At 43.7% G+C, this 60,948-nt stretch overlaps 2 protein-coding genes across 4 annotated transcripts in view; one reads left to right on the forward strand and one right to left on the reverse strand.

Moving 5' to 3' along the window:
* MYPN (myopalladin) overlaps positions 1 to 5,481 on the reverse strand; it is a 103,763-nt gene extending 98,282 nt beyond the window's left edge. The window contains exon 1 of the mRNA XM_077350789.1: positions 5,417 to 5,481. The gene's annotated coding sequence lies outside the window, so the exon portion shown is untranslated. The remainder of the gene's footprint in view (positions 1 to 5,416) is intronic.
* An 11,792-nt stretch (positions 5,482 to 17,273) lies between these two features.
* Positions 17,274 to 60,002, forward strand: HERC4 (HECT and RLD domain containing E3 ubiquitin protein ligase 4). Of its 3 annotated transcripts, none has more exons than XM_077350791.1 (25): positions 17,274 to 17,381; positions 24,540 to 24,825; positions 26,834 to 26,993; positions 29,071 to 29,147; positions 29,922 to 30,143; positions 30,942 to 31,033; positions 32,891 to 33,021; positions 35,181 to 35,341; positions 35,773 to 35,849; positions 39,500 to 39,621; positions 40,547 to 40,606; positions 40,718 to 40,829; positions 41,383 to 41,572; positions 42,626 to 42,798; positions 45,161 to 45,280; positions 51,018 to 51,041; positions 51,460 to 51,558; positions 53,416 to 53,583; positions 54,157 to 54,300; positions 55,338 to 55,504; positions 55,835 to 55,901; positions 56,081 to 56,163; positions 56,642 to 56,825; positions 57,804 to 57,906; positions 59,375 to 60,002. In XM_077350791.1, exons 2-25 carry the CDS (start codon positions 24,600 to 24,602, stop codon positions 59,581 to 59,583), a joined length of 3,171 nt encoding a protein of 1,056 aa, XP_077206906.1. In that variant the 5' UTR covers positions 17,274 to 17,381; positions 24,540 to 24,599; the 3' UTR covers positions 59,584 to 60,002. The 3 variants fall into 3 exon arrangements, with proteins under 3 accessions (XP_077206906.1, XP_077206908.1, XP_077206907.1); XM_077350792.1 differs by lacking the exon at positions 17,274 to 17,381 and adding an exon at positions 21,079 to 21,195; XM_077350793.1 differs by lacking the exon at positions 51,018 to 51,041.
* The last annotated feature ends 946 nt before the right edge of the window (positions 60,003 to 60,948 follow it).

Here is a 60,948-nt window from a genome sequence, read left to right on the forward strand (position 1 = left end):
ATCTGGGCAAGAACTGGAACCGTAGATTCTTCCAACTAAAGTTTAAATAAATATTTTTGTTCCTCACCATGCTATTAAGCACAGGTACTTTTATTAAAATGTTTCCTATGTTTTTTTAGTGCTCCCTTAATGCTTCGGGTTACGCCCTCTAGTGTTTTCATGGTAGACTCAATACGGGGTGGTTTGCCAGTGCCTTCCCCAGTCATGACCGTTTACCCCCCAGCAAGCTGGGTACTCATTTTACTGACCTCGGAAGGATGGAAGGCTGAGTCAACCTTGAGCCGGCTGCTGGGATTGAACTCCCAGCCTCATGGGCAAAGCTTTCAGACAGCTGCCTTACCACTCTGCACCACAAGAGGCTCTTAACAGTAACATAGATGGGGGGAAATATGCAGATGGAACACAAGGGTTGGGAAACTGGCGTTGCATAAATATTGGAACTAGAGAGGGGTTGGGAACTGTAAAGGATTTCTAATGCATTGTTTCGGGCAATCTGGAATTTCTGTTCCACTTTCAATAGCAACCTGAATCCAGCTGTCACATAAGGAAGCAGAAAGGGAAGCTATTGTGGTGTCTGGATTTCCAAGATGTGTTTTTTGGTCTTGATGTGGTTTTGATCTCCCTATGCTAACCAGGCTTTTCCTGATTGTTGCACTGATTTAAAAAATAAGGCCATAAGGCCAAGGCTGATGGTGCAACATCAGGTAAAACTATCTTTTAATTCTCAGTCAAAATTTCAAAAAAATTAAAATCAAATTCCATGCACATTTTACCAACAGGCTTCATCAGGGGTCTCTGTTCAACAACACATAAAATATATTTTTATCTGATTTTGCACCATCAGCCTTGGCCTTTTTCCCCATGACTTGGGTGGCCCTTTTGTTTTCTTCATATTTGCTGAGTTGATCATCTGTAATTATGCCCATTAATTTCCCTCCAGAAGATGCTGAATCATGGAGATGGGCGTGAATTTATGAACCTGAGGAATTTGCGGGTCAGTTGATTGTAAATAAATTGATTTGATTTATGATGAACCCGAGTTCTAAAAGGCTGTGAAATAGCTGCATACAACAGACTCTGTGCCATGGTTTGCCTGTTGAATATTTGGAAGTTCAACCCATGGTCTGCATCTAAACCATGGTTAGCGTACACTTTGTTTGTATTGATAACCTTACTACAGGGAAAGTTCCATTGACTTTTTATCATCTCACTCCAAAGGAGCCCCGAGACAGGGAATCCAACAGATATTGCCATCCTTAGAGAGATTTACTGGGAGTTAATTATTTCTTAACAAGGTGCCTTATGATTCACTTTCTAATTCAGGTTTCTGGGCTAGTGTGATCTCATCAGATCTTATTTATTTATTTATTATATTTATATACCGCCCTCCCTGGGGGCTCTTGGACCAACAAGGAAGACCTGGGTTGCTAGGCAGGTGCAGGCAGTGGCAAACCATCTCTGAACATCTCTTACTTAAAAAACCTATAGGGTTGTCATGAATCAGCTGCTGCTATTTGATGGCAAATAAGTAAGGAAACTTCCTCTCCAGCAATTTAGAACCTAATTTATGAGAATTCCCTTTCTGTATTTATTTACTTATTACCAAACCATTCCAGCATTGGCCTTAGCTTGTGCCTGCCCTGCCAATAAGACAGACAGAGAAATGTTTAGAATCATACAACCATAGAGTTGGATGGGGCCAGGCAGGCCATCTAGGCCAACCCCTACTTAATGCAGGATCAGTCTAAGCATCTACAAGGTATCTGTCCAGCCGCTGCTTAAAGACTGCCAGTGAGGGGGAGCTTACCACCTCCTAGTCCACTGCTGAACTACTTTGACCATGAATATTTTTTTCCTGATATCTAGCTTGCATTCTATATGTACAACAAAAATTGACTCCAATAGCACCTTTAAGACCAACAAAGATTTATTCAAGATGTGAGCTTTCGAGTGCATACACTCGAAAGCTCTCACCTTGAATAATTCTTTGTTAGCCTTAAAGATGCTATTGGGCTCACTTTTTGTTGTGCAACTTCAGATCAACATGGTTACCTACTTCAATCATTCTATATGTAGTTTAAACGCATTGCTGCATGTCCTTTCCTCTGCTGCCAAGAGGAACCATTCCCTGTATTCTTATGACAACCTTTCAAAAACAAAGATGGCCATTATGTCCCCTCTCAACCTTTTCTTCTCCAAACTGAACTCCCAAGTCCCTCGGCCTTTCCTTACAGAGCTTGGTCCTCAGGCCCCAGATCATCCTCTTTGCTCTCATCTGCACTCTCTCAATTTTGTCCACCTTGTCTGATTTTGCACCATCAGCCTTGGCCTTTTTCCCCATGACTTGTGTGGCCCTTTTGTTTTCTTCATGATTGCTGAACCTGTCATAATCTAGGGATGCCATTCTCCAGGTGGGATCTGAAAATCCCCTGGAGCTACTGCTCATCTCCAAGCTACAAAGATTAGTTGTCCTTGGAGAAAATGAATGATTTGGATGGGGGACTCTATTGCATTGTACTCCACTGAGCTTCATCCTCAAATCTCCAGGAGTTTCCCAACCTGGATCTGGCAAACCTACTCCTCCATCCCTCAGTGGTACCAGGGGAGACCTGACAACCCTAATCATAACATTTAAATCCTGCTTTTCCTACAAGGAGCCCAAGACAACATCCATATGCCTTCCTCCCCTTATTTTATCTTCACCATAGAATCATAGAATAATAGAGTTGGAAGGGACCTCATAGAATAATAGAGTTGGAAGGGACCCTTCCAACAATAGTGTTGGAAGGGACCTTCTAGTCCAACCCCCTGCACTATGCAGGGCACTCACAACCCTATCGCTCATCCACTGTAACCTGCCACCCCCTTAATCCTTCATCCCTTTGAGATAGGTTGGGCTGCGATCCCATGACTGGTCTTCCCTCTGAACTGAAATTATGAGCAAGGATTTGCAGTCAAGTCTCCCTGGGCCTAGAAAGTTCCTAAAGTGTGTCCCTAAATGGCCTAGGTCCCTCATATCTATGGAACTGCCTTTTTCTTTATATCCCCCCAAAGAACTTATGATCTAAAGGGCAAAACCTGTTCAAAATCCTTGTCCCTAAAGATATCAAAATGGCCTCAACCAGGGCCAGGGACTTTTTGGCCCTGACCCCAACCTGGCAAGGTCAGGGCCCTGAGGGACCTTGGACAGTTCCCCAGGGCCTGTAAGTCTGAACTGTTCCACCAGACCTAGGCTGATTCTGCACTTACTTTGATTTTTTCCGGTGTGGTTCCTGCTGAATCCAGATTGATTTCAACTCGGTCTTCCTCTCCCCCCCCCTCCCCATTGAAACAGAAAATGTTCTACATAAGGTTAGGAATGCTCAGAAGAGGAGGGGGGAGCCAAACCCAGACGGAGCCTCTTTCTTTCTTTTCTTTTCTTTTCTTTTCTTGAAGGGGGGGGGGAGGATTGAAGACAACAAAGGAGGGAGGGAAAAAAACACAACCCACAGAAGTTAATGCTTCTGCAGCTACTGGGGAGAGAAAATTAGTGCTTCCCCTTTAAGAAAAGCTTACAGCCTGGGCGCTTCTCTACCACGGGAGTCAGCCCTGACCAATCAGGGCTTCTCTACCACGACAATCATGCTTTTTCAATCTGATTCTGAAAAAATTTAGGGTTATTTCCACTCCTAAATATTGCAGGGAAAAGGTAGGGTCACTCCGGATCAATCATGTTTGTTGCAGAGGGAAATTTTAAATCGGACAAAATCAAAATGGAAATCGCATTCTGTGTAGATGGCAGGGAATGAATCGACCTGGGATTGGAATAAAAGCTCCGTGCAGCTTACACCCTAGAGTCAAGGCCTAAAAGAGTGCTGAAATCTTGGCCTCACTGTTCAAAACACTAGCCAAATTATATCTGAACCTGAATACCTGATCTATATCAACCCTCCTGCTCTAAGAACAGAAGCAGTTAGAATGATTTAAACTGTTTTTAATATAAAGTATTATAATACTGTTATTTGTTTTTTTTAAAATGTTTACTCAACCTGAGCCATAGGGGAAGAGCAGAGTATAAATAAAATTATTATTATTATTATGATATCAATAATTTAATGATGTTATTATAATAATTATTTTATGACACTATTCTTTTTCCCCTGTAGATTTCAGGGCTGTGGGCCTGCAAACCTTGTCCACAGCTTCCAGGGGCACCAGCCTTCGTGGTCCATGCTTCCATCATTTAATACCTGACTATTCCTGTAATCTGAGAGCAACCCTTTAATCCGACACAGTTTAATAAAAACAGAGTCCAATAGCACCTTTAAGACCAACAAAGATTTATTCAAGGTATGAGCTTTCAAGTGCAAGCATTCTTCGTCAGACTAGGAACTGACTATCATAACAGTAGGAATATATAAGCAAAAGTTAATCCTGTTACATTAGTAAACTGTGTCACAGCATCCACACACAGCCACATGATAATTCTCTGCCAAACTAGCCAATCAGACCCCTCAAACCCATTTGTAGTTCACAAAGACATATCAGAAATAAAACTGTCAAAGCCAGTGATCCACGGCTTACACATAGTTTGATTCTCAAGGAACGTGGTGGGGAATATCAGGAAAACTTTAGTCTGTGGAAAACAAAGGGTTAAGATTGCTTCTCAGAGGGCTACCAAGCCACTGAAGAATTCTTAGCAGATCAGTCTTCTGCTTCTGAGCACAGTAATCAATTACATTTTAACATGTCTGAACCCCCCCCCCCAAAAAAAAACACCCCCTTGGAAAATATTTTTTGAGATACTGAAGGGTGTTTTATAAACCCCAATTTAACAAATATCCATCATATCTTTTTGGAAAGAAAGTGCAAAGTTCATTTCTTTTTTGAATTCCTACTCCTAATTGCACTAGAACTGTAATATTCTCCCAGGTAAGCGTGTCCAGAATTCTCAGTTCTGCTATTAAATAAACTGAACTTTAAGTGATTTGCACTGATATTCTAAGCAGAGTTGCACCTCTGTTACATCTAGGGAAGTCAATGGCTATTTAAAAAGTGCACCTCTGTTTAGGATGTTAAAGTTTGTGGCCCTAATTTTAAACAGTTAGTTCCTCGCATATTAGTCCTGTTCCTTTGGATACTGCATTCATGCCTTCTACTCATGCCTTCTACTCATCTGCCCAGTGTAGCTCATTGCCTTTTCCCTATGCACCAGAGAATACACATCCTCTTCTCTTTTACTTTTAATTTATTTTTGACACCCAGCTCACTATCTCTCGGGAAGGGAGAACAGCTCCTTCCCACCCCCGTGGACCCACAGCTGTTCCCTCCTTTGAGTGCAAGGTTCTGTCCAGCTACACCTCAGAAGGCTTCGGCACAATGGCTTACATTTAAATATCCCATTGTGGAAATTTGAAAAGAAGCCAAGTCAGCTTACCGGAGCGTGGCCTGACCCTTCCTGCCTGCGTGAGGATGCCCCGGGTCTTTCCTCCTCTGTGCCTCTCCGCCTCTCCCCAGAGCAGACTGCTCGCCTCCCTGCCTGCAGTCTTTGCAAAGTAGTAAGAAGGCTAATTTTAGGGTACTTCATCATAGTGCCATGGAAAGGCACCGGTGTCATTTCAGAAATCAGCAGCTTGTGCCACAGCTTTGAGCTTCTGCTGATGTTGGGCGTCCTCCCCAACCCCAACTGGAGACAACTTGTGGCCTCAGTTTTTAGTGGTCTCAACTTGTCCAGTTAGACTGTTTATGCACTGGGAACTTCATTGCCCCAGCTCCTATGCAGGAGCACAAATTGTGGGTAGATGAGGCACACCGGGCCAAATGCTCCCCCCATGTGGGTGCAGGAAGAGGTGGGGCAAGCTGCCACAACTAAAACTCCAGCCTACAGCCCGGCATGAAACCTCCAGTACATAAACGGTCATAGTGAGATTCCCCCACCTCCAGCAGTGCACTGAAATTAAGCATTTGTTCCTCCAAACAAGCAAACAAACCACAGCCAGTAACAGACCCATGGAGACAAGTACTTGGGAGACATACCTGTCCTTCAACCTGTATACAGGCTTTCTGGAATTCTCATAACTTGAACGTCATTCTCAGGAAACTCTGCAATGCCCCCTTGTATCTCTGAAACATCTCTGCCTGAGACATTCAGGGCCTTTTCGCACGGGGATCTTTGTTGCAAATTGTTTGCGGAATGAAAAATCGCCATTTAAAATAGTGGAATTCGTCGTTTTGCACACCTGGCTTTGTAGTGGAATCAGTTGCGTTTTTTAGCGTTTCCCACAGGCTTCCGGTCTCGGCAGAAATCGCTAGAAAGGAAGCGCTATTGCCAAGCTCGTCCCGCCCCTGGCCGTCAAGCAGCCAATGGGCAGCCGTTAGCATGCTCCCAAACAGCCGCTTTCCCTTTAAGAAAGGTTTTTTTAAAAAAAACACACCCATAGCAACGAATCTGTGTAGATTCGTTGCTACGGAGAGACCCATCCAGCTGCCTAATGTGAGCTGTCGTTTGATTGTATGATCGTTTGCACGCTGCCTCGAGTGATAAAAAAAAATTCCCCCACCCCTTCTCACGGGCTCGATTTTCGGCTGAATTTATGTGTAAAAAATAAAGGGACTTTATTTCAGCAAACGGGCTTTTAAGTGGTTTGTGCTTAGTGACTAAAGGTGAAGGAATGAAGCCAGGGAAGCCTCTAAACAGAAAGAGGCTCGCCGGTGCGTTTATCCCCGCTCGCTCCGAGAAAAAAAAATGGCGATCGCTTCGCCGGAAGTTTGGAGGAGAGAGCCAGGGGGAGGGACTTTGAAGAACCAGCAACAATGGTAACGCACAGGTCTTTAGCGCTAGTGTTGCAGATTGGTTGCAGGAGTGTATCGCTATCCGGAGGGTGAATCCACTTTTCTGGATTCCCCTGAAAGCGCTAAAACGAAGCGCTTATTGCTGATCGGTTTCAGGAGTGTTGCAGATTGTCTACGACGTCGTGGGTAATGCCAAATTAGTAGCGTTTTCAATTAGCAACCATTGTGCTATTTTTAAGCCGTGGGAAATGGCCCTCACTCTTCCAACTCAACAACCTTGAGCAATTTGAGGGCATCCTGTTCTTGTCAATGATGACGCCTGTTCTACCTTATTGACTCTTATCTCTACAACTTCAGTCTACTAGACCCCTTCTATATGTGGTATCACTTGCTTCTTGCTCTAATAATAATAATAGAAGAAGAGTTGGTTCTTATATGCCGCTTTTCTCTCCCCAAAGGACTCTCAAAGCAGCTTACATTCGCCTTCCTTTTCCTCTCCCCACAACAGACACCGTGTGAGGTGGGTGAGGCTGAAAGAGCCCTGATATCACTGCTTGGTTAGAACGGCCTTATCAGTGCTGTGGTGAGCCCAAGGTCACCCAGCTGGCTGCATGTGGGGTAGTGCAGAATCAAACCCGGCTCACCAGATTAGAAGACCACACTCCTAACCACGACACCAAGCTGGCTCATAACTTTATTTATTTATTTACTTACTTACTTATTTAATTTATATACCGCTCTCCCTGGAGGCTCAGGGCAGTTTACATGGAACATATGAACAATAGAAAAAACAATCTATAACATATGAATAACCATACAATAATATTAATAACAGGTAGTTGCAACAATAAACTGTGTAAACAATGCTACAGTGCAATGGTGCAACAATATAACAATATGCCATCAAGTCACAACTGATATTTTGACTGGTCAAGGGATGCTCAAGAGATGAACAGAGGTGGTTTGCCTTCCTTAAAACCCCTCCTCAAAACCCACTTCCCCATGAAGTTGCTAGCATAGCATGTATATATACCTGTACTGCACTGATGGCAAATGCTGCTCCAACCACCTTTGCTTCTCACTTGCTTTGAAAACCCCTTGCTGTGGAGGGATGTGTGTGTTAATGTCAATATGTGCTACCCTTGTATTACAAGTGTCTGTCTTTCCCTTCCTCTCCTCATTCACGTTCTGTTGCCTCCCCACCAGTAAACACCTTGGTGCCCAGGTTTAGAATTTTGCTTATGTTACTTGGTAAAGCCCCATGAACACTGATGTTAGAATCATAGAATCATAGAATCATAGAGTTGGAAGGGGCCATACAGGCCATCTAGTCCAACCCCCTGCTCAACGCAGGATTAGCCCTAAGCATCCTAAAGCATCCAAGAAAAGTGTGTATCCAGCCTTTGCTTGAAGACTTCCAGTGAGGGGGAGCTCACCACCTCCTTAGGCAGCCTATTCCACTGCTGAACTACTCTGACTGTGAAATTTTTTTTCCTGATGTCTTGCCTATATCGTTGTACTTGTAGTTTAAACCCATTACTGCGTGTCCTCTCCTCTGCAGCCAACAGAAACAGCATCCTGCCCTCCTCCAAGTGACAACCTTTCAAATACTTAAAGAGGGCTATCATGTCCCCTCTCAACCTCCTTTTCTCCAGGCTGAACATTCCCAAGTCCCTCAACCTATCTTCATAGGGCTTGGTCCCTTGGCCCCAGATCATCTTCGTCGCTCTCCTCTGTACCCTTTCAATTTTATCTACGTCCTTCTTGAAGTGAGGCCTCCAGAACTGCACACAGTACTCCAGGTGTGGTCTGACCAGTGCCGTATACAATGGGACTATGACATCTTGTGATTTTGATGTGATGCCTCTGTTGATACAGCCCAAAATGGCATTTGCCTTTTTTACCGCTGCATCACACTGCCTGCTCATGTTTAGTTTACAATCCACAAGTACCCCAAGGTCTCGTTCACAGACAGTTTTACCTAGAAGCGTATCCCCCATCCAGTAGGCATGCTTTTCATTTTTCTGACCCAGATGCAGAACTTTACACTTATCTTTATTAAATTGCATCTTGTTCTCATTTGCCCATTTTTCCATTGTGTTCAGAACTCGTTGAACTCTGTCTCTATCTTCCGGAGTATTTGCCAGTCCTCCCAATTTGGTGTCATCTGCAAACTTGATGAGTAGTCCCTCCACCCCCTCATCTAGATCATTAATAAATATGTTAAAAAGTACCAGGCCGAGCACCGAGCACTGTTACTGAAACAGGAGATGCTACAGGGGTAGTCAAACTGCGGCCCTCCAGATGTCCATGAACTACAATTCCCATGAGCCCCTGCCAGCATTTGCGGGCAGAGGCTCATGGGAATTGTAGTCTATGGACATCTGGAGGGCCCCAGTTTGACTACCCCTGCTTAGAAGAACCTTTGAGTCTTCAGTGAGCCTGTCCTCATTTGAAAACTGCTGCCTTCAGCATATGGGAATTCTTGGTTTTGAACTTCCCTCACATTTTGTGGGACCATCCCATGCTTCGTGATGTTCCATTTTGTTGCAGCAGCTGTTCCCAAAATGTTGAAGATGCTTCCAAGTTCAACAACAAGAATTGTTTTTTATACCTGCTTTTCAGTACTCAAAGGAGTCTCAAGGTGGCTTAGAATCACCTTCCCTTCCTCTCCCCACCACAGACACCCTGTGAGGTAGATGGGGCTGAGAGAGCTCTGAGAATTGTAACTAGCCCAAGGTCACCAAGCTGGCCACATGTGGAGGAGGAGTGGGGAACAAGGATTGGGATCCGTGGTTTATGGTGGAAGTAAATATCCAGTCACGGCGAAAAAAGTGGGACGCTTGCCACTGAGCTTGGCAGCTGTAGAGCAGATCTTGGGAGCTTTGTGAAACCCGCTTCCTATTTTCACATTCGAATGTTCCACCATTCCCAGGAGAGAAGAAGAAGAAGAAGAAGAAGAAGAAGAAGAAGAAGAAGAGTTGGTTCTTAGATGCTGCTTTTCCCTACCAGAAGGAGGCTCAAAGTGGCTTACATTCGCCTTCCCATTCCTCTTCCCACAACAAACACCCTGTGGGGTGGGTGAGGCTGAGAGAGCCCTGATATCACTGCCCGGTCAGAACAGTTTTATCAGTGCCGTGGCAAGCCCAAGGTCACCCAGCTGGCTGCATGTGGGGGAGTGCAGAATTGAACCTGGCATGCCAGATTAGAAGTCCGCACTCCTAACCACTACACCAAACTGGAGGTGGACATTTCCTCTCTGGCTCTTTACACAGACTGAGAAATGGTGAATTTAAAAATGGCCATTTCTTTTTTGAAAAAAAAAACCATGAATGAATGTGTTTGAGTTATTTTTTCCTTGTCAACCATCAGATCTATTTTACCCAAAAAATAAAATCTAGAATGAATGTGTTTGAGTTATTTTTTCCTTGTCAACCATCAGATCTATTTTACCCAAAAAATAAAATCTAGAAGCTATGTATGTGCATTTAATGAATCAGGGGACTTGGTTGGTATTGGCAAGCCTCACCTTGCTCTTGGGAATTTCTGTCCACGGCCTGGTTGGGGTCAAGTGACGATCATGGTAATCCAACTTTAGGATGCTTTAGGAAAGTCGCAACAGAAATGTATTTTCCTTTAAAGTTACAAGACATTTGAATATAGCCATATGGGCCTTCAATTTCTAAAGGGTGCAGAGGAAAGCAACAAGGTCGATCTGGGGACCAAGTCCTATGAGGAAAGGCTGAGGGGCTTGGGAATGTTCAGCCTGGAGAAGAAGAGGTTGAAAGGGGACAGGATCCCTCTCTTGAAGTATCTGAAAGGACGTCAAGAGGAGGGCAACAGGGGATAGGATCCACAGTAATGGGTTTAAACTATGTGTAGAATGGTACCAGCCAGATATCAGGGGATAAATCACAGTCAGAGTAGTTTAGCAGTGGAATCTGCTGCCTAAGGAGGTGGTGAGCTCCACCTCACTGGTGGTCTTTAAGCAGCAGCTGGACAGATCCTTATCCTGGATGCTTTGGGTTGATCCTGCACTGAGCAGGGGGTTGGACTAGATGGCCTGGATGGCCCCTTCCCACTCTCCGATTCTGTTCTATTTTAAATATAAAGTGAAGCCTGGAGAAAATAGGATGAGTAAACTGGAGAATACGGTTCAAACTTTAATCCACCTTAAGTCCCTGTGAAAGAGACAGAGTATAAATCATAAATCAATCCATCCTGAGGGTCCATTCCATGGCCTTCCTCTGGCACCAGGCACCTTCCTGTGAGGTAAGCAGCCCTCAAGAAGCACCTGGAGAAAGTGCTGTTCTTAGTGAGATGGGTTTGTAGGATCCACCCCTTCATGTGCATGGGATCTGCTTAGCGTAATTTTTTTTAATGGCCACATGACAGCATTTGAATGGCACAATATATTTCTTCACTCCTATTTGCAAAAACAAGAGTACTTTTAGCATCCAAACATTCAGCTGATATTCACGGCTTGCTGTTTGTTTCCATACAAGTTAGATTTGCTTTAGAGCATAAAGTTGAGAATTTGGTTCCCTCTGCCTGCCAGTGAAGACACTGCTGCCTGAAAGAACTAGGAACAAAGAAATCGGAGTCCAGTAGCACCTTTAAGACCGACAAAGGTTTATTCAAGGTGCAAGCACTCGAAAGCTCACACCTTGAATAAATCTTTGTTGGTCTTAAAGGACTCCGGACTCTGATTTTATTGTGCTACTTCAGACTAACATGGCTACTCATTTGAATCTAGGAACAAAGAGAAATATATTTAGCCTTTTTGCCCCTCTCTGAGCCAAGCAAGTCATAAGGGTTTGGGGAGCCACCTATATGAAATCACATGCTCTCATGTGTAAAATGTTGTGTTCATGTGCAGTTTTTGTCAAGTAGCTCATGCAAGCTTGAAACATTAAGCCCTCCCTGCTCCACACACATCTCCTGGCTGTGCTCCATTATTTGAGGCAGTTTTCTTTTAGCCTAGATACTTCTTGCTGATATTGGAGTTGGATGAAACAAAACCACTTAAAGCGACCAAGCACAGTAAGAGATCTGAACATGCTGGAACAGTGGGCAAATGAGAACAAGATGCAATTCAGTAAGAAGTGCAGAGTTCTACATCTGGGTCACCAAAATGAGCAGCATGCATAGTGGATGGGAGATACACTTCTGGGTGGTAGAGTGTGCGAATGAGATCTTGAGGTAATCGTGGACTGTAAGCTGAATTTGAGCAGACAGTGCGATGCGGCGTCAAAAAAGGCAAATGCAGTCTTGGGTTGTACCAACAGAGGCATCACATTGAAGTCGCAAGATGTCACGGTCCCACTGTATACTGCATTGGTCAGAAAGCATCTGATGGAGTACTGTATGCAATTCTGGAGGCCTCACCTCAAAAAGGACATGGACAAAATTGAGAGAGTGCAGAGCAGAGCAACAAGGAAAGGCTGAGGGACTTGGGATCCTCAACCTGGAGGAGGTTTGAGAGGGGACATGATTGCTCTCTTTAAGAGAAAATGCTGGCAGGGACCCATGGTAATTGTAGTCCATGGACATCTAGAGAGCCATAAGGTTTTCAAGACACCTTCAGAGATGGTCTTAATAATCTCCCATCCAAATACTTGCCAAGGTCAACCCATTTTAGCTTCCAAGATCTTATGAGATATGGCCTATCTAGATTAGGATTGATATTTGTGATTATATTACAGAATAGGAAGACCATTGTCAAGTTCCGAGTCCATTTTCAAATTGCCAGCTTCTACTTCTTTTTCTCCAACTTCTTATGCACTTGTCACACCCTGTGAATTCAGCAAAGGGAACAACATTCTCAGAAGTAAGCCCCATTTTATTTCTTTGGGGCTTACTACCAGGAAAGTCAGGTTAGGACTTCGGGGGGAGCCTTCGGGGGGAGGCGGGGTATAAATATAAATATAATAATAATAATAATAATAATAATAATAATAATAATAATAATAATAATAATAATAATAATAATAATAATAATAATAATAATAATAATAATAATAATAATAAAAGGATTGGAGCCAAAGTAGGCTTAAGATAATGGGCTGAAAGCTCAGTTTGTTCCCTCCTCGTCCACTTTTTGTTTTTATGATCCAGTCTGGAGAACTTGAAGGGTTGAACATGATGTTATTTCGGTTGTTCTTCATATTGCATAGCGTTTGTTTTCTAGTGTTTGATGCTGCAGATTCACTGTGCTTCATGGCAAAGCCACCTTGGGGATTCTCAATATTGTCATAGAAATTCTGCCGTCTGTGTTCAACATGCACACTTCAAGCAGCATTGTTCTTTACACTGGAATCATGATCCTATCTGTTGATACAGTCCAAGTGCCTTTAAGCTTTCTGCTCAAGATGCCTGGACTGATTCTTCACCAGAGAATCTCTGCAAATGAACATAGTGAATCTACTTCTGCAGGCTCTGAGAAGTGTCACCTCTCCATTCTAGAACACCCGCATGGGAAATCTGGGGAGGAGATTCCTGATATTGTTGTGGAATGATTGTAATGCCACACACTCCCTGTCAACTGCATTGTTCCCCTGCTCTGACAATAATGTTTTCTTCTTGCTCTCCTTGAGGTAGAAACAGGGTTTGGGTTGAGAACACTTGGGAGATTTTGGGGATGGATTCTGGGGAGGGGCCTCAGCAAGATACAAGGCCATAGAGTCCACACTCCAAGGCAGCCATTTTCACCAGGGAATTGAACTGGGTTGCCTGGAGATCTATTGTAATACCAGGGTTTCTCCAGGTGCCACCTGGAAGATGGCAACCCCTAGGGAGAAAACATGAAAAGGGTCCCAATGCATGGGTGCCACCTGGAAGATGGCAGCCCCTAGGGAGAAAACATGAAAAGGGTCCCAATGGCCCTGGGGTTTCTTAGTGGCTCTGGAAGGATTTCCCAAATGGGGGGTGGAGTAAATTTTCAATATTTTTTTTTAATTTGTAAACATTTATTGGGAGATATGACCCTTGCGAGTCCCTTGGACTGCAAGGCGAACAAACCGGTCAGTCCTAGAGGAGATCAGCCCTGACTGCTCCTTAGAAGGCCAGATCCTGAAGATGAAACTCAGATACTTTGGCCACCTCATGAGAAGGAAGGACTCCCTGGAGAAGAGCCTAATGCTGGGAGCGATCGAGGGCAAAAGAAGAAGGGGACGACAGAGAATGAGGTGGCTGGATGGAGTCACTGAAGCAGTAGGTGCAAACTTAAATGGACTCCGGGGAATGGGAGAGGACAGGAAGGCCTGGAGGATCATTGTCCATGGGGTCGTGATGGGTCGGACACGACTTCACACCTAACAACAACAAATGACCATATATTGTCATGTTGACCTGCCCCCCCTCCCAAATGACCAATGATGGGCTTGGATAGGGTGGGAAGGGGAGGGGCCCCTGAGGGGGTGTGGACACAGCTACGCTTCCCAACCACATTCTGCATGATTGCACCACTACTGGGATTTCTCAAAGCCTGAAGAATGTTTCAGGGGTTTCTCAATGGCAGAAAAGTTGAGAAAGGCGGGACTAAGCAGATAATGAGAAAAACCACAGACCTAGGGGTGCAGGGGGACAGTGCCACAGAACTGATGTCATCTCCTCACACATTATGACAAAATTAATATTGAACAGACGCACTGGAAGCTGCACTGACGCCATTGTGGCTCAAAGGTTGGCTTTGACTTAACTTTCGAATAATTGTAGTCTCCTAATGGGAACATCTTTGCCTGATCCCCCCCCCCTCCCGATCCAGGCAAGAAGGGAAACAAACATGCTAGAGTAAAATATATATTTTATAGTGAAACTGCTGTAACAAACTACTGACAAAATGCACACTGCGTTGAGGCGGCTGAATGAGAAACGGCCATTCAGGTTTCCCTCTTGAGTCGAAGGAGGAAATGAATGGACTCATAAATGTTGTATTCAATTTGTCAAGCTATGGATCTGCTGAGGAAATAGATTTTCCTGGCAGTGCACTTCCATAGTGTGGTGTAGTGGTTAAGCGCAGCAGACTCTAATCTAGAGAACTGGGTCTGATTCTCCACTCCTCCTTCACATGCAGTCACTGGGAGACCCTAAGCCAGGCACAGTTCTCTCAGAGCTCTCTCAGCCTCACCTACCTCACAGGGTGTCTTGTTATGCAGAGAGGGATGGAAGGTGACTGTAGGCTGTTTTGAGACTCTGTAAGGTGAAGAAATGCAAGGTATAAAATAGTCTGTTCTTTTCCTGTTATTTCCATCAAAATTAAGAAACGATACTCAAGCATTTAAAGAAGATACAAATAGCAAAATGTTTTGGTATTATTCTGGTTCCTTGTAAATTTGTAGCATCTGTTTTTATACAATCATTTGTATTTTGTTTTTCCCCACCCCACAAAGGGGAGCCAAGACTCCTCTAGGGTTGCCAGCTCTGGGTTGGGAAATACCTGGAAACTTTGGGGGTGGAGCTGGGAGTGGCTGGGATTAAGGCAGGAAAGGAGTCTAATGCTATGGAGTCCATGCTCCAAAGCAGCCATTTTCTATGGGGGAACTGATCTCTGTTGCCTGGAGATGAGCTGTAAAACTAGGGGATCCCCAGGTCCCACCTGGGGATTGGCATCCCTAACTGCTCGCAGTAAAATCAGCAAATTTACTGATCATACTCGGCCCCAGGGAAGCACACATGGCCTTGACCAGGGCCAGGGCCTTTTCGGTCCTGGCCCCTGCCTGGTGGAATGAGCTCCCGGAAGAGCTACAGGCTCTGTGGGAGCTTTCAGCGTTCCACAGGGCCTGCAAGACAGAGCTCTTCCGCCAGGCCTATGGCTGAGGCTGGCCCGTTAAGGAAGATCTAGACCCCCCTCTTAGGTTATCCCCTGTCCCCTCCTCCGGAGGTGATAGAGGATGGGGTTTAGTGTTAATCCGCCTGGTATTTCTTGGATCTGTGTGGACTATGTTGTATTTATTTTATTTTAGGGGTGATTTTATTGGGGATTTTATGTAAATTGTAACCTGCCATGAGCCTTCATGGGAGTGGTGAAATAACAATAGCAATAGCAATAGCAATAGCAATAACAATAGCAATAACATTAACAATAATACTGCTGTCCGGTCTGGGCCCCAATCCCTTCCCCACTATGGCTGATGCTGTCAGGTCTTGAGTTAAAAAAGCCACCCCACAGGACAACATTCCAGGTTGTATTTTGTGGAATAGGTCACAGCTTTTAGTGTATCCCATGTGTGCATTTTCTTTCAAATACAGGAAAGAATGCATTAACAGTATAGCACTGCTATCTGCATATGCATAAATTAAAAGGAACAAACCATGTGACAAAATATATGCACAATGCAGGCTCATCTTGTGATACCAACCTAAAAGAAACATTTTTTTGCAGTTAGTCTGCCGCAGCTCATGGCACCTTGAAAGCTAATTTTTTTTCCAGCATAAATTTTGGTGAGTCAGACGTCACTTCATTCGATTCAACGACTCACAAGTTCTGACTCTGGGGAATTTATGCTGGATGTCCAGGGCAGGGGCTTATGGGAATTGTAGTCCATGGACATCTGGAGGGCCGCAGTTTGACTACCCCGGGTGGACAATAGAAAACCACATGTAAGATGGTTTCAACACAGCCAGAATGACAGGGACATATTCTCTCAGAGTAGGGCATTATTGAAAATCTCCCTTGGAGAACAGCAGAGGGGAAGAGTCTGATTCTCCTACATCAGCCTTTCTCGACTTTTATACCCCTGAGAAACCTCTGGAATGTTCTTCAGGCTTCAAGAAACCCCAGAACTTGTGCAATCGCGCAGTTTATAGCTGGGCAGCATAGCTGTGTACACACCCACCTAGGACAGCTCCCCTCTCCACCCCAGCCCCCAGAGCCATCTTTGACCATTCTGAATTGGGGGGGGGGGAGGTTGACATGACCATACATAGTCATATCACCTGATAAATGTTTAACAAATGTAAAAAAAAATTAATTCCCACCCATTTGGGGAAACCTGTCAAGAATCCCTAGCCGAGAAAGCCTGTCCTATATTGTTATAAGTTTCACGTGTGCAACTGCCCTACCATAAATAACTCTGCAGGAGCATTGCTTTTGCCCATATGTTGTTGTTACTGTTCAGGGGTAGTCAAACTGCAGCCCACCAGATGCCCATGGACTACAATTCCCATGAGCCATGCCAGGTGGCAGGGGCTCATGGGAATTGTAGTCCATGGGCATCTGGAGAGCCGCAGTTTGACTACCCCTGTATATTTCTATTAGAATGTCTATACTAATGTCTATATTATTATTATTAGAATTTCTAGGCGAATGTCTAGAGTTTCAAGAGTTCTTCCCTGCGGCTCTCTGCCCCGCGGCCTCCTTAGAGCCACTCCACCCTCCCTGTGCAGAGGGGGGGGGCGGAAAGGCACGGACTATCCTCCCCCCCCCTCCTCCTCCTCCCCCTGGGCCGGGGGCTGTGCGGGGCGGGCGCGGCCTCGGTTCCCCCGCAAGGGAAGGGGCGGTGTTGGCGGGGCGCCTGCGCAGTGAGGGCAGGGCGCCGGCGCTGCTGGGCCTGTGGAGGGAGCGCGGCCTCCCCGCTCGCAGGGACGGGCGCTGCCCCGGCCGAGCCGCGGTGAGTGCTGCTGGCGGGCGGCGGGCCGGGGCCGGGCGAGAGGGGCGCCGCGGGGGGCTTGGGCCGGCGGGTGGGCCGGGGCAGGCTCCGAGGCGGCCCCTTGGGGGTGGGGCGCGGCGGGCTGAATGGGCCGCCCTCCTAGCGGGGCGAGGGCGAGGGCGAGGGCGAGGGCTCTCCCTCCCTCCCTCCTTCAGCGCGGGCGGAGAAAAGTTGGCGAGCCTTGGACTGTCGCCGGAGGGCAGGCGGGCGACCCCTCGTGTGCTTGGCGGCCCAACGGCGGGCATTTTGCACCTGCCCGGGGCTTCCCCTTCCCGCTCGCCGGGGGAGAGGCCTGGGAAACAATGCGGAGAGATCAGCAGCAGCAGCAGCAGCAGCAGCAGCGTTGGCTTTTAGCCCCCGCTTTTCCCGACCCGAAGGAGGCTCCAAGCGGCCTACAATCGCCTCCCCTTCCTCTCCTTGCAACAGGCACCCTGGGAGGGAGGTGGCGCGGGGAGAGCTCTGAGAGAACTGGAACTGGTCCAAGATCACCCAGCAGGCCTTATGAGCTTCGGAGTGGCTCGCAGTCGCCTTTCCTTCCGCTCCCCGGAGCAGACACCTTAGGCGAGGCTGAGAGAGCGCTGATAGAATTGTTCTGCAAGAGCAGTTCTAAGAGAACTGTGAACTGGCCCAAGGGCACCCAGCTGGCTGCATCTGGTGGAGTGGGGAATCAAACCCAGTTCTCCAGATCAGATTCCGCCGCTATCCTCCCCTCCTCTGCTTTCCAGTGTCTCATTGCGCAGCTCCTGTGTGCTATGTGGGTTAGCACTTAGTGAGCGATTAAGGAGGAATGCCTGATGTCTTCCACCCTGTGTGCCCTAAGGCTCCTTTTCTAGTAAAAGCACATTTATCTGAATGAGAGTGCAGGAGGAGTGCCAGCCCTCCCTCAGGCCCCTTTAGTCTCTGATGCTCTGCCAAGGCGTGAAGAACTGCCCCTTTATAAGCCATGCAGTCAAAATTGTTTCCCCGGAAGTAAGGTGCACCCTGTTTCGTGGGGTGGAGTTCCAACTGGAACCCTAAGCCTCATTTCTTTGCCCACCTCAAACATTTGCTTTTCTTAGCATGAAGGTGCTGTGGTGTTGGGTCTGAGGACAACGCCTCTCGTGAGAAGGACCTATGTGCATCCCTTCTGTGTGTACTTTTGTTGATTTTCTCACTTGTGGAACAGCATCCTCCCCCCTCACACACACTAATTACTTCCTGACCCTTCTGGCACTTTACAAAAAGGCTGCTTGCTGGTGCTGATTTGCGCCCTATGCAAGTGACAAACAAACAAAAACACACCAAAATCTGTTTTCTGGAAACTGACATGGAGGTGATATTTTTTGATGTTTTCATATGTTGAATCTAGTTGGGTTTATTTCGTGGTTATGTTACCTGTTTTGAGCCAGGTTGAACTATTATAATCAAAATTTAAAGACAGTTATTTCCCTTTCCTTCTTTAAGATATTATGAGTTTATTTAATAAAATATTTAAACCCCATCTTTTCTCTTTGTGTAAGGCAGCTTTCAACTCATAATTAAGACATTACAGATTTAAACTGAATAGCCCCCTCTTCGATAATTGCTGTTCATACTCCGTCAAAAGTTCCCTTGAGGTTCATATTTTGTACTGAATTCTGTATTCAATGTAGTTTTATCGGGTTGACATATTAAACATTGTTGGAAGACATGATGTTTGACTGCTGTATTGTTATCTGGCTGCAGTGCTGTATTAAAATGAATTTGAATTTGACTGCTGTATTGTGTTCTAATAATAAGGGAAGTCCAGTGTATTTTACAGTGTTACGTAACTTCAGTGCTAGCAGTCCCTAATTCTACATAACATTCACTTAGCACTATGTAGTGTGATACCTTGTAATTTAACACTGAAATGGCATGGTGCCTGTCAGATGGCTTACTGTCTAAAGCACTGGTACATGGCCCTTCCCCATCCAGAATCCGTCTTGACATGCTGAGAAAGTGTGAGTTTTTATAATGTGTGCTTTGTAGCACGGTGGCCCATATAAATAGTTCAGCTGATATGCAGATGAGCTCCCCGATAGGCATGTGCAGCCACAAAACTCTGATGGCTTTGGATAAGGGTTCCAAAGTAGGCTTTTTCTTCCATGGAATACAGAACAAATACGTGGCACGGGGCACAGAGTGAGAGAGATGATGCATCTCAATGTGATTAGACAACATTAATTGGTAAGTGGGTGTATGTTACTGGTGGGGCTGTGGTTGTTTGGTATCGTCTAATTAAATGTGTGGATAGAAATAGGTATATTAGGTATATAGAGCCTCCGGGGAGGGCGGTATATAAATAAATAAACAAATAAATAAACAAATAAATAGAAAGAAGACGAATTTCAAAGGAAAAGCACAGTGGTTTCTTTAAAATTGTAGTGGAACCTTAGCTCTTTGTCCCAGGATTGTGGGACATTAATAGACTATTTGTGTGTTGGCTTATTTTTAGTCATAAAGATAACCAGAATGCCATTTTGATGTATTCCAGGTCTTGACAAATTTTGTATGGCTTTAGAATCCAGCCAGATTATTTAGGAGTCAGATTCATAGTCCAGTTTTCAGGTTTTGTATAACTATATTTTCTAATTATTGCTACCACAAAAAAACATATGACATTACAATGAAATTTGTAGGTGCCATGATGATCTAGGGGCTGTGATTTCTCAAGTCTAGATGTATTGAGCATTGAAGAAGACTATGTTTACAGGCAGAAGATATAAATACCATACAACAGCTGTCATTTAAAACCGGTGGAATGGAAACCTAGTAGTTCCCTCCTTGATCATTTTTAAGAGAATTGACATTATTCTGGTCCTCATTTTTGGCAATCATTCCCAAGGCAGTTGATGCTTCCTGACTGATCACAGATGCAGCTGATTCATTTAAAACTGACCAACTTTTTCTACATTTCAAGTGAAATTGGTTGATGTATAGGACATTTAAGGGCGGTGTGCCATGCAGTGTGAAGTGTGGAGTCTCAAAAAATCCTTCAAAATGGGCCTTAAACTTTACCATTGTTTGAGTTCTGTATGTCCTTGTTCTGTGAGAAAGACATAGATTAAGAGTTCGGTAGGTTTCAGCCTAAATAAAATGTGCTTCCTTGTGCTGTAAGCGGGTGTTGCAACAGCAGTGACTCATGATGAAAGAGAATCTGAAAGCTTGCCATGCTTCTGGAAAGCTCCGGGTCTGGATACAAGATCTTTCTGGAGTTCCTGAGTTTGAAGTTAAAAGCAGATCTTAATTAAGCTACATGGCAACAGAATCTTCCTGTGAAGGCTCAGGTGAACTTTGTGCTGTTCTGTTCTACCATTGCTAAACTGTTCTTGTTCATAGAGAGCCAGTGAATAGATAATGGGGAAAAAGAGCATGCATTATGTGGAACATAGTCAGGTATGCAGAGATTTGTATAATATAGTGTGTTAATGTGACACATCCAACCATGTCAAGAACGTATTAGGATATTGGGGAGGGGGGGTGCTGTGGTGTGTTTGTAGACTCTATCTAGTGCTCTTTGGATAGCCATAACTGGACCACCAGTTTCTTTTTTCTGTATTTTTTTTCTCACTGCATTTCTACTTAAAATGAAAATACGAATCTTAAACTTATTGTGCTATTTATGTGCTTATAACTCAGGTTTAAATTACCGTTGACATGAATATGTAAAAGCTACTTTGAAGAATATATTCCAGCTCCTGGCATGCTGAGTCTGTCCTAAAACTGGTACAATCTTTTTCACATTAATGCTGAGATCCTGTAAAGTAACCTGGGAGTAAGTTCCATTGAACTCCATAAAAATTAATTACCAAGAAAGTGTGCACAAATTTGGAATGAAAATAGTACTTGGGGGTCATCTTAGCAATGTGAGGCTCTGAAAAAAATAAGTTAGAAGCCTGGGACCTCCTCCACCTCCTGCCCTGTGAGAGTTTGTTAATAAATTTGTTCATGGCAAGAACGAGGATGGAAACCATTCAACTATCTTTGCCTGCAGAGCCAAGATCGAAAACGTCCCAGTTTAAAAGAAACAACAGCTTGTTCTAACATTGGACTAGGCAATTTTCTGGATGGAGATTATAAATTAAGAATGAATCTTGAAACTGGCCATGATATCTGAATATACTTTGTGCTGTGCTGTGGTAGCTTTGTGTGTGTGGGGGGGTGTAATGTGGCGGCCAGTTGCAGCTGACTCATGGCCACCCTCTGGGGCAGGGTTAGTCAAACTGCAGCCCTCCAGATGTCCATAGACTACAATTCAGCGTTCGCTGGCAGGGGCTCATGGGAATTGTAGTCCATGGACATCTGAAGGGCCGCAGTTTGACTACCTCTGCTCCAGGGCTTTCAAGGCAAGAGACTAGTAGAGATGACCTGCCGTTGCTTTCTGCTGACCCTGGAATTCTTTAGTGGTCTCCCATCCAAGTACAAACTAGGGTCGACCCCGTTTAGCTTCCAGATCTATAGCTGAATACAAATCATGTCCTGTTAGTTTTTCTGCTAATTCTGTTCTCGCCTAAGCGGTCTCACGCTCAGCACTTCATATCTTTGAAGGTTGCAGGATGTTCTACATAGCGATGTTTGTGAAGTATGTTCATTATATAACTGTATAGAAGAAGGGTAATTTAAGTTGCAAACAGCTTTCTTTAAATCCTTGCTAACATTTGAGAAGGTGGGTGTACGTAATTCCTGATTTGCTTGTGTTGTTTTGTTTGGATGAGTCGGGGCTGGGGAATTACAGTACCCTGCTCTCAAGAATATACTTAGTTTCAGTTTTGAAAATAAGGGGGAATTCTTCTGCATGAGAAGGAATATTGAGGAACTTTTTGTTTTCAAAACAATGGGAGCAGAGCTGCAAAGTTGCAACTTGAAAAATGTTTGTAAACAGCAAATATCAGTTTTATAAGAGCTTTAAAGGCTACAGATATGATAAACCTGTAATACATTTATAGTAGACAGAACATACGGCACTTAAGAATGTAATGGGGTTCTGGACCAAGGCCTACTTTGTGCAATTTTTTAAAAATCAGCTGTTGCTAGCAGAATCTTCCTGAGATATTCAGCCTTCCCAGCACAGACGATGACATTGCCTTTGGAGTACCAAGCTGACATTATTTTCCTACCATTCATGGCTAGTCTTACCTATCAAATTGTTCTATTTTATTTTTTAACTTGCAAAAAAGCCCATTATGGGAAAAATACAATGGGTGCTAGACCCTTCCCCCCCATTTGTGCAGGTGCTGCCAAGGTCTGCAGAGGCCATGGTGGGGCTGTCCCAGATGAGAAGCGTGGTCCTTCTTCCCCTCCTGATCCAGGTTGCTGCCGCCAAGGTCAGGCGAGGCAGCGGTGGGGTTGTTTGGGGCAGTGGGCCTGTTTGGGCTGATAGGGCTGGCGGCCCTATGCTGGCGGCCGCGGCTCCCCCTCCCGGCCCCTCCAAGCCGCGAGCAAATAGGCCGCTTTGGCGGCCGATTTGCTCGTGGCCTGGCGAGCTTCTCGCTTCGGGGGGAGGGAAGAAGGAGCCGCGGCCCAGCGCCAAGGCCTTCGCAGCCCGGCACTGTGCCGGGGCCCGCGGGTTGGGGACCACTGCTGCAAACTATAAGTAGTCCCGGGGCTGTTAGAGGCTCCCTTCACAGCAGGCCTGAAGGAAAGGGAAGGGGTGGGTAGAATCCTGAGCAAGAGCAGCAATTGGCCCTGGGGGAGGGGAGATTCCACCAATAGGGGTCTTTGGAACCTTCAGCATGTGAATCAGAAGTGTGAATCACTCTTGTGGATATAGAGTGTAATGGTTTCAGCAATCTCAGAATCTTGTTGACATCCATCACAAAAACTGAAATCAGAATTAATAGATCAGGTGATGTATAGTCCTGTGTTCTGGAATGTCTATGTTACAACTGACAACCAGATCAGAGTGTATTCTGGATATTTTATCAGCAAAAAACTTGACAAACGTATCACTGTTCTTTGTCTCTCCCTAAGATAATAAAGGCTTTGATTTTGGCATCAGCAGTTGCTGAACTTGTTTAAACGATTGAGATGACTATGAGCTAGCTGATACTGTATAGTCGCAGAGTAGTAACATTTCTTTGCTGCCATCACTGCCACTTCATAGGTCTTCCAATGGGTTCTGTAGCATAATTTATCTGATTTGGTAGGGATTCACTGCCAGCATTGTTCTAGACATCTCCCAGCCCTTTCAGGTCACCCAGTTCCGTGGTAAAACAGGGTGCCAGCTTACCCCCAGGAAATGGAGTGGTCACAGGCCTTGTTGATAGGTTCAAGGAACGTTCCATACTCCCACTGCTGCCTCAGCTGGAATCTAAAAATCCCCCATAGCATTTTAGTATTCAGTATTAGTATTCCTCAGCCTCTGTGGATGGACCGTTTTGACCAGGTTCCTCTCATGTAGGGTATTGGAGGCACATTCACTGTGGCTTTCAGTAAGTAATGGTCAGAACATGCTGCAGGTTCAGTCTGTGTCCCTGAAACCAGGCTCTTCCTTCAATTGCTCAATACAAAAAAATTAAATCTAGTGTGAAATTTCAGTTATGGGTTGGGCCCATTATAGTTTGATAGAGATCTAAGTCAGTCAGAGGGACCATAAAATCTTGATCCTGTCCTGGCAAGTTATCCTTGGCATGGACATTGAACTCCACCAGAACAATCAATCATTTGAACTGGGGATACTCAAAATACCTTGCTTCTGTAACTGGGGAGCAAAATGAACATCCACTACATTTTAAAGGTTTAGTAATAAATTGTCAGTCAGATCAATACCTAAATGAATCAGTATTCCTTGCCTTCCTGACCTGCCATCATTACTGGTTCCATAAGTGGTTCAGATGATACATTTTTGCATCCCGTGAGCTTTCGGGATAATGTAACAGCCACACAGTTAACAGATGTTGGTTCCTTTGAGTTCAGAAAGTGTCAGTAGCAGCAGGGAAGTTCATGAAAGGTAGAAGATATACGGAAATCAGAATTAAAACAAAATCATTTTCAGCAGCCTTAAAGCAACCAACCTGACAATTAAAGTTGTAGTTTTTTCCTTGTTCTTGTTTGGGTCAAAATAATTGTGAGAGTTGTGACTCCTGGTACTGACTTAGTTTATTTTTCTCCTTGTAACAGCGATGCTGAAAGAACACCTTTGAACATCGAAGCCTGCAGATCGTTGATAAGAGCAGCAAGATGTTGTGCTGGGGAAACGCCTCGTTTGGGCAGCTTGGACTGGGAGGCATCGATGAAGAGGTCGTACTGGAACCTAGAAGATGTAACTTCTTCCTGAACAAGAAAATCCAAGATGTCGGCTGTGGACTAAGGCACACTGTGTGTGTTTTGGATGATGGGACTGTGTATACATGTGGATGTAATGATTTAGGACAACTAGGACATGAAAAATCCAGAAAAAGACCAGGTAGGTTAAAAGTAGTGCCTGGCAGATGTTACGTTTATTCAGATTAGATAGAAGGGATGGAAGGTAAGGTAGAGGTGACAGTTCTATTTGCTTAAGTTCATATATTTAATTTGATGCATCAGAATAATTAACAATGCTTGTGTTTAATAGCCCTTCCTTAAAACTGATTTTCGAAAATCCCAAAGCTTAAAGCTTTAGAATGTAGCTCATGTTCAAAAATTTAGCTAGATTCTATGTCTTACCATGTTCACACATTGTAGAAAATGCCTATGTGACTCCGTGTGACTTTCAATTCTTTTTGAAAAGTTGGGAGACAGCAAGTCACGATACATGTAGGAATTGCTCCATGTGAGACGTTTTGTACTTACATAGGCACTAGGGGCCAAGTCTGTTGCATTCGAGAATACAATGGGCGCTAAATTAGGGGGCTGGAGTGGAAGGACGGCCTCCCTTCCCCCCAGGACCCGGAAAGGCTGTAGGCAGGGGCAGCTCTCATGTGGCAGGGATCTGCAGCCTCCAAGCCTCAGAGGGGAGTGGTCAGGGTTGGGGGACCAAAAGCGATTGGCTGGCCTCTGGACAAACAGGCAACCCAGTTGGAGAAGGAGGTACTCGGGCAGGACAGCCACCCTGAGTTGGTGTTATGGCACTTAAGCTATGAGACACGCTTCTCCTCCAAGGCCTTACCAGAAATATATAATGGAACAGATGAAGGATCTTTGCGTATTTGAACTTTTCTCCCATTCAAAGTAACCTCCCTTTAAATCCTTCCTCATTCATCAGCTCATTGAATTGAAAAGCCACAAGTGAAGTTCGTTGGCATCATTTGTGGCTAACGTGGTTCTCATTTTTTTAATGTGCTTGTCTGTCTATTCACATGCCCAAGACCTTGTAGGTGAAGCAGCACTCATATGTGTTGAAACACATACCACAGCAGCAGCGGTGACCAAAAATAATGGCTTTGCTCCATATAATGGTCACATGAATTGGTTCAGGGTATTTCATGGAATGCGTATGGCAGGAACTGTTGCCTAGATAACTGAAGTGCTTCTAGAATTAGTAAAGCATCCAGAAGATAACCAGATGTTTCTTTTTTTTCTTGGTTGTCACACCGTGTGAAAGAATTATTATCTATCTAGCACATATATAAAATGTTGGAAATGCTTAAATATTTTTATGGCAGTTTCGGTGTGCTTTGAATATGAACTTTTTATTTGGTTATTTTTGCTTCCTCTGAGAAAGGCTACTGTATGAAAGCAGAATACCATTGCCGTTTTTGTCACTGGAGGATTTGTGGACTCAGTGAGGAAGCTTGGAAGTTTTTCATGTTTTATTTATTATTTATATGTATTTTTTTATGCTGACATTAGAAAAGAAACTTTCAGTGGCTGCATGAATGTGTGTGCTTTTCTTCTTCCCTTGGTGGAGAGGACCTGTTAGTTGTATTCAAACTAACGTGTAAAAAATTTAAATACATAAAGATGAATTCTACCTCTGGAAATACATCAACTTCTCCAGTCTTCAGCACTGTGTATGTTGTTCTCCTTAATTAAGAAAAAGAATCAGTCCTCATTGAGCACTCTTGACATAATGATGTGTTTTGCAGGATTGTGAGTTTTGAGTTATGTAATATCTGAAGATGAGTAAAAGATTTAATACATTTTATTGGCATTTTTCCCTTTAAAATGCTTATATAAACGAGAAATTACATCCATATTTAAAAAGACCCAACGAAATGATAACAGAAATAACAATATCAGGCATATGTGTTTTTTGCACTTGACACCACCTCCCTTCACAGATACTTACATAGATCAGTTTTAACCGAAAATGTGTTAAAGGGACGTTTTCTCAGTAAGAGAGTAAATCTGAATTTTTGCCAATAATAATCTTGCTGCTGCTCCTAGTTGTGTTTGTGTGTTGTGCCTTTTGGCTGTTTTTAACTATTCTTGAATTGCTTTAGCAGTTGCAGTGTAACAATTCTGTAACCTTTTTTCTTTGGCAATTACAGAGCAGGTTGGTGCCCTGGATGCTCAAAACATTGTAGCTGTTTCTTGTGGAGAAGCCCACACCTTAGCATTAAATGACAAGGGACAAGTCTATGCATGGGGTTTTGCAGTAGATGGACAGCTTGGCTTGCCAGGAACTGAAGAATGTATTAGAGTACCCAGGTAAAGCAGAGTCATAATGAGGATTCTTTATTTGCACCTTTTAGGAAACTGCTTTTAAAATATTTCAATTTCATTTTATAAAACATGTTCTAACATGTATAAATTCCAGAGGAGTGGGGGTAGGAATTCCCAGATTCATGATAGGTAGCCTTAAACATACCCCTGTGTCTCAGCCTTCGCTCCTCTTGGCCGTATGGAATAATATTAATCTGCAATACAGGGTGGTTCTTTTTGTTTGGGGGCCCTGTACGTAAAAACAGAAGTGCTAACTATAATTACAGGCCAACAGTGCAACTTCGTTGTTACTGGATATAACACTTTGATATTGAAAGTGAAAAGAGTAAGTGAAAGTGAAAAGAGTAAGAAAGAAAATGCCAGAGGGTGGATCGTAGCTCCAGTCTGTTTTAGAAGCATATTCATTTAACTCTTTAATGTTCATGTTACTACAGTCATAAGGATTACCAGCTGGAAGTAGACGTGATTGAATATTCTGTATATTCTTAATCTTAACTTTTAATATTTCATCTTAAAGTTTCTGTTAATGGTGTCTCTATGATTGGACACTCTGAAGAACTACTTAAAACACTAGGCATTTTTTTCTGATCAAAAGAATTACTTCTAAGAAGTAGCTTGTATCCTAATATTTCAATAAATATGGAAATTATGCTACAATTTTGAAACTATAAGTAGATATAATTAATTTTTACTATGTTGTATTGGGAAACCTTTTGAATTGAAACTAATTTTACTATCCTTAAGGGGAAAAGGTGGATATGTTTCAGATTTCATGGTCTGTTCTGCAGTTGAACTGTGAAGTTACCTGTGGAGAAATCTGATATTTATAGTGGCATACCTAGTATGTTTTTCACCAACTAGCCTAATTAATTATGCATTATTAAAACATTCATATTAATACAATATTCAGAGGCCATATTTGGCAGAGCGTTGATTTAGAGAACACAGTATTCAGGGATTTTAAAAACACGTGCCTATGTTTTGTTCCTGATTCTGACAGTTCTTTCAGTTTAGTTATATAATTGTACAAGAAACAGAAGTTCTGACCTAGTAAAATAATACGTTCTGAGGGTTTGTAAAGCCATTTTCCCTCCCTTCCCACGATTTCCTCTGCCAGGTGACTAAAGCTGTTTCTTAAATGGAGGTCAGAAGTGGTTTGAGAATTTAGTACTGTGAGTTGGTGGTAGAAGAAGCGTTAAATGATTCTTGGTGTCTGAGTCATGCAGGCATCTAAAGCTTGGCTTGTAATGACATATTCTTATTAGGGCTTTTTTTCTTGGCCAAGCAACATGAGCTGCTTCAAACACAGTCTGTAGTATGACATTGGGTTGGAGTGGGGAGCTCTTGTGTAGAAATGTGTATATGGGCAGAGGGTTGGATGTCGCACCAAACATCAGCAGACCTTTTTAAGTGGCCAGACTGATGACTGGAGCACTGTCTGCGTACATTTTTTGTTGACTGGCTTCCGTTGTCTTAACAGCTGGTAGTCTAATCTTGGGATAAATGTTTCTGCTAGGTTGCATCCAGTGGTTATTTTTTTGCCAGCCGAAGTGAGAGGCAGTTTTTCGGATATAGCCCTCCCACACAAGACCTCTCGCCATTTGTTCCTCCCGCTGCTACAGAGGAGCTGCAGTTTTGGAGGGCTTGGTGGAGCAATGGAAGTGACATTTGTCAGGAGAAAATTACCACTGGATCCAGTCCCATTGTGTAGGAATAGAAACGTCACAATAGAGTGTCACAAACACTCCCTTTAGAATCTGAACGAATCTAGGAGGGTAAACTCTTCCCGAAACGTTCCTTTGCAATTTGTTCTGCAATACAAATGTTTTGTTTTCAGCCGTTGTCTTTTGGGCAGAAAATACGTAACTTGTTTTCGGAGATCTCCACATTTCGATAAGCAATAGATTAGCAGTTACGGAGGCAGCGCTGGTACCTCCAGTAAACCCTGAAGGTTCTGTGTAGTACATAAAATAGCTTTAGCCACCTGATCTTCAAATGCTTAATGTGTTTTTCTTAATTTCTTGCTTTGGAAGACTGATCCAATCTTTTCTTGTTCCCCCAGAAACATCAAAAGCTTATCGGACATCCAAATAGCGCAGGTTGCCTGTGGCTACTATCATTCACTTGCACTCTCCAAAGGTACCCAAACCCTTTGACCTATTGTTACGTTCCTATGTCTTTAGAATGTTAAAGTGTGTTGCAACATCAGCAAACGTCCACTGAAAGATATCATGGAGTAGAAAAGTGTGTTTTGTGGCCAAAGATTGAACATGCAGAAAGCAGCCAAACAATTTAACTTTTACTTGTGCCATGGAAATGAATGAATGCCGTATTACTAAGTGAGGTTATCTTTTTTCTTTTTCTTTTCCCCACATGCTTTGCTTTGTCATGCTTTGTGCCCTTCCACTGTGCTCTTGTGTTCTTTGCTCCTGTGTTTTTGCTGTGCTGCTTTTTCTCCCCCGTTCGCCAACTGGTTTAGCACATAACCTGTCTTTGTGTGCCAGTTCCTCATTGCATTTCTTGCATCCCTTGATGTCGGACCGCAAGGAATTTATATTAGTAACATTCTCCTTCTGTCAGAAATTGCAGCATAGGGATGGGCTTCACGTGGAAATTCTCCTGATTTAGTGGTGTGCTGCCTCAACAGGAACTTTACCCTTTTTTCTAACAGTTTTGAATCTGTAAGCATGAGAGAGCTAACTGAATTTTCCATGTAACACTGAGCCATGAGTGAGCTTTTGGGTGAGCCGCAGTTTACAATAGGATGGTCTTTTGCTTCAGAGTTGGAAATGCCTTTATTTCCTGACTTATTATTGCCGTTTGAACTTTGTGATGTAAAACAATGGAATAGTTCATAGAGCGAGAAATTACAATTCTTTTATTTTTCAATATGCCTTTGTTTTTCTTCCACAGGCAGTGAAGTTTTTTCCTGGGGACAGAATAAGCATGGTCAGCTAGGCTTAGGCTATGAATTTAAAAAGCAGACTTCCCCACAGCTGATAAAATCTTTACTGGGAATACCTTTTGCCCAAATTGCAGCAGGTGGTGCCCATAGCTTTATACTTTCTCTTTCTGGAGCTGTCTTTGGATGGGGACGCAACAAATTTGGACAGCTTGGACTTAATGATGAAAATGGTAAGCGCAGTATAGTCTTCTTCTTGATGTTATTTCTTTCTGTTATTTGCAAAAAAGGCAGCTTGGTGTTGTGGTTAGGAGTGTGGACTTCTAAACTGGCGAGCTGGGTTTGATTCCCTGTTCCCCCATATGCAACCAGCTGGGTGACCTTGGGCTCGCCACGGCACTGATAAAGCTGTTCTGACTGAGCCATGATATCTAGGGCTCTCTCAGCCTCGCCTCCCTCACAGAGTGTCTCTTGTGGGGAGAAGAAAGGGAAGGCGAATGTAAGCTGCTTTGAGACTCCTTCGAGTAGAGAAAAGCTTCATATAAGAACTACGTCAGTAATATCAGGGCTCTCTCAGCCTCTGCTACCTCACAAGGGTGTCTGTTGTGGAGAGAGGAAAGGGAAGGCGACTGTAAGCCACTTTGAGACTCCTTCGGGTAGAGGAAAGTGGCATATAAGAACCAACTCTTCTTCTTCAGTAATATCAAGGCTCTCTCAGCCTCACCTCCCTCACAGGATGTCTGTTGTGGGGAGAGAAAAGGGAAGGCAATTGTAAGCCACTATGAGACTCCTTTGGGTAGAGAAAAGTTGCATATAAGAACCAACTCTTCTTCTTCAAATAGTTGTAAGGCTTCACTATTTGTTGTCCTGCACTGTTTCAGTTCTAACCTTTACGCTGAAAAGTTGGGACCAAGTTCCTCATAAACAAATGCTGTTCTTGAAAAACCAGACCAATCTTATTTTTTTAAAGGCTATGTGTATCGCTTATTTCAATATGTATCTTACATGTATTGTATAATTACTACTTTCAGATAGATACGTTCCCAATCTTCTAAAGTCACTACGATCTCACAAAATTGTTTACATCTCTTGTGGAGAAGACCACACTGCAGCTCTTACAAAGGTACAGTACTAGAAATGAAGCTTCTGTCATCCTTTAGTGTTGGCCAGGAGAGGTAATGGAGTGGCACGGGACATGTTCACCTGTGCTGAGTCTTGCACATTTCAGGCTGCTTGGCTGTGTGTTCAGCCAGAAATAGGAAGCCTGTGATCACATGGTGCCAAGCCACCTCACATGTGAACGTTGGCTATGTACAGAGAAGGGAGAACATTTCTGCCACCGTTGCTCACCAGCTGGTCTGCTTTTTTCAAATACCATACCCTGTACCAGGGGGTTCGGGCTGTGGATTCTTCCGCCACTTTAGCCTTCCTGAAAAGAACACGTAGCCACTTGCTTTTCTTTTTTCCCCATTGCGTACAAGTCAGTACATGGGAGAAGTGAGCTAGCAACATGACAATTCAGTGGCTACAAGTTTTCTCCAAGTTGCACTTGCATTAGTTGGAAAATGCTGGCATGTAATGATTAAATGAGTACTAACTTTTGGAGATAGGGGAGCTCATGCTTATATTGCTTCCAGGTGCCTCCTATTAGAAAGATTAATTTTTTGCACTCTCTCTGCATGGCTCCATAAAATCAGAGTCCAGTAGCACCTTTAAGACAACAAAGATTTATTCAGGGCGTGAGCTTTCGAGTGCAAGCACTCTAAATCTTTGTTGGTGCTACTAGACTCTGATTTTATTGTGCTCCTTCAGACCAACATGGCTACCCATTTGAATCTATCTGCATGGCTCCAATAACTGTGCCCATGGGTCCCTTGGTGATGGATATCCCTTCCTAGTAGCGCCAGAGCCCAAGTTGCATCTTTCCATGCTTATTAACTGTGTGCTTGTGTAACAAGACACTTTAAAGCAGCTCTTTCTATGTACGCTCTCTTTTAATTTAAAGTAAAACCGAATATATAAATGTAAGTCCATGCTAACTTGGTTTCTGATTTGCATGAACAAATATGTTCCCTTGTTCTATACAGAAGATCTAATTTGTATTACTGGAATTTGCTCTTATTTCATTTCTAAAACTGCTTAACTAGTTCCACTCTGGAAGTGAGAACAGCAGTCCTTTTACAGATATGGCACAAATGTCTGTACACAGTTTTTAAAATCATCTCTTTTCTCAGTCTGATAGCACTAGTAATGGAGGACAACTTTTTTTCCTTTAGTGATGGACAATATGCCTTTAAATAAAAATCCAGTTCTCTACAGACCAAGACACTTTTTTTAAAGATGCAGACCCAATCTTAAAGGTAAAGGTATCCCCTGTACAAGCACCGGGTCATGCCTGACCCTTGGGGTGATACCCTCTAGCGTTTTCTTGGCAGACTCAATACAGGGTGGTTTGCCAGTGCCTTCCCCAGTCATTACCGTTTACCCCCCAGCAAGCTTGGTACTCATTTTACTGACCTCAGAAGGATGGAAGGCTGAGTCAACCTTGAGCTGGCTGCTGGGATCGAACTCCCAGCCTCATGGGCAGACAGCTTCAAACAGCATTTCTGCTGCCTTACCACCCTGCGCCACAAGAGGCTCTAGACCTAATCTTAGATTAGATTTATTGGTTCAGAACCATATGGAAGTCATATGAGCTCCTTCCAACCCCTTTTTGAAATTCAGAAAATGGGACAGTTGCCTTTCTCCCTGAATTATGTCATTTTTATAGCTTCTACCCTCAGCCGTATCGGTGCAAATGAGAAGGGGAGAACCTTAATAGAGTAGTATCTGGTCTATAAAAAGTAGCATCTTTGAGTGAGCCGTTAATTAGTGCAGACATTTGGTTTTCCCCCCCCCCTCAGGTTGTAACTGACTGTGAATATGTGAAGTATTTCCCCTTCATATAGCTTTCTAACCACCACTTCTTCTTTTTTTTAAGCAAGGAGGGGTGTTTACTTTTGGAGCTGGAGGCTATGGGCAATTGGGTCACAACTCTACTGGCCATGAAATCAACCCAAGAAAAGTGTTTGAGCTGATGGGGAGCACAGTTACCCAGATCACCTGCGGAAGGTAATAATTTGCCCTGGGCAGGACTGTAAAAGGTTATTCCTTTAGTAATCCTTACCAGTTGCATGCCTTAGTGCAGGGGTAGTCACTGCGACCCTCCAGATGTCCATGGTCTACCATTCCCATGAGCCCCTGCCAGCGTTTGCTGGCAGGGGCTCATGGGAATGGTAGTCCATGGACATCTGGAGGGCCGCAGTTTGACTACCCCTGCCTTAGTGCATAAGGTGTGGCGATAGGCCATTAGGAAAGGGAGTGCTGGGGTTTAGACAGTTCTGGGTTTATAGGGCCCAAGGGATAACTTAATTGGGTTGACACTAACACAGTTCAGAAAACTGCCTAATTGGATTGGCATTAAGCTGCCTAGGATTTGTCTTTAAAAGCAGAAAGTTTGTTTAAATGAACGAACACATTCTAAAGGCACAGTTGCTTTTGGCATCTGGATTGTTTTTTCCGAAACCAGGGGCTAGATCTGTGGGCCTTCCCACAGCAGCTTTGTGCAAAGTTAATTTTGATTTTGAACAATGTGGGGCAGAAGGTCACATGGTGACCCCTGTGAGTCTATCTTCATGGAATGCATGGCATGGGAGGAGCCTCAGTGAAGGGAAGGAGTTGGGGGAAATGGCCTTGCTTTTCTGGGGATAACAATCATAACAATATCCCTGTAACCCACCCTTTCTTAGTAGGTTCTGGGTTGGTATCAACAAGAATGAAAAACATACAATATAATACATATTCCATATGGCAATGAACTTTATATACTCCAGTTTAGGGTTTAAAATGAATAAATAAATTAAAAGCCATCTCTCCAAAATAAGCCAAGAGGGAGAGGCAGATGTCCTTCAGAATGGTTCTCAGCTTTGGTTTTTGGTTAGGGAGGCCAGTACTTGGTTGGTATTGGTTTTCTGGCCTCCACCATAGGCCTGGTGGAATAGCTCTGTCTTATAGGCCCTCTGGAATTGCTTAAGTTCCTGGAGGGTGCTGATCTCACTGGGCAGAGCATTCCACCTGGCCCTGGATGAAGCCAGTTTTACTTCCTTGGGGTTGGGGACCATGAAGAGGTTTTGATCTTAGTGTTCCTTGGGGTGGGGGGGTGTACTGGTATAAGCAGTCCCATAGATACAGAGGTCCCAGATGGTTTAGAGCAGCAGTCCCCAACCTTTTTGCAGTTGAGGACCGCCTCCGGGAGTGGGGGAGAGCCGGCGGCCCAGGCAACGCACACACGGGGCAGCTGCATGCAAACACGCATGTGCAGGTGCCATGCATGCACATTTGCGCCAGCAGGGGGCACTGCTGTGCATGCGCGTTTATGTCCGCCAGCATTCCAGCAGCCGTGCCTACCTCTTCTCCCTACCCCTCTTGCGGCGAGAAGCTCGCCAGGCCACGAGCGAAGCGGCCGCGTCCTGGTGAGCTTCTCGATGGGGGGGGGGGGAGAGGCAGGCGCAGCCGGCAGCGGTCCGGTACTGAGGCCTGGCCGCAGACCGGGGGTTGACAACCCTCAGTCTAGAGCTTTGAATGTGACAATTAAAATCTTGAACCTGATTCCATCTCCAATCAATTCAATCTCCAATCAAAAGGGGGTGGGGTGGGAATCTGCCTCCATTTTTCTTCTGCTTGCAGTTAGACAAAAATACCCTAAGCTGCCTTCTGCTCAGTCAGACCATTGGTCTGTCAAGTCAGAACTATTTGGTCTGACTGGCAGTAGCTCTCCCAGGTGTCTAGCAGAGGTCCTTCACAGTGCCTGCTACCTGAGCCTTTGAATCAGGACCTTCTGTATGCCCAGCAGATCCTCTCCTAGTGTGCCATGACCCCTCCCTGGTTCTTAGGAGCCCATGTGCTCTCTTAAAATTCCAAAGGAAGCACTCTTGAACTTTCAACTGTTCCAAGTTACCTTGAATTTTTCTCTCTCTGAAGTTGCGTATTCCTGTAATGGAAACACATTGGTATAGGCAGAGCAGAAAAACAGCAGGTACTCATTTTCTTCCTTGCAACCATCCTCTGATATTTGAAAGTGTACTAGCAGGTAGACGTGCCAGCCACTACCGTGCTGCTCCAGTGAAGTGCGGCTACTTCTTTGTCTTGGGGAGGAGTATTTTGAATGGCTCTGTGTGGGGTACCATAGCGTTCTCAGGCCATTATGAATGTCTGTCCTTTCTCTGCCGTAGGCAACACACGTCTGCATTTGTTCCTTCAACCGGAAGAATTTATTCTTTTGGCCTTGGAGGGAATGGACAATTAGGAACCGGATCAACCAGTAACAGGAAAAGCCCTTTCCCAGTAAAAGCAAATTGGCTGCCTTATGGTGGCCAGATCCCACCAGATTCAGGTACCTGCATGTGTATGTCGAGTATCTATTTGCCTGTTAATGCCACTGAGTCATTCTTAAATTATGCATTTGTGTGAGTCAGGGAATGAATTCATGGGAACCTTTGTCAGGTTTTTTTTATGAGCTCTCTCTGTAATGTACCTTAAGTGTAATGAATAGCCGCTCCTCTTTAAAGCACCCTCTTTATGAGGAGAATCTCGTTTCTTATTGAATGTAGTCATTTCCAGAATAGTACCAAGTGATAATTGCAGATAAGGTTTCTGATTGTGATGGGAAATGCTGGCATGCAGCCCTTTTCATAGCAGAGTGAGCAGATGATATTGTCCTGGCGAATTTTAAGTTCATTTGTTCCTCCGTAATTAAAGTATCAATGCCAGTGTAATGGTCCATTCGATTGACTTGGTTTTGAACATAATTCATTTTAATTATAGATGGCGAACAGTACTACTGTGTAAAGAGGATTTTCTCTGGTGGCGATCAGAGCTTTTCACATTATTATACTCCAGAGGTAATTCATCTACTTACAACAATCTATAAACTGGTTTCTGTATTTAGTACCGTGTGTTGGGCTTTGTTTGATATCAGGCTTTCCCTTTGCCTGATTGAAGGACTGTTAAACTATTGCCCTGGTCATATCATTTCACCTGTATTTATTTTTTTACCTTATTAAACCTCATGAATGTTCCAGATCTTCAGTTGTTGAGATGCTTTAGAATTTGGTGATAAATCACCTAATTGTGACTTACAGGTTGAATATAAAGGTTCCACTTTGTTGTAAGCTGACTGTTCACACAGTACACTGTATATTGGAAGCATGTAAAGTTTTTAGTTTGAATCAGATGTCTCTGGTATGTTAGAAAATAGTCTGCTTGCATTGTTTAGAAAACAATTGCTTCCTTACGTGAAACACAGAAGCAACCCTTTCTTGAGGTTACAAAAAGCTCTAAATTGGGAATACAGATTTCCATAGATAAGATGCCTTCTGGACTACGTCACAGATTTGGATGTACGTGACAGTGTTGCCAGCTTGAAACGAACTCTACCTGTGTATGCTTCATATGACCGTGACTTATTGTACTGTAAAATGTTCTTTAAACATCTGTCAATTCATTATGAAAGTCAACTTTTAAGTCCAGGGCATAAATGATAGAGCCTGTCTTGCTTTTGGGTGGCTGATGCAGATGAGCACCCAGCGAGAGCCAGCTTGGGGTCATGCTCAAGAACGGCAGCCTCTTAATCTGGAGAGCTGGGTTTGATTCCCCATTCCTCCACATGCAGCCAACTGGGTGACCTTGGGTAGTCACAGTTCTGTTAGAGCCATTCTTGCATAGCACTTCTGCCAAAGCTCTCTCAGCCTCACCTACCTCACAGGTGTCTGTTGTGGGGAGAGGAAGGAAAGGCGATTGTAAATCACTTCAACCGTTTATGCACTGGGAACTTCACTGCCCCAGCTCCCGTGCAGGAGTAAAAATCAGGGGCGGATGAGTCGCACGGGGCCAAATGTTCCCCTGTGTGGGTGCAGGAAGAGGTGGGGCAGCCTGCCATGATCAAAACTCCAGGCTGCAGCCCGGCATGAAACCTCTAGTGCGTAAACAGTCTTTGAGACTCGCTTGGGCAGTCAAAGGCGGAGTATAAAAAACAGCTCCTCTTCGTCCACTGAATGTAATGGAGATTTGGGGTTGCTAGGCACATGCTTGAAATGAGCGTTTGATCAGGGCAGTGATGCATTGTGAACTCCTGTTAGCCTGAAAAAGCAGGGAATTTGTATTTTAAAGGATTCAAATTGAATCCCTTAATAATTTCTTTTATTTGAGTCTTGTCAGCCAATATTTTATCTAAAATTCTGTGGATACTATTTATATATAATATATATTGAATGTTGATAAGCAAGAAGTAGAGAGCAAAGGTCAAGACACGAAGTGACTGGGAAACATATTGGTTATGAAACATGTTGGTTTCTTCTTATCTTTAAATAGGACAGGGTCCTATTAAATAAAAGAGTAAGGCCACCTGGGGAGGAGTTAGGGCGGGCCCTGTCCAGGATAAAAACTCAGAGGGCCCAATCAGGAGCCGCTTTGCGGCTCCTGATTGGGCCCTCCAAGTGTCCATCCAGGGCCAAGCAGCCAATGGGGAGGCGTGCAAAGTGCCTTCCTATTGGCCCCTCACCAGGACAGACCAAAATTCCATTCACCCAGCCCAGTCTGGCTGCCAGTCTGCTCCTGACCACCGCAGGGAGAGGAGGTCAGTAGGGCTGCCAAGGGGGGTGAGAACAGAGGCTTGGACAGGCTGTGCCAGCCCTTTTCGCCCCCAAGGCTGTCCTAACTGTCATGTCCAACTGCAAATTGCCTCAGAACCCTGACAGAGCTGGCAGGAGGCTGCAGAGTGCTCCCTCCCTCCCCCTCCCTTCAGTCTTGCTGCGAAGGAGCCTCTGACAGGCCCTGACTGAGGGGAGGGAGGCATTTCCAAGAGCAACTCAGGGGAGCCCGAGGGCCTTCCTTTTGAGGGGGGGGGGACTTTCCCTTTCTGCCAAACAGTTGCCTGACAGGGAGGCCACAGAAAAGCCCCTTCTCACTTAAAATATTGCTCTGGCCAGGGCTTAGACACAGCCAAGCCATGTCTCTTTCTTCTTTGCAACTCTCTGCAGATTTGAGGCCACTGCACAGTGTTATTCTGCAGAGATCACTGGCTCTTTTGTCTCCTGTTTCATCTGCACAACAACCCTGTGTAGTAGGCCTCAAGTGTTTCAATTCAACAACAACCTGTGTGGGAAGCCTTAAATGTTTCTTCTCTACCACAACCCTGTCCAAAGTAGCCCTTTCTGCCTGGGGGGCTAATCTTTATACTCTGCAGGTGAGCTGTAATTAAAGGAGATCTCCAGGCCACACCTGTAGATCTTCAGGCCACACCTCCAGGCCACCCCCTGGGTTGGAAATATTCCTGGAGGTTTGGAGGTGGGACTTCAAAATTGTACAATGACTCAGAGTCCAGCCTTCAAATGAGCCATTTTTGCCTGCAGTTGGTAGGGAGTGGTGCAGGAATGTCCCTCCTGGCCTATGGGTTATGGCTAGCCCTTACCAGCAACTGTTTGTATTCTGGGGCGCAGACAGGCAGACCAGCATCAGTCCTGTGAGTCTGGAAAGTGCAGGAAGATCTAAATAAATATTTACAGCCTGAAACTAAATAGAGAACACGTAAATGTCTGGAGACACATCGTAACTGAAATAGTAACTGGCAAATAACCTTGGCCTGGCAAATAAAAAAACAGTATTAAAAATCTTACTAAGGTCAAGACTGCTGTGCACAGACAGTCTTCCTCTTAGGGTTGCCAGCTTCCCTGTGAGGCTCGCTACCCCACCTCCCTCATGGGGAGTCTGCTATGGGGAGAGAAGGGGAAGACGATTGGAAAATGCTTTGAGATACCTGAGGCCTGCTGGGTCACTGCGGCCCATTCCCAATTCTCTCAGATCTCTCACAACCCTACATACCTCACAGGTTGACTATTGTGGAGAGACAAATGGAAAAGGTGTTTGTAAACCGCTTTGAGACTCCTTTGGGTAGTAAGCAATAGGGTACAAAAATCCATTCTTCTAAGGAGCAACCATGAAAGAAGCATGTGGGCACATAACATTTTACCAACAGTGAAAATATGGGAGACAGAAGAAACAGGGTGGACACCTGTGTACTGTGACTACCCTATGTGTATTAGGGCAGAGGGGCATTTCTGTGAATGTGGCCTAATTCACACAAGAAGGGAAATGACGCAGAACTGGGGGGAATTGGTTGCCATGTAATCTTCCCCTAAGAAGAGTCTCCAGTCTGATTTCCCTTTCACATATCTGAGGACATGGCTCTGGAAAGCTCATCTGTAACCACTATGCCACAATTCCCAAAGGTCAGTCCTCTCCCACAATCAACGAACATTCCACACCACAGGTTCTTGACACCCATATCTCCACACCCATGCCCTCATTTGCCACCATGCCACAACCTCCCACACAACACACATGACAACCCCATGCCCTTACAGACTGGACAACTCATCCCCTTCCTCTTCCCACTGCCAAGGTCTAGCGCCCGTTGTATTCTTGGAAACAATGGGCTTTGCCCCTAGTTTTTAATAAAGCATATTTATTGATGTGTATAATTTACCTCATGTAGGATTCAGGACCGCCAGATGACTTCAGAAATCCTAATCCTTCAAAGGAAATCTGGACTGTGAATGAAGCCTTCGTTCAGAGACTGCTCAGCTGTTCTGGAAGACTTCCAGTGGAGGTAGCAAAGTAAGAACAAATTATGTTTCTGCTCTTTAGCCAGTTGTATAACCAGTGGTGTTTTTTCCCCTTTTCCCTTTTATCTTTTTCTGTCAGTGAGGCTTGAGCATTTGAGTGAGTCCCAGTAGACATTACTGACTTTGAAGGACCAGTGGTCTAAATGCCAGACAGCTTTGTGTGTGTTTTGGGGGAGGGGCTGTGGCTCATTGGCAGGGCATCCGTGTGGCGTGCAGAGAGTCCTGGGTTCAGTCCCCAGCATCTCCAGTTGAAAATTCCAGCAGCAGGAAATGTGAAAGAATTTCTGCCTGAGGCCCTGGAGAGCCACTACCCATCCAAGTAGAGTAGAGAATACTGACTTTGATGGATTAAGGATCTGATTCATAATAAGGCAGTTTCATTTGTTCAACTTGATTTTGGGTGGTCTACCTTTTACAAGTCTGAACAAGTTTAAATGTCACCTACAGTTTGCTCTTATTGTGTCTTTTGATTCTGGCATGATCCAGACTGAGTTTTTTATAGCATAGTGCAGGGATTCTCAACCAGGGATTCTCAACACCATAATAGTAGTAAAGGCAGGGAGAAGGAGCAGAAGGAAAGCAAAAGGTACAAGGGGTGATATCACTTCTGGTGATATGTCACTTCTGGGGGCGTGACGGGGAGGCGTGGTCAGCTGACCACTTCCAGGGGTCCTCAAAGCCTGAAAATTTATTTTAGGGGCTCCTCCATGGTCCAAAGGTTTAAAAAGGCTGGCATAGTGGGTTGTTTCTCTGAAATATGCTATCTGTGAATAGAATGTTTTGGATATAGGTAGTCTGTCCTGTTTCACGTAGTGATACAACGTTAGGCACAATTGCCCAATGTATAGAATGCCATTAAATAAGCTTCATACACTATTTAAATCTTGCATTAAACCAATGTTCTCTTATTTTAATAGTGAAATAGATGGAGCATTTTCCTCCACTGGTTGCTTGAATGGAAGCTTTTTAGCTATCAGGTGCGTTGGTGGCATGTCTTATTTTGAACTTGGAACATTAAAAAGATAATATTAACTCCTACATAAGTGGCTGAAAAGATTGAAAAATGGAATTTTCTTTTCTTCCTGTAGCAACGATGACCATTACAGAACAAGTGCCAGATTCTCAGGGATTGATATGAATGCTGCTCGACTTCTTTTTCATAAACTTATAGAACCAGCATATCTACACATATCTCAACAGGTTGCTCTTGAAAATTCTCCTTTGATTTAGTTCTGTTACATCTAAGATGTTGTATAATAATTATTTATTGTTAGTATTTATTTGATACCTGTACTGCCCTCCCAGCAAAGCTGGCTCAAGGAGGTGTACAGAACTATGCAACAGTACAATTTAAACTGATCAATCAGATTTTTAAAAACATGTTTATTAACTTGTAGATCCTTTTTACTGTGAATTTGTAAATTTGGGCTTGTTATGCTAGGCTTGTATTCTTCATTTTAAAGACACAAATAAGAAACTTTTGCTACATTTTGTTTTTAGAGTTGAAATAAGTACACATGATATGAATATACAGAATAGAAGTGCACTGTTGTTCTTCTAGGGTAGTCGTCAAAAACATTTGTTCTGAGGGATGCTTATTTAGTGTGTTTTCTCTCTTTATGCAAACACTGCTGCACAAATTCAGTTTATGTTCAAGTTTTTCATTTATAATGGGTACTATGCATCTGTTTGTGTTTTTCTTGAAAGCGTTCTGAATTTAAAGCCAGATTCTTGTCTTGCACCACGTTCCTAGGTGGCAGCTAGTTTGGAGAAGAACCTTATTCCAAAACTGACCAGTTCCTTGCCTGATGTGGAAGCTCTAAGGCTGTTTTTGACACTCCCAGAATGCCCACTGATGAGTGATTCAAACAACTATATGACACTAGCAATTCCTTTTGCAGCAGCGATTGTAAATCTAGATAAAGCTCCATTGAAAGTACTTGGTAAGGCCTCAAAGATAAAAACAAACACAGCAGCCTTCAACTATGAACTTGCATATGTGGATCCTTAGTTTATTATGTTGTCAAAGAGAAGTATTGCTGCCTTTGTACCTTGGTATATCCACATGAGAAATACTGCCACCCTCTAAACATAACATCTACTTGTAATTTTGGGCCCTGCTGTTTTTTAAATGTTGAACCGTTCAATCATATTATTGATCATAAATTATTCTCCCTTATCAGAAACAAGTGCCCGCACCTCTCTTCCTCAAAGTATTAAGCCCCATCCCCTCCCAAGCCAATAATTTCTCAGACCAATTTAGGATTGTGGCATCTAAGTGGAAAGTGCTGCAATCTGAAGAGGAACGGATCCCTGAGCCCTTACTCCCATGGCCTCTGGTGTAATAAAGGAGCCATTGATGATCACACCCCTAAGTTTGGACATACGGCTCTTCCTAGTTAGAAAGGGCTTGCAAATTGCCATTTAGACTAGATTTTAAACTCCTCAACACCAAGTCCAGTAGAGAGATTTGGGGGCCTAGATTTTTGTCCTGTTTTCTCTGCACTTGGGTAGGGTTGTGCGCTTTGGCTGCCAAAGTGGCCGTTCGAGCCTGAAGCAGCCAGCGCCATGGCGCTGGCTGCTTTGGGTTCAAACGGCCGCTTTGGCAGCCAAAGTGCACAACCCTACTTGGAAGCTTATACCTCCCCAAGCCTTAATCCAGCTCTTTTGCTACAGACCTTCCTGAAAATATCTTCTGGTTGATTTAAACCAAATTCCTCTCTCCTTGCAAACTCCTAGCAGGACTTGTAACTTCTGATCAAGCCAAGTCTTGATCCTGTCTTGTCCTGATGAAGCCAGGCAACTTTATAATATCGTATAAGATTAGAGATCCTCCTTTCTTTGGCAACTTGCACATTAAGGAATATTTTACCTTGGATGGTGTGGAATGACTGATAAGTTGATATAAAAATTAATTTTACTTACATGTCCAGTTAAGTTGTGTGGCGTTTTTCTCTGTATTTGCAAATTACTCAACTTTTTTGTTTCCTGTATAGAAAACTGGTGGTCTTCATTGGAGCCTCCCCTGTTTCTCAAAGTGGTGGAACTTTACAAGGACGTGGTGGTTCATCTCTTGAAACTGAATAAGATGGGCATTCCTCCTTCAGAGCAAAGAATCTTCACTAACTGTTTACATACTGCCCTCAGAGTTTTGGAAATTTTGCATAGGGTATGTCTCTTACCACTAGGTAAACAACAAAAGAGGGAAAAGAAACTCAACCCAGAGTCTTCCAATTTGAGTCAAAAGGATCAAGCTACAACAAAGAAATAAAACATTACTATAGAGTGTTCACATATAAAATTGACGGTTAGGGGTCTGAATGTCAGACTACAACAGTTGTTCTCAACCCTAGGGTCCCAATCCCATTTGGGATCGCCTGGCCCCTTCTGTGGGGTCCCCAAGTTGGTTGCCGGTGGCGGGAGGCTGCAAGCAGTGGTGGGCAGCGGCTACAAGTGGCAGCAGGCAGTGGTGGTGGTGGGCGGAGGAGGAGCCACGGCAATGGCTGCCTCGATGCCGCCCCAACTGTTGTGCGCCTGCACGTGTGCGTGGACATGCTTGCATGCATGTGCTGCCCGTGTGCGTGCACATACTCCCCCCGCTGCCCCTGCTGCAGTTGGGGTCGCCGAGTCAGAGCGGTTGAGAATCGCTGGACTACAATTTGCATACATTCCTGGTGTATGAATATGTCCTATGAACCACATAAAAAGTAAATGAGTTTTGGCTTTTACAGCCTTCCTCACTCGTTCCAAATACATTAGATAAAACAGAACACACATTCAGAGAGTATTCTATATTTTTCACAACCAGGCGTTACTCTTTCCTTTGCTGTGTGGTTAGGCAAATAATTTCTTATATTTAAGGCCATGGGCTCTTCCTCATGATGCCTTTACTCACAAAGTTTTCATCTATTTGATTCTGTTTACTGGTTGATGTGAACTCTGTGAGTTCCGTCATGGCCCTGATCTCCCCCGGGAGCCCATTCCACCAAGCAGGAGCCAGGCCGAGAAGGCCCTGGCTCTGATTGATGCGAAGTGCACTTTTTTGGGACTGGGGACCTCCAGCCAGTTAGCACGGCTGATCAAAGGGCTCTCTGGGGAACGTATTCAGTCCTGCTGTGCTTTCTGGCTGCGTGGGGTTTGGGCACTTGTGTTTTGAGCATGGAAAGGAGTGTTTCTTTGTGTTTCGTGAATGGAAATGGAAATAGAATGTGAGATAGGATTTTTAGTTTTGTAAAGCTGTTTTAATAGGATAGCTGATTCTTTGCATATGATCGCATCAAGATGCTAGCAAATGGGGCTTTTACCCATGTTTTCACGCAAGCCACAGTGAGAAGAGTCACATCTGCTTTATAAACTGAGTTAAATTTTATTTTGTGGACCATCAACTAGCTTCAATAGCGTTTTACTACAGGCAAAACTGCAGAGGTCCCTTGAACTTCGACTTCAACTTATAGTGGAAGAAATAGGATACAATTTGAAATGGGTGTTTTAGGAGTTGGCTGCTGATACTTACATCAAAGTTTGTGAGTTAATCATGGCTAGATGCATGGGGAGAGCCTATTCGTATGACAGGCAGAGTTGTTACCACCAGCTTTGACCCCCCCCCCCCCCACATACACACACCCTCCATCCTGTGGATTAGTGTGTTGATGGCAAATTGATTTGTTTGGTAAGCTGTGTCTAAATATTTCTAAAATTTCTTGGTTTTCTATTGTTGTGCCATGTTTTTTTTTTTAATGTGATGCTATAAATTAGCGAGCCCCAACCTGTGGGCCGTGGACCACATGTGGTCCTTCGACTAATTGGAGGTGGGCCCCGAAGGACGCCTTCCCCCCCCCGGCCCTTTAATTTATTCCCCCACAGCCCCTTACAACACACTTCATTGTTGTGGCGTGTCTGTATCTTATTTTGAAGGGATGTTTAAACATTACCATAGTGATCAGAGAGTGTTAGGGCAGTGGTTGAGAGTAGAGGAGTAAACTCCCCCCCCCCACCGGGCCTCAGTAAAAGGCGTTGAGTGGTCCCCGGTGTTGAGTGGTCCCCGGTGAAAAAAAGGTTGGGGACCACTGCTATAAATGGTTCTGAGATCTTTTTGCAGACTGGTGGGCTAAAAGCACTTAAATAAAATAAATGAGTGTAGCGATAGGCAATATGCTGTACTTTAAAGTTACCATTATTGTGGGGTGTGCTACTCGAAAATGAATGGACAGGAGTCTCTCAGTTCTTCTGCCTAGTTAATCTTCAATGTTGTGTTGGATTTTTAAAAGTGGTGCAAGTTTGGGGTAGGTTGCCTCTATTCCTTTCTTTCTTTCTAAGAAATGGCTTTAATTCTCTGTAGATGTCTGTATTCCTGTGTGCTTTGGCGTATGTGATATTTATAAAAGAAAATGGTCCTTTTTGTTAAACACAGTTTCTTCAGAAGAAGGTATGGCTCCTATAGGTGATAGCATTAAGAAACTGAAAATATTTAGTCTTAGTAGATTGGGATGTAAAATATTCTTAGTGACAAATCCTTTTTTTAAAAATTGTAGGTAAATGAAAAGGGGGGACAAATCATACAGTACGATAAATTCTACATACATGAAGTACAAGATTTGATTGACATAAGGAATGACTACATCAGCTGGGTCCAGCAACAGGCTTATGGCATGGTAGGTATTTCCATTTTTGTCTATACTTTTAAAATGTATATTTCTCTATGCTGTGTGGATTTTGATTCATGTGCTGGAAATATTCCATGTCTGTGTATTTTTCTTTATTTCGCCAAATATTGTAAAGTGTTGATCTCTGAGGTGTTCATAATGTTATGTTCATAATGTTATGGATTTTGTCAAGCGCATGGGCCATGAAAATGCAGTCTGTGATTGTTGTTTTTAGGTGGCATTGAGAATACAACCTCAAATGATTCTGCACATGTCATGCGGTCATGTTCTCTTTCGTATTTTATGAAATTCCTACACAGTTGTAATACTTTTCCACTAGGGAATGAAAAGTCTTCATCGCAACTTAAAGACCTTTTGAGCTATTTTCATGCATGTCTTTTTATATCAAAATGCCTTCTGTATAGGAATTTTGTAACATGTGAAAACCCTCAGTGTTGAGGTCTTGAACTGTGGGGAAACAACATGATGTTTTATGGTGATGCCTATCTTGTTCTGAATCATTGCTTTACCTTCACAGTTCATAGAGGTAAATTTTATTTGCTGCCATGTTAGGGGTGATGATAACCATCTGAGGTATGATCAGAGGCTAACCCTTGTTTTCCTGTGTCCCACATCTACAGCTGTTTGTAAAATTGCATGTTAAGAGGGTTGTTGTCATGCTAGTCTAAGAAAATGAAAGATACCTGGAGTTCATTTCTGTGGGTTGGTGTTCCCTGCCAAAATACACAGGCCAGTGTTCAAGATCTCACCACATGGTTACCAAAATACGATTCCTAACATTGGCTCAGGTTTGAAACATCCCTTCAAGTGCATAGGCAGCAATTTTTTTTTCACATCAAGAGAATAAAGTACAACACACACAATGTTCAGTCTTCATCATATATTCTAGATTTACACATTATGCCACATGTTCCACTAATGAATAAATACGCTTTACTTTGCTGTTCACTTTTGTGGTGCATAGACCTCATTTTGTTGGTGTGGAATTTCTGCAGTCTGAATCTTAACCATATATTCTTTCAATGAAAAAGGATGTGTGTGTGGTTGATTTTCTAACTTTACTCCATGCTATTCCCAGGAGCTCATTGACCCCTTGGGAGCATGGCAGGCCATAGCAGGAAGGGGGAGGGCACTAAATAAGATTTATGTTCCGAGACTCATGTGTTTTGTGGCTAAAGAAGCTAAAAGCAAACAATGATCTAAAGTGGATTTTCCCTTGGTAAAACCAATTTGTTCTGGGCCAATAATTCCCAAAAAATGCATCCATGTACTAAGCTGCCATTCGAGGTGTTTTGCATAAAGTTTGCCCACTATAGAAAGTAGACTAATTGGGCAAAAATTTTCAGGAAGGTTTGGATTACCTTTTTTAAAAATTGGGATGATGATTGAATTGAGCCATGAATCTGGAATTATTCCAAAGTGATCTATAAGAGTAAACAGGTTGGCAAGGGGGAGGGACCACCAGGAAGAGAATTTTTTCAGGATCTCAGCAGGAAGGCCATCTGGTCCAGGGGATTTACGTACTTTTAATTCATCAGTTAACTCCAAGATTTCATTGGAACTCACCGGAGGCCAGTTGGGGATACTAGATGGTACTGTATCTGAGTTCTTAGTTAGGGCTGTGGATGGAACATTAAAGATAGCACAATAATGGTCAGTCCAGATTTGGGGTGAGATATTAAAAGAAGGGCAATCAGACTTAGAGCCAAACCGACCAGCAATTGAATTCCAAAAAGTTTTGGAGTTGTTAGATTTTAGGGCTAATAACAGGTGTTCCCATTTATTTTCAAAAAATAAGATTTATGTTAATAAGGTTTAAAAAAAATTCTTCTGCACAAAGAATTTTTCTCAACCAGTTGGAAATGAAAGGTGCTGTTTCCTTTCCAGTAATACACCCAAACCACTTCAGCTACCATGGATAAATTTTCTCAAACTGTCTTCTCTGTTGCTTTACAAACACAGTTAAGATTAGATGCTGTCAAATGGCTGAAAATAGTGTAGATGATCCTAAAACCATCTGCCGATAGTGTTTTTTTCCCCACAACTCCCCCACACATGAAAAAGATTGATTCTCATGGCCCAATGTTTGTTTATCCTTCCCTGCGTTCAGACCGGCTTACAATAAAATACACTTGAAAGCCAGCAAATAGGTAAAAAACGTATTCCAGTATTTTGTGTTCTTTATATCAGTGGTCTCCAAACCCCAGTTCGGGGACCGGTACCAGTCTATGGATCACTAGGTACTGGGCCGCTGCTCCTTCTCGTCTCCCTCCCCAGCTGCTGCCTCAGGGGCTGCCCTGCCACTCTGCTGCTGGCTCACCTTTGGTGCTCTCCAGCTGCCGCCATGGCTGGGGCTCGTCCTCAGCGTGGCACTGCGCAGATGCTGCTGGCAGCACCCCCAGCAGGTGGCGGGAAGTCAAGGGTGCCGGCGGGAAAGCAAGTGGAGCAGGGGCTCAGGCGGTGGCAACGTCCCTCAGCAAAAGACTACCCACCCACCCCCCGGGCCTCAGTAAAATTGTAAAGTGTTGACCAGTTTCTGGTGATAAAAAGGTTGGGGACCACTGCTTTATATGACACAGGCTATTTAGATTCAAGTGTGTAGCTGTGTTGGTCTGAAGTAGCACAACAAAAATAGAGTCCAATAGCACCTTTAAGACCAACAAAGATTTATTCAAGGCATGAGTTTTCGAGTGAAGGCAACAGTACCTGCACTTGAATGCTCACACCTTGAATAAATCTTTGTTGGTCTTGAAGATGCTGTTGGACTCTATTTTTGTTGTACCGCCTATTTAGTTTTGCTTGTCAAGTTTTGCTTCAGTCAAGCACAGTAATTTATATCAGCTTCCTCATAACATTTTTGCGGGTTCTGCAAACGATGGATTGAGTCCTGTGTTTCCTTAACCATTTTTACTCTAGGTGTGTTGTACAGCTTAGATTGTACGTCCATTAACATGCCAACTGTTTCCCTGACCAGTTTCCTTCATGCCCACTCTGTTAATTTTTTACAATTTTACCAGTTCTTGGTTGCAGAATGGGACCTTAATTTGTGTAGAATGCAAAGTATTGTCGTTGAAAGGATTGGGGAGGATATGGAGACCGCTGAATTTGTATCTCCTAAAATGTAGCATTGCTCTTTTCAGGTTGTATTATCCCGGGGTTATCACTGGGACGAAACGGAGCAAGAATCTTGGTGCCTTTCACTGCTAGGGAGACTTGAATGGCCATACCAGGGGAATGGGAAAATGGTGTCTCCCAATCTGTTTGTTCATGTTCTGTGAAGAACATGATTGGGGAAATTTTTCATGAACCTCAGTTCGGTTCCTGATCTCTTAGCTTTAGTGATTGGGATAAAAAAGACAATATCTAAATATCTTCATCAACATTTTCTTTTAATTAATTTACTTATTTGTTTATTATATATTTATATACCACCCTTCCCAGAGGCTCAGGGTGGTTTACATAAAACATATAAACAATACAAGAACCAAACCATAACATATAAATGATTGTAAAATTAATACTACTAACTGATAATTGTAACAGTGCAAACAGGTCCAGGAGCAGAGCACACTGATAGAGTTCTGGGAGGGAGGGAGGGAGGGGGCAGGGCCCTTCAGATGTTGTTTGTTATGCCTGGTCTCAACCAAATGCCTGGTGGAAGAGCTCCCTTTTGCAGGCCACGTGGAACTGTTTTAGCTCCGTCAGGGCCCTGATCTCTTCTGGGAGCTCATTCCACCAGGTAGGGGCCAGGACAGAGAATGCCCTGGCCCTCGTTGAGGCCAGGCAAGTTTGTTTAGGGCCAAGGACCATTAGCTGGTTGGTGGTGGTAGAGTGTAGAGCTCTTTGAGGGGCACAGAACTTATTTTTATTTTGAGGATGAAAGATGCATTGAAATTAATTTTTACATTATCTTTATAAACTGAATGAAACAATTGCTTCCAGGAAACGAGGTCATTCATTTCTTTGAAATGGTTATCTTAGCTTCTGGTATGTTTGCTCTTTACTGCCAAACACTATTGGAGATACTGTTCAAGGTCAGAACAATTTATACAGAGGAGTAACATTAGAATTTGAAATGATTTATAAAACAAACAAAAAAAATGCAGACTCTTGTGTAACAAACAAACCAAAAAGGACATTTGCAAACTAAACTGCTTCATTAGATCAATCAAAACACATGTTTTTCAAACTCCTTTTCGCTTTGGAAATGAATCAAGGGCAAGCTAGACATGCTCTTTTTCCTAGAGATGGGTCCACCAGGGTTCCCTCAGCTGGTTTTCCCTGAAGCCACAGAGCAGCTGCAGAGACCAACTGTTGAGAAACACAGGAGAGACAGCCTGATCGTAGAATGCCACCTGGGGGGAAGAAAGAGCTCCCCTTGCCTTTTCCACCAGCCAGTTTCCTGCATTGAAACGTGTCGGGTGGGGGGATATTTCCCTATGTGGGAAACTGGCTCTGTGTGTGTGTGTGTGTGTGTGTGTGTGTGTGTGTGTGTGTGTGTGTGTGTGTGTGAGTGAGAGAGAGAGAGACTTGGAGTCTTCCCCCTCTGTTGTATTCCAAGCCCAAATGGGCTATTTTCTATTTTTTAGCAGACATTCCCCATAGCTGCAGTGTGACTACAGGGAAATGTTCCTTGAACCCAGCTCTTTAAATAAGAACATGGCCCTAACTCGCAAGGTATTCAGATGCAACACTGCAAGAGATGCCCGGAATCTCTTGGTCAGTGACTCCCTTATTCAAAATCTGTGGCTCTTATACAAGAACTGTCCTTTGCAGCTCTTTAAAACTATTCCCTGAGGGTGTTGATTTTTTTTTTTTAGATCATCTGTCAACAGCAGTTGGAGGTATTTCTGTAATGACTTGAAGTATAACTGACACCTTAAAAACCAGCAATTTTATTTGAGTGTAAGTTCATGGGGACTAGAGCACAGTTTGTCAGAAGTAGTAGACTGGCTGGCCACCAAGCAGACCTCTTGTGTGGGAACATGAAAGGGGAAAAACTAGTATCAAGGGGCATGAAAATAAGGAAATACAAGGTGAAATGTAATTCTATAAAAATTAGCCTGATCTAGAAGGGTGCAGAATACCAGTCACTGGTATTGTTGATGTCTGCCTGATGAAGATGCTTAACAACTCGAGAACAGATAGACGTGAGTCCATTAGCACTTTAGACACCACCTAGATTTTTTCGGGGTATGAGCTTTGTGAATCAAGGCTTCCTTCATCAGATAGCTTTCACTTTCAAAAGCTCCCCCCCTCCCCCCAATCTGAGATGCTGCTGGACTCAAGTCAGCTGTTCTGCTGGAGACCAACACAGCTTTAGTGAGTAAGGAACTCCAAGTCCTTGTTCAGACCGAGGGGAAGATAGCATCACATCCCTTATAATAATAATGAAATATAATTCAACAGTTTTGTACTGGATTCCTCGCTTGAAGGACTTTTGCAGGAGAATGGTGACTTCTTGCATGTGTTAGCTTTGGATCTGGGTTTGGATAGGATCATGGCATATGCTGTTCCTGGAGTCCCCTAAGATGGGCAGTGGTCTCAGGTGTCTGCTGGCTGCTGGCTGCTGGCTGCGGAAGGGGCCAGAAATGGACTTTTGCCTATTAAAAAGAAAACTTCAGGCAGCTACTGTCTGAGGATATGGTGAGAGGCATAAACATGCAGCAATTAACTATGCTTTTTCCTCTTAATTACCGCTGCCTTTTCTACACTGCTGTGGTAGGACATCAGTCATGCATTAAATGAGGTAAGGGGCTACCTGAGCTTAACTGCAATCGTCAAATGTGCAATCGTCAAATGTTACATTTTTGACTTGTGTATAAGCCTTGGGTGTAACACGACAGTATATAAATTTGAAATATATACCCGGTACTGCATGTACTAAGTAGGTCAGGTTGCATACAGAATGCATTGTCTGGCCATATAATAATGCCATATAAAATTGTAAATACCATCAGAGACTGGATCATATAATTCTATACTACTGTTGCTTGACAAAAAAGACTACAAAATTAGATCTCTTAAGATGTGGCAGCCTAAACTAAGGTCTCTGTGCTGACCAGTCTTTACTTAATCAGCAGTATAGAGAGAATAAATTGAATCCCAGTTTTAAGACTTGTTGCAAATATTGCTCACATTTATTTATTTATTTCTGTTCTTTCCAGCTAGCAGAGATACCAGTTACAATTTGTACCTACCCATTTGTGTTTGATGCACAGGCAAAGACAACTCTCTTGCAAACAGATGCATTCTTACAGATGCAGGTAAATTAGCATAATTTGAAACTGTTGCATGGAACAAAATGTAAAATGCTGTGTGATTTTGTCATTGCTGGGTTGAAAGCATTTTATGTGTACGTTTACCCCATAGTGGGGTTCTCCACTGTCTACCACCGGGATGCATCCTTAAAATGCAAAATGCATTTCAGACAGAAACTGTATACATAATCATGTATGAAGAGCAGTGTAAGAGCTGCTTTCACTCTGATTAGAAAAAAAGTGGAATTTTTCAGATCTGGATATATTGGACCTAAGAAAATTTAGGATTCCTGGGGAAAATATGAATCCAATACCAATATGGTATTTGGAGTTCATTCCTCCCCAGAAATCTCAAATTTGTTTGGCTGCATTATACGCTATGGAACTATTACAGTCAATGAGGAATCTATATGGTGGTATTCAGGGGTCTGAGAGGGCTGCTTTTGAGATAGAGGCACCAACATTTCAGCATAGTTTCTGGTGCCTCTCCTCAAAAGTCCGCTTTCAGGTTTCAAAAAGATTGGACCACGGGGTTCAATCCAATTGGCCTCCAAGGGAAATGCCCCCATCCTCCGTTGTTTCCAGTGGTGTGTGTGGTGGCGGCGGCGGGGGGGGGGGGAGAGCAAAAGAAAGGGAGGCTGATGTCAAACCAGCAACTCTTTGCAATAGAAAGTGCAGGTGGGTGGGATTTTTCCAAGCCCAGCAGAACCAGTGAATGTACAGAATGCCCAGCAGCAATAATGCCACTTTGGCGATGCCAATTCAATAGATCCAAGCAAGGGGAATGCAAGAAGAAATGTGCACTGGAAAAGAATTGAGTAGTTTTCTGATTCATGTTTTACTGATTTGATAAAACTTGAATAATCCTGATTCGGTAAATTGATTCAAGTTTGGCTGACCTGAGAAACTTGAACCAGTTTGGCCAAATCAGCCATCAGATAGCTGATCCTGGGGCAGAGAGAAGCCTCTCTGGGGATCAGCTGTTTAGTTCAGGCAGTATGTTGGCCCTGCCCACTCCCAACTTGTTGAGGAATTAGGTTTCTGCATAGGAGGCTGGGGGAGCACTGCAGACATGCCACAACCTCATAGACTCCAGCAGAATGTGGTTGCCCCTGTCTTAGCAAAAGCCTGATCCACAGAACCATGGGTCATGCTTAATGGCTGATGATATGCATGTTTTTCCATGTCTGCTGTTTATTTCCATGTAGAAAAAGTGTAACTCACAAAGTGGCACTCCAATCTGGCTTGAGTAATAGTGGTTAGTTACAGAGAGAGCCAGTTTGGTGTAGTGGTTAGGAGTGCGGACTTCTAATTTGGCGAGCCAGGTTCGATTCTGCGCTCCCCCACATGCAACCAGCTGAGTGACCCTGGGCTCCCACGGCACTGATAAAACTGTTCTGACCGAGTAGTAATATCAGGGCCCTCTCAGCCTCATCCACCTCACAGGGTGTCTGTTGTGGGGAGAAGAAAGGGAAGGCGAATGTAAGCCGCTTTGAGACTCCTTCAGGTAGAGAGAAGCTGCCTATAAGAACCAACTCTTCTTCTTCTTCTTCTTCTTCTTCTTCTCCTCCTCCTCCTCCTCCTCCTCTTTCATGAGGAAGATCTGAGAATGATAGCATGAGTTCTCTATTCAAGGGCCACTCCTGAAAGAAAGAGCCCTCTCTGTGGTTGCACACAGAAAGCAGTTCTTGTGAGGCGGATTTCAGCTGGTAGCCTGGGTACAGTTGTACGAGGCATCGGCCTTGCCATAAGCAAGCAGTATTACGAGCCAGCTGTCAGTTAGCTTGAAACTTGAGCCTGTCATGCATCCACTGTTCATTACTACGGCTGCTACCACTGAGGCTTTTACTTGGTTTTCCCCAGGTGGCTGTTGACCAGGCTCACAGACAGAATTTCTCATCTATTTTTCTCCCAGTATTTGAATCTGTCAATCCATGTCTGATCTTAATAGTGCGCAGAGAAAATATCGTGGGCGATGCCATGGAAGTCTTAAGGAAGACAAAAAATATAGATTACAAGAAGCCTCTTAAGGTAACATCTTAATATGTATGCTTAACTATGTGTTGTTGTGGATGGACCTCAGGAGTCATTTCAGCAGTTCTACCCCACTCCTTTCCTTTTAAACCATAACCTGGAACTCTGCCATGGGGAAAGCAGCTGGGGAGATGGAGGGTGGAGACAGCTGGAGAGGTGAGGAGGAAACCAGCTTGTAAGGAAAGCGTTAAGCATCCCCTTTGCCTCCATTTAAAATTGTGGCCTTTAAAGGCTGCCTTTCATTTTTTAAAAAATAAAAATTATCAGTGCATTGCTTTGTGCATTTAAGAATAACAGGTAGTTTTATCAGGGAGTTGAGGGTAATCCCACCTTGATGGACCGTGTGCTTGTATAAAACTCTGGCTGATGTTTGGCAGTCATGGTTTTATACGTCCAGTTTTTATGCACCCACGTAAAATGTGTTTCAAGGATATCTTAAATGTAAGCTTTAAACTAGAGTCTACATTTTAAGCTAGATTCTAAATTTTGGTAGCCAAGTAACAAACCTATATTGTGTGTGATGTCCCCTTCCCCCCTAAGATACTATGCTAACTGCATTGCCAATGTTAGGTTATTTTTGTAGGAGAAGAAGCTGTTGATGCCGGAGGAGTCCGTAAAGAATTCTTCTTACTGATCATGAGAGAGCTTTTAGATCCCAAGTATGGCATGTTTAGGTACTATGAAGAATCCAGGCTCATCTGGTTCTCAGATAAGGTATATAGTTGTTTTTTTTTGGGGGGGGGGGTGTTTGTGTGTGTGCTTTTTAAGTAGTGACAGAGTCATAATTATTGCGTTGCTTCCAGCTGAACCATTTGGCTGACTGAGAGGAACTACTAGGGTATTGTCATTGTACCCAAGCACATTAGCTAGTGTTCTCTGATCAGTGATGCTCAGGCATTTGCTGTGTCAGCAATTTGTTCACTGTGCTTCCCCCGAATGCCCTTTCTGTGTTCCCTTTCCTTGGCAGTTCATGGACATGTGGGTGCCTGTAGCAGTGCTTGATGGTGTCATCCTATTTTATGAGTGACACATGGCTCAGCATTGTTTATCCAGACATCTTCTGTGGAGTTGGTGGGTTCTCTCTTTGGAAATTTTTAAACAGAGGATGGAGAGCCATGTGATGGAGAGGCTGATACTGTGAAGGCTCAAGGGGGTAGCAGGTTACAGTGGATGAGCGATTGGGATGTGAGTGTCCTGCATAGTGAAGGGGGTTGGACTAGATGACCCATGAGGTGCCTTCCAACTCTGTGATTCTATGATTCTATGAGGTTGTCAAGAGCAGAGAGCTTTTCTGCTTAGTGGATGTGGTTTAGGGGAGAGTCTTGGATACTGTTGAGTGTCTTGTAAAACTAGTTCCTAGGCTTGGGGAGCAAAGCAATCAGAAATGCACTGCCTTGTTCCTCCATTCTTTGGATCAGGGCAGGTGGCAGCGAGTATTTTAGATGCATCATCACAGACACACTTGATGTACATCAGTTACCTGCCTTCTTAGACATCTCCTGGGAGCGGATTTCAGACACGAAGCAGCCACACACCTGTTCTGTGATCTGAGAGATTAGTTTGAAAGTTCTTATAGGTCCCAGTCTTTCAGCTAATATAACAGACCTCTGTGAACAATTCTTTTTTGATGTGTAAAGCTATACAAACATGGTGATGGAGCCCTAATAACAGCTGAATACAAATGTGACTTCTAAAAATTCGTAGTTTTAAATTATTTTAGTTTAATTTCAGGTTTTTTTTCCTATTCACAGACCTTTGAAGACAGTGACTTGTTTCACCTGATTGGTGTTGTCTGTGGACTAGCAATATATAATTTTACTATTGTAGACCTTCATTTTCCACTGGCTTTGTACAAGAAGCTCCTGAACAAGAAGCCTACGCTGGATGATCTCAAAGAGCTTATGCCTGATGTTGGCAGGTGAGTGCTATGCAGTTGCCCAGATTAGAGACTGAATCAGGCTCAAGGTGCTGGTGCTAACCTGTGAAGTCCTAAACCGTCTGGGACAGCGTACCTACAGGACCGTTGTTTCCTTTATAACTCCCCCCCCCCCCAAAAAAAAGGTGCATTAAAGATCTTCAAATCAATGTGCTCAGGATCTGAAGTAGGTGAAATTGGTTTCTGCCAGGGCCTTGAGGGATCTTAATCAGATAGAGCTATTCCACCAGGCTTATGGTTGGGGTTGGCCTAAAAATAATGTTGTTATTGTTGATGTTGACTTTGAGATGAAAGATGATCTTTGTTTTTCAGGAGCCTGCAGCAGTTGCTGGATTATCCAGAAGATGATATCGAGGATACCTTCTGCCTCAACTTCACAGTAAGCTTTAGGTCACCCATTGGCACCTTTTTATGGGCCAATGTGAATGGGTAATAATATAAAATAGGTGGTTATTCCATGTTAGAATTGTAAATGTAGATTTTGTGTGCTGTGCTCTATATGAAACAATGAGTTCTTTTTCCAAAACAAACAAAAAGGTATATTCATATTTTAAACAGATCACAGTTGAAAACTTTGGCGCAACAGAAGTAAAAGAGCTAATTCCTAATGGTGCAGATACTCCAGTTGTCAAACAGAATAGGTGAGTTTTAGCGTTGCTTGCAGACAGAATAAATTAATTTTTGGCCTAATTTTGCCTGGGAGGAAGGTTCTTCCACTACAGACAGGGTGGCCGCTCAGAACTGAATTTAAAGTGGGGCTTGCGTGTTTGCACTTGTAATGCACATTTTCTTGCTGCAAAGTTATCCTGCTTAATACTTGCAAAGATGTCACATTTTTGTTACAGTAGTAAATATACTATAACTATGATGTACTCTGCCATGAGTGTAAAGAGAAAGGGCAGATAATAAATTTAGAGATCTGTTTTATTAAAAGAAAAACTGTTGCTCTGGTTAGTTATATCTGGTTAGTCCTAGTGGTTCTTAACCAGGGATTCCCCCCTCCCCCAAAATGATCGTGCCCATATTTAAATTGGCTAGTGTTCATTTCTAAAGACACTGTGGTTTGAACATTCTCATCTTTTGAAAATGTGGTGGCTTCTCTTTTCATTCAATTTTTAGGCAAGAATTTGTGGATGCCTATGTGGACTACATCTTCAATAAATCCGTGGCTTCTCTCTATGATGCATTCCATGCAGGCTTTCACAAAGTGTGTGGAGGTAAAGTTCTTCAGCTCTTCCAGCCCAATGAGTTGCAGGCAATGGTGATCGGGAACACAAACTATGATTGGAAGGAGCTAGAAAAGGTAGGTGACCTTACTAAGAGCTAACAACTGAGGTGGCAACTCTAGTTTGGTGTAGTGGTTAGGAGTGTGGACTTCTAATCTGGCATGCTGGGTTTGATTTCCCGTTCCCCCACATGCAGCCAGCTGGGTGACCTTGGGCTCGCCACAGCACTGATAAAACTGTTTTGACTGAGCAGTGATATCAGGGCTCTCTCAGCCTCACCCACCTCACAGGGTGTCTCTTGGAGAGGAAAGGGAAGGCAAATGTAAGCCGCTTTGAGACTCCTTTGGTAGAGAAAAGCGGCATATAAGACCCAACTCTTCTTCAGTAATCTCAGGGCTCTCTCAGCCTCACCCACCTCACAGGGTGTCTCTTGTGGGGAGAGGAAAGGGAAGGCAATTGTAAGCCACTTTGAGCCTCCTTCGGGTAGAGAAAAACGGCATATAAGAACCAACTCTTCTTGTTCTAGTCCACACTTATTTGGAAGTAAGCCCCATTTGACATGGTAGGAGTTGCTCTGAATAAACAGTCATAGGTTGTGCTGTAATACACCAATATCATATCTACTGTAACCAGGCCTCCTTCACCCTCTTATTTAAAATTTCCTTAAGGTCTTTTTAGAAGGCATTCGTCCTGCCAAAGGAAAGCATAAAAGTAGCTGGAGGCTCTTCTAAATGCCCTGAAGTCACCACTGTACTTGACTTCACTAGAATACCAGTTTGGATGTGGTGGACCTTTATTCATTCATTAAAATTAAACTTTATTTAAATTATAAAGTTTTTAAAAACAAAGATGCATGGGGTGCAGTTCACTGAAATCTGCTTACTTGCTCTCTGTGTTCTAGCTGTATAGTGCTGAGTGGCAAGACAGACAGATACTGAGAGAGCTGCAGTCCCTAAGGTGCTGGGTTACGGGTTACAAACAACAATCCTCTCTGTTATTTAAATAATATGTTTATATGGTGGGAATGACTGTGCACTTGTGGTTGTCCTTTGTAGAACACTGAATACAAGGGTGACTATTGGGCAGAACATCCAACAATTAAAATTTTCTGGGAAGTTTTCCATGAATTACCGTTGGAAAAGAAGAAGCAGTTCTTGTGTAAGTATGAAACTCTCTTCATAGGAATTAGCGATCTGATTAGGTCTGCATCTGTGGTGCTTTGTGCCTTCCTTACTATGTGAGGCCATTGTGGAGATATGAGAAGATGTGAAAGAGAATGAGAAAGACCACAGATCCTTCATTGCAAACCCTGGACTGTCACTTAAGATTGACTAGAGTTAAAGATGACTAGGGTAATGGTTTTTTTTACTGAAATGTCTGTTATTAATGACAGCAAAGGTTTTTTTCTTTTATTGTGGGAAATTCAATAGTATATGACCCACCCCGCTGTTAAGTTTAAAGGGCTGGCAGCCATTTCACCAGTCATTTTGCTTCCAGGCAGTGGGAAGTGAAACTGACTGGCAAAATGGCTTGCAGCCATTTCAGCCCAACAATGTGGCAGGTGCGTCAGCAGCCATTCGCCAGTTGAAGCAGGGAGAAACCAAACCGACCAGTGAAATGTCTCACTACTGTATAGAGAGAGTATTCAGATCCAAAATTTTTAAGGTTGTTCAGTTGGAAGCCTTATGGGCGGTACAATTAAACCAGACTGCCCCATGAGCTCGACTGCAGAGAAGCTAGCCCCAAGGATCTGCATGCCAGGAGGTCTCACCTTACTGCACACAGACCTGGCTGGGATGACTTCTCCTGCAACATGGCCCAGGATCTGCTGTGCCTTGGCTAGCGTTCTCTGCAGCACAGCATCTTTTCAGCCTGGCTTCTCCTGCGGCCCAGTTTAAACTGGGCTGTACGAGAAGCTAGCCCCAAGGTGAGCTGGCAGGATCAGGACCACCCCCCCCCCCCCAGTTTTCCCAAGAAAACCCAGATGCATTCAGGAAGCTAAAATATACTTGGAAAATACCAATAAGGTATTTTTCAGTTATATTTTTTGCTTGACTAGACCCGAATGCAGATCCCTAGATCCAACGTACTGACTCATTGCTTTATACTTTTATTTTAGTAGCTTGCTGTTTTAGAATTGTACTGAACATTTAGGATGCAGAAAAGTACCAGGTATTGTGCAGTGGTCCTCAACCCCTGGTCCGGGGACCGGGACCGGTCCATGGACGAGTCAGTACCGGGCCGCGGCTCCTCCTCATCCTCCTCCCAACCTGCTGCCTTGGGGTCTGCCCTGCCACTCGGCCACCGGCTCACCTTTGGTACTCTCCAGTGGCTGCCATGGCTGGGGCTCCCCCTCGGCGTGGCACTCCGCAACTGCTGCTGGCAGTGTCCCCCAGCGAGCAGTGGGAAGTCAGGGGCGCTGGCGAGAAAGCAAGTGGAGCAGGGGCTCAGGCGGCAGCGACATCCCTCGGCAAAAGACCCCCCCCCCCCGGGCCTCAGTAAAATTGTCAAGGGTTGACCGGTCCCCGGTGATAAAATGGTTGGGGACCACTGTTGTATAGTTCTAGAATGTGATAAATTGTTGATCTTTATATCCAGACTTCTCATTATTTTTTTCCCTTGGTAGTATTTTTGACAGGCAGCGACCGCATTCCTATCCTTGGGATGAAGAGCCTTAGTCTTGTTATCCAGCCAACTGGAGGTGGAGAGGAGTATCTTCCAGTAGCTCACACGTGTTTTAATCTTCTCGATCTTCCAAAATATACAGATAAAGTACTACTCAAGTCTAAGCTGATCCAAGCTATCGATCACTATGAAGGCTTCAACTTAGTATAACTTGCTGCAGATGAGACCTCGCTAGCTTTGTATGATGTGGGAACACTTCATTTTCTGTACCTGAGCTGCAGTAGAGAGTTCACTGAAATGACTGGCAGTGATGGTATAAGTTATTTGTAAACACATCCCGTTATCTGATTCTGTATGGCAGCCCCAAACCCTTACACAAATGTACTGTCGATAGAAACGTCTGGAACAGCATTTTCCATCCTGACAATAAAAATGCAACTTTTGAATGAAAGCTGAAGTTTCACAAACTAAATTTTAGCACTTCACATGTCACCAGCTGACTTGCCGTGTGTGCGAGGATGTGCTTAAAATTTTTAATCACTGCAACTACGTCGCATTGAGATTATTTTTCATCCTGTAAATAAGGTTTTTGTAATAAAATAGCTATGCTCCAGTAGCAGTAGAGTTTCTATTGGCAGCCATGGACTTGGAGCTTCATTCACCAAAACAAACCAAGGGGGGGGGGGGGCGGGATGTAGCTTTTGCTGTAGGATCAGCTGTCTCCAGTTTCATGTGAAAAAAATGGAAACCGTGACTAGGAATCATTTGTACAGCAGCTTCTTTCATGGTGGAAACAGCTTGAATTCCTTTAATATAAAGATGATTGAGATGATTCAAAGGTCATTAAGGAGGAACTAACGGTATGAAGGATTCGGAAGAACTAACGATAAATAAAAACGATGAGATAATTTAATATTGGAGCTCAGTGCTTGGGAACTGTACAGCTGAAAGTCTCTTAAGAGTTAGAATACCTTCCACACTGTTGGCAGAATCCCTATTTTTTGTCCAGCAAAGTTACAATCCTTTGTTTTCATTCACAAATGCTGGCAGAACACTTTTGGTATTCTGGTTGAATGCCAAAGGCCCACTTTTGGGGGAAAAAAACAGTTTTTTCTTAGGACTTCAGAAGGACTTCTCTTGAGAGGATTGCGTTGAATTGGTGGTGGGAGGGTCTCTGGCTTCAGATTCTGAATGTTTACATATTGACAGTATGTGACTTTCAGCTGTGAATAGATATTTATTTTTTTTAGATTTATAAAATGCAGTGAGATCAATTCAAGCATAAAATAAAAATTCTTGAATGAAAGTGCTGGATCACGTGCACATTTATGCTTGTAGCTGTCTCATTCTTTCAGCAGTCCACAGTTTGAATATGTGCAAGTGATGTCAGTTAACTTGATAGATACCAGAATTGCCTGGGGAAAATGTAACTTTAGACCTAGATCAAAAGACATGGAGACAGCTGAACCATAGGATCACCAAGAATTGGATACGACTGAATGACTGACATCCTCAAGAGTAATCTGAAGTTCAAAGGAAGTCAGGCACAGAATAACTGTGAGAGCCAGTTTGGTG

The sequence above is a fragment of the Paroedura picta genome, chromosome 8, assembly GCF_049243985.1.
Source record: "Paroedura picta isolate Pp20150507F chromosome 8, Ppicta_v3.0, whole genome shotgun sequence".
Lineage (NCBI taxonomy): Eukaryota > Metazoa > Chordata > Lepidosauria > Squamata > Gekkonidae > Paroedura > Paroedura picta.

Coding starts and splice junctions, on each gene's coding strand:
- HERC4 (XM_077350791.1), top strand. CDS start 24,600: ATGTTGTGCTGGGGAAACGCCTCGTTTGGGCAGCTTGGACTGGGAGGC. Junction 39,622..40,546: donor CTTCCAGTGGAGGTAGCAAA/GTAAGAACAAAT, acceptor TTATTTTAATAG/TGAAATAGATGGAGCATTTT. Junction 40,830..41,382: donor ATCTACACATATCTCAACAG/GTTGCTCTTGAA, acceptor CCACGTTCCTAG/GTGGCAGCTAGTTTGGAGAA.